General features: G+C 47.7%; 1 protein-coding gene across 2 annotated transcripts; it reads right to left on the minus strand.

The window, feature by feature from the left end:
- Nucleotides 1-5,360: 5,360 nt before the first annotated feature.
- PDGFB (platelet derived growth factor subunit B) lies at nucleotides 5,361-31,527 on the minus strand. Of its 2 annotated transcripts, XM_019544948.1 has the most exons (8): nucleotides 31,437-31,527; nucleotides 25,077-25,949; nucleotides 15,579-15,675; nucleotides 12,641-12,733; nucleotides 11,514-11,719; nucleotides 9,432-9,573; nucleotides 8,883-9,050; nucleotides 5,361-6,848 (listed from the first exon to the last, which is right to left on the minus strand). In XM_019544948.1, exons 2-7 carry the CDS (start codon nucleotides 25,230-25,232, stop codon nucleotides 8,914-8,916), a joined length of 831 nt encoding a protein of 276 aa, XP_019400493.1. In that variant the 5' UTR covers nucleotides 25,233-25,949; nucleotides 31,437-31,527; the 3' UTR covers nucleotides 5,361-6,848; nucleotides 8,883-8,913. The 2 variants fall into 2 exon arrangements, with proteins under 2 accessions (XP_019400493.1, XP_019400492.1); XM_019544947.1 differs by lacking the exon at nucleotides 31,437-31,527 and having other exon boundaries at nucleotides 25,077-26,059.
- Nucleotides 31,528-71,541: the final 40,014 nt, after the last annotated feature.

Genomic DNA, 71,541 nt, shown 5'->3' on the forward strand with positions numbered 1-71,541 from the left:
CCCTGGGAATTTGTCTGTCCCCAGAGTGGAGTCAAGTAGCAAGTCCTAGAGGTAATACATATATTTGACCAGCAGGACTTGGTCTATTTCCTTCGGTACCGAGGCACTACCAGTGCTCCCATACTGACCTGTACTCACCACGCTCAGTGGCTCTCCCATTCATCCTGTGGTCTGCAGCTGTCTGGGATGCAGGCCCAGGCAAAGCTCCAACACACCACTCTATTGTGCCCACACTGGGGGCGTTTCACTTCCCACCCCTTTTTGTTGGGGCAGATCTGCTTTCTACACCCAGAGATGAAATCCACAAACTTCTGGAGTCTGTAACAATTTACACACAAAGCCTTCCAAGACAGCAAGTGCTCAATGCCTTGCCACGCTCACTTGGTCATGGAGAGATTTTAGTATTCAGGGAGCAACAGAATTTGGTCACGGGTGGTGAGAAGATAAGTGATAAACAGCTGCACAGTTGGATTTGCGGCCTTTGCGTTTCTAATTCCTCATATTTTCCTCCTCCTTTGTGTTCTGTTTTTTCCCCTTGCTGCGCCCCACACACAGTTCGCCCCCACACATACTCTTATAGAAAGACATGGACATATTCTGAGGCATGTACAAACATACACACAACACAGAGGCCCTGGTTACAGCAACGGTTTTGTTGTGACCCACCTCCTTAGCTGACATTAATGTGTAGTTACTCACACCAGTGGGCTCATTGAAGTCACTAGCGCCAGTCCCATGTTCAGCAGTGTGATGGTCACAGGCTGGCTGTTGAAAGGTCTGATTCAGAAAAGCTTCCCCACTCAGGGCAGCACTCAAGCAAGAGCATAACTTTAAGCATGTGTTTCAGTCCCAATAATGAGTCCTCAGAATTCAGCCCTTATTGGACAAAATTTAAGATTTAAGCACATCATTTTCTTGAGTTACTCCCTAAGTGAGGATACAGTGGCTGTGTCTGCACAAGATGCTTTACTGCACAGTAGACTAATCTACTGCACAGTAAAGCGTCATCATCTACATGTGCAAGTACCTACTGTACAGTAAATTAGCAGGTACTTACTGTGCAATACTTAAACTATTTACTGTGCAGTAGAAAGCCAAATAACATTAATTGCATGTGTAGATGTGCCCAGTATATCTAATTGGTTGTTATGAAACGTTTTCAGTATTGCTAATCCTAACCCTAACTATTGAAAACTCATGAGAGAAAAAAAATAAATAAACACCGTTATTTTTATTTGCCTGCTCGGGTTTTTTAGTCATTAATGTCATGTGCTCTTATATCAAATTCTCAGGCTTTTTACACCAGGCCCAAGGGTTAGACACATTTTTTTAATGGAAGATGAACTTTCCACATAGTCCCTTGTCCTCAAAACCTGGGGCTTTAAGTAAAAGCATCAGTTCTCTTAAGATACAGAACAAAATCATAAGAGTTGGCCTCACTGTCCTGAATATTCAGAAACCCTTTGGCACTTCTATGGGCAGCACACTGCACAACTTGAAGAATTTACTCAGTAGGGTCCAGCACAATTTCTGGGAACAGACGTAATTTCTAAATGCAAGGCACTGGTTTATGAGATAGACTTTGGAGGTGTGACTGTACCTGTGCAGTTGCATTGCTGTAGTTTCTTGGCTTCACTGTAGAGAAAACATTATTGATTACCCCAAGTGTACTCCAAGATACTGCAGTTAGGTATTACAATTAGCTAAGGCAGCTGTTACATAGGGGAGCAAGATGCTTCTTGTAATGTCAGGGTTTTCTAAGCAATGGTTTCTTGCAACACACTTACTCACCTTAGCATAGTTTGAACCTAGATACAAACCTGCTTGTTACCAGTCTTGCAGATGGCTTTGCACTTGGCTCTTTGAATGGCTGCAGCAGGGGCCATATATGTATAAAGGGCAGACAGGGAACATGTCCTATCCCAGGTTTATGGAGTGGGAATGCAGCTCTTCCTTTTTCTTCACAAGTGGAAGTAAAATTTCTTGCAGGGACCCGTTTCTCCATTGCCTTACATCCAATGTCCCTTGTATCAACCTCCCTGAAGCCCCTCAAATCACAAGACCATCCTGGAAGAGTTTGAGGAGAAAACACCTGTTCTCACAGACATCCCAGTCCCAATTTCTAGATCAAAGACAGCAGCATTATCATCTGTCCTAGATTTCCTTAGTACCATTGCCCTGCTAATCCCACTGTGCTGTGCAGGCTGCAGGCAAAACTCCCTTTTGGCCTCTGTAATTTAAATGAAGATTGGTGGAGTATGACAGGATCCTTGGAACCCCAGACCCCAGGCCCTGCATTTGGAGGGAGCCTCTTAACTGAGGATTAAGCAAGACATGGGGGCTCCATGGATTTGCTACCTATGGAGCAGAATGAGCAGTTCCTGTTTAGGCCTACCCTCTCTGCTCAGTATTTTGGTGGCTGTTGTACAGCTCCTTCTATCACAGAGCACAGAGGATTGGGTACTTCAGGAAGGAAAGGGAAGACTAATGTCTCTGAGCGAAACTGCAGGGGAAATTCTGGGGTAGCCTGATACAACTGAACTCAAATTGCTGCCTGCAGAGTTTTATGTGCTACTTCTCCAAACTTCAGAGTTACTTTCCTAGTTAGAAAAACAATGTATAACAGGGACAATGAGCAAGGCAGTGGAATTAGGGAATGAAGGCATAGGGGGAATGGCTCTAGGGATGGGAACACGCATTGCATTTGACCTTGGACAAGTTGTGCCTGTGTTTGACCCATAACAGAAAATGCTGAGACTGGTATATACACACATTACCCTTCTAATCAGGGTTTAGTACATGGCTGAATGCACTTCTGCTTTTCCGCCATTGATTTAATGATGTAATCCCAGGATGACCATTCAGACACACTTTACTATGTCCTGGGATAAACTGTTAGTACTTCTTATACTGTGAGCCTTTTTAGGTTTTATCCCGAGGCAACAAACATTAGTATCTGAACAACTGCACTTTGTTCCTGGATAAAATGGTTTATCCTGGGACAAATGCAGTCTTTTTGTAGCCTAGGAGTTTGCTCATTTTAAGGGAGATTCAGTAGCTGCTTGTGGACTGGCCCAGAGGGAGGAGGCTGCTTATACCCACCTATATGCTAACTGCATAGAGGCATAGGACAGCTGTCTTACACATGGGTGCCAGAATGCGCAACACCTCCCTTACTCAGAGGAAGGGGAAACACATTGGCCTTCTGAACCCTTATGAGGAAAGAGAAAAAGAGCTGAAACTGTCTAGACATTGACTAACAGGAGGGATATGCTGTTTGCAAGTCTTTGAAGACAGTAAATTCCATGGAGGGAAATGAATTGTTGTGAATTGTTCAAAGGAATAAAACGTGAATTAACAAGGTGGAAGTGAACAAAGGAGTGTTCTGGCTGGATGCTGGAATGTCTGCCAACGGTGGAGCTTTAAAGACTGGGAAAACCCCAACACCTGAGTCACTTAAAACCAGATAGCCCAGTCTAGTGGGAAAGGCCCAGTCCAGTGGGGAATAATGCTGTAGGGAACAACCTTGCCCTGGCTACTGACAAGGGTGTGCATGTGTGTATGTGTGTGCATGTGAAAAGCAAGGACTTTTCCTATGCTGGCTGCTCTAATTCTGTAATCTCAGTTACAATGTTCTAGAAATTAAAGAGATTCCCTGGCTGGCCTTCGATTTCCCACCCCCTTTTTAATATTGCCCACTGTAGAACATACACACAAATATCAGACTTTGTTGAGAGTTTTTGTTTTGTTTTGTTGGGGGTTTTTTTGGTTTTGGTTTTTTTTTTTTTTACAACTTTAAATACAGTACTGAGTATAAATTAATCTTACATTAAAAAAGCCAAAAAAAATAAAATAAAACCTCACCAACTTTACAAACTGAAGGAACCTGATTTTGGAGCAGGAGAACAAAGTGTCTTAAGACTTGTAAGGTTCCAGGTTGAAGGGAGAAGGAAGAGAAGGCAAAAAAAGGTGGTGGTAGTTGGCATTAGGAAGAGAGCTCTGAGTCTGAGATGATGGGAAATCTACATCTCTCTGCTAATGCCCATCTTGCTGCTTCATCACCTTCCTCCAGCTCATCTCCCCAGGCAATTACAGTTTAAAGTAAGGAGCAGGGATGGTGAATGGGGCCATCAGTTTGCAACAGTCTCGAGAGCAGTTAGTAGAGTTATCACTATGCTCCTTCTTGGTTCCTCTGCACCAATGTATAAGCTATGTTGAGTGACCCAGAGGCTGTTCCTTGGAAGGGAAGTGCTCCCTACTCCCATTCTTCTGCCTCACTTCCCCTCTCCTCTCCTGTGTAGACAGGTAGTTAGCCATATTAGCCTGAAGTCAGACAGAAGACAGAGCCGGGTGGCACCAGTGCCACAGCAAGGAAGTTTGGTGCCTGAGGCAAAACCTATAGTGGCAGCCTGCCTTCACCCTGTGCATAGGTCTGGGGGCTACACGCCCCCATGCTTGCCTGGGAGTGCACACAGCAGCAGGAGCCACACTCCCCGTCCCCAATATCCCCCCAAACAAGCTGCTCACAGCTCTGTCCCATGCCGTCCCCTGGCTGGGCAACACCTGTTGGTGCCCTTTGCTTCAGCGCCCAGGGTGGTTGCCCCACTCACCCACACCCCCCTTGCTATTGCACTGGGTGGCACCATGGGTCAGTGATTGAGCCTGTAAGGGTTATTGCAATATACATAAATAATGATATCAATAATACTATTAACATTCTGAACAATTCATAGAATCATAGAAAATGAAGGTTGGAAGGGCCTCAAGAGGTCGTCTAGTTCAACCCCCTGCTCAAAGCAGGACCAGCCCCAACTAGATCATCCCAGCCAAGGCTTTGTCTAGGCAGGTCTTAAAAACCTCCAAGGATGGAGATTTTACCATCTCCCTGGGTAACCTGCTCCAGTGCTTTACTTCCCTCCTCATGATAGAGTTCTTCCTACTAACCTAAACTTCCTTTGCTGCAGCTTGAGACCATTGCTCCTTGTTCTATCATCTGGCACCGCTGAGAACAGTCCAGCTCCATCCTCTTTGGATCCCCCCTTCAGGTAGTTGAAGGCTGCCATTAAATCCTTCCCCCCGCCCCACTCTTCTCTTCTCCAGACTAAATGAACCCAATTCCCTCAGCTTCTCTTCATAAGTCATGTGCCCCAGCCCTATAATCATTTCCATTGCCCTCCGCTGGACAGTTTGTCCACATCCTTTCTGTAGTGGGGAGCCTAGAGCTGGACACACTTCTTGTGACTGCATGTGCATTCTCATAGGAGAATCATTCTGCCCTCTACACCCTCAAATCCTAAGTGTTTCTATGATGGCCAGGAACTAGGGACACCAAACAGCCATTCTCTTTCAGTCTTCCAATAAAGGGATTATTTCTGTTTTTAATCACTTTTGCAAATTTAGAGGTTTACTCTCTCCCATTTGCCCTCCTTCCCCCATGACTTTTAGTTTTCCAATAGGTTCCTTGGTTCTACAGTTATTTAAAAACTGGGCAGGGCTTGAATACATGTGGAAAAAAAAACCCTGTTGCATGTGTTTGCAAACAGATGTGTGGGCAGGGAATGGGTGAAATGAGAGAAAGAAACGGAAGGACAGTGCATCCACAAAAGGGTTAAACTGCTCTCAGAACCATCTTGAGTATTATAATGCTGCCCTCAGGATCCTGGATCAGCCAACCATAGTTTATCCAGATGAAGTAATGCTTACAAGCTCACATGTGCATTGGTCAATGATGTTGTCACTCTGCATCCTGGAGGGCAGTTGTGAACCAGAGGGAAAAGCAAAGGGGAAAAAAGACTGAGCTAGGGATAGCAGAGGAATTAGATCACTGCTCACACACACACACAGAGACATACACACACAGACATACCGACACAGAAAAACACATACAAGCTTGCCTGCAGGCTCCTCCCACTGTGGAACAAACCCATTTAAAAACCCGCACGTATAGATGTGTATGTATGTATATATGAATATATAGGTATCTATACGCACATATATACACACACATACGAAGTTAATTAAAAAACAATAACCCAAGTCCAAGACTGGAAAGTCAACCCTCAATAGCTAACAGCTGTGTGCCAAAATGATAGCCTTTGTCAGGGGCTGGTGGGGAGCGCTGGAGAATGGTTCTGGCCTGCTGTCCTCATCTTTTCACTGTTCCAAATGCCCTCCAGTCTGCAGCGGCTGGGGTGAGTGTGGTAACTGCGCTCTGCATTCATTTGTTCTGTTCCCCGAGATGTTGTATGTTTTAGTGGTTTTTTAAAATAAAATATATACACACACATATGTAAAAAAACAAACAAACAAAAAAAGGAAAGAAATCTGTCCAGATGTGCCAGTAAAAATCCTTAGTGCATTTTCCATCATTGGTGATTGCTCTTCATCTGAGATCCGTCTGCTTTGAAACACGTCCATTGCAATGATTGACCTCAGTCCGAGCCCTTTGCCCGTAACAGAATTGAGAAGGAAAAGGAAGACAATTCTCCTCACTTCTTCACCCCCCCAACTGATCCCTTCCCCCCCCAAAAAAGGAAATTGGACCCATTTTTCTCTTTCCTATTTCCCATCCTGTCTTCTGCAGCAGGGAAGGCCTTGTCTTATCCCAGTTGCTTGTGGCTTCTTGTGGGTTTTTTTTAATGTTTTGTTTTCTTTCTTGGAAAATTTTAAAACATTGTTAATATACGAAAAGAGGGAAGCTGAGGGGAGACTTTGGTGGGAGAAGGTCCAAGAAGAAAAGGCAAGCACCATTTGTTGTCCAAGTCAGGCACCGAGGCAGACGGACGAAGAGGAAAAGTTATCGCTCTGAGGACCCCATGGGGGCAATACAGCAAATATATTAAATAAACCTGGAAATGAAACAAAACCAGACGTTGTATAAGACTAAAGCATCCATCTCCATCTGCTAGTCCCCTAAAAGCCCTAGAGACTAATCCACTGACATCCTCTGCTTTTCTCCAGCACAGCCACAGCCACAGCCACAGCCACAGCAAGGTTGGCACTAGAGCAAAAATAGCTTTACACCACTTTTGCTTTTGGATCTGTGTCTGCCTAGTGTCCAGAGGAGTTTCTGACTTAGACCAGGGCAGTCTTAGTGCTGAAAGCAGAAATAATAATCACACTACGCAGGTATTTGCCATCATTTTTCACCAGAAGATCTCAAAGCAATTTACAGAAGAAGGCAGGACCATTATCCATCCCATTTTATATGTAAGGACACTGAGGCGTTGCGAGAAGTGACTTAATCAAAGTTGCTCAGCAGGCCCATATCAAAGCTGGAAATAGAAAACAAGTCTCCTGAGTCCCAGACTCGGGGCTCTATCCACTAGGAAACACAACTTCCTTTTAGATTAGAAGGCTCCCTGCTCCCAGTCCTGTGCACAGTCCTACACCCCATTTCTGTGAGAGACCTGTGAGAGAGCCCAGGTTCTCTGGGGCCAGCAGAAGAAGAATGAGGCCCCTAGGACTGAGAGGATGTCAATCAAATTTACAGAGATACCAGTTCTCCTTTCCATATTTTTTGACCTTTGTTACGCTCTCAGACTTCCCACTAACATGGTGATGCAGGCCAGAACACTGCTGTGCGCATGTCCTTCTGCCATTTTAACCAAAAAATAAAAAATAAATCTAGGGAAAAAAAAGGAAGCCCTCAGCACAGAGCACAAAATGGATGCTAGCTCTTTACTGTCAGTGCAGGCTCAGTATGCAAAGGGAATCAGAGCTAGCTCCACAAGAGAAACAACTAATGTGATCTCCAAGGAGAGGAATCATACAGGGGACACAGTCTGGATGTCAGGCTGGTAGCAAGGTGATGGTGTGAAGCAGGGACTCCAGGGCAAAGTGCGGCGTCTCACCTCTGCCTGCTAGAGTTCAAGCATACTAAACAGGCCATAGGATAAATTTACTTTGTTTTAGCCCAGCCCTGTTACTTTGTCAGACTACACAAGTGATTCTCAACCAGGGTGCCAGGACACCCTGGGGTGCCTTGAGATCCTTTGAAGAGGGGCCTCAAAAAGTGTGAGGGGATAAATAAGGCGTGAGTAGATAAGTAGATAAGGGTAGGCTCAGGCTCTCCCTGCCTAACTGCTACTCCTGCCCCACTACCTGGTCCCTCTGCAAGGAGGAAACCACTGTAATAAAGCAATTAGCTTTTGAAATGGGTTGCCACTCAATTCATAAGAGTAACTGTGGGGTGCTTTCAGTCTAGTGAGGGGTGCCTGATGTCTAAAAAGGTTGAGAACCGCTGAACTGCACGGTTTAGTACTCCTGAGCATCTCTGTCCTGCCATCTACTAATAGGAGACGCAGAGTGAGGTGCATGCGCAGAGCTGAGTGTGAGCCCCGGCATGGACACAGCAGCAAGCACTCTGGGAAGGAACTGAGGTTACATGAACAGAGGTGAGTGTGTGTGTGTGTGTGTGTGTGTGTGTGTGTGCGCGTGTACATGCACACGGGAGAGTTTTCCACAACAAGAAAAAGCCACTGTGATCATGGGCGATGTGGGGTCCCCCCATGGGCAATCCTGCCAACCGGGTAGAGAGGGGGGCCGGAGGTCCCCCGTGGGCAATCCCACAATGGCCGATCACTGTGATCACTGCAGCCACTTCTGGGAGTGGCTGCGTCCACTTCTGGGAGCAAGCGCCAGCCAATCACTGCAGCTGGTCCCAGGAGTGGCTTCAACAATTGGCTTGCATGTGGGGTGGGGAGGGGCCACCGGCGCTCCCACCTCCTCCCACTTGCCCATCACCTAAGCAGTGAGCGCAGCTGATCAGGGGGTGCACTGGCGCTTTTAAGGGTGCATGTGCACCCCCGTGCACCCCCTACCTATCGCCACTGTCTGGGAGCACCTTGCAAGCTTTCACTGGCAATAGCTGTTGCTCTCACCTGCTTTGCACTCTCTCCCCTGCCAGCACCTCTATGCTGTGAGGATTTCTTTCAGCACTTTCTTATCAGGGACATGCTTGAACTTCCGATGTTTCCTCTTTTGTGCTTGCAGCCGGCGTGCTCGTTGCCTTGCTGACACAGGAGCTGTAGTGATTGTCAATAACCCATCTGCCAAATCAGAGGTCAGAGTGGACAGGCCATGAGTGGCAGCTGTGTCTGTTGGAAATACTTTTTCCCCCAGCCATCATCAATAGCTAGCTTTACCATCGGAGAATTGAAGACCCTCTTTTTCCTCTCTGTTCTTCCTTCTCTTCACCAGATTTTCTCACTCCTCCACAGCCCCATCCCTCTGTTCTTTCCCTCTTCCCCAGTGTTTTCTTTTCACTACCCTCTCTGTATGTTTCTCTCCTCTGGCCACTCTTTCACTTCCCTCCATTTTTGCCCATAACACGCAGGCACATGCTCTGACCAAGGCCTTCAGTTGATCTGAGTCAGTTCATTGGAGCTGAGGGCCCCCCTCTTCCTAGCCTCTCTTCATTCCCTGCTTACGTTTGTATTCACGTAGCTTGGGCCAACTGTGACTGGAGGGCCGGGATGACAGTGCCTCACAGCGACAGTCCACATGGTCCTCCAATGGCACAATGACTTTTTTAAAGTTTGGCTTCTTCTGGACAAATTCAATCTTGTTTACCTATTGGGAAAGAATATAAAGAAACTCAAGCACTCTGTACATATGAATAATATCTTGCATTTCTATTGACATTCTTAGCATCAGAGGAAAACAGGGCTGGAAGGGACCACAGGAGATGATCTAGTCCAGTGGTGCTCAACCTAGGGCTTATGAGCCAGATCCATCCTTAAAGTGACTGAATCTGGTCTGTAGCATGGGGATCAATGGCAAGTCCAATGTGTCTCCTTCCCTGAACTTCACCATGCTGTTGACCCCCTCCGCAACCCTCCCTGCTCCATTCTTTTCCTTTCTTCCTCTCCAGCCCCCATTCCCCCCCACCCTGACATTAGCAGCCACCTCCTACCTCACTCTCTTTCCAGAAGAGTGGTAGCCAGCAGTGTAGCTGGGTTGCAAGCCACCTGGCCTCCTGCTCTAAAGGTCTGAGCTCCACAGATCAAGTTCAACCCCCTGCTCAAGGGCTCATCTAAATCATCCCAAACCAATGTTTGTCTAACCTGTCTTTAGACCTCTTCCTACAGGGTTCACAAACACTTTACTGGCAATGTACTGAATTCAGACTCGGTACAGTTTGATGAAGCTTCCATTGATACCAGCAGTGTGCTGTGAACTTAAATCAGGGAGGTCTGAATTTGGCCTCGTGCACAGAAAATCACTGCATCAGTTTTACCTAACATACAGCTGCTTCTAGTGTTGGACATGACCACTTAGTAGTGCACAGAACTACCGTGCAACTTGGATAAGAAATTCAGACTAAGCCTGTGTCTGTTGGCTTTGACAGAGTAAGCTGTAGGGGTATCAGAATGCCATGAACTAAAAAGTGATTCTGGGAGGATACTTCCCTCACACAAAGAAAGGAGGACTTAAGACCTGGTACAACCAGATGCAACTCTAGTGACTTTGATAGCACCATGGCTGAATTTGACTCAGGATCTTTGATGATTAACCATGGTAGGAACCTCAGAATTAACTCTCATGCAAAAGCATTTTGGCAGCACAACACTCCTGAGAGGCATCTTTCAGCCCTGACTCAGAGGGAAGAGCCTCTTCTTGCATCACTACCATCATGTCCTGGTACAGTCCCTATGTTTTCCTTGGTGGTCTCTTATTCAAGTACTGACCAGCCCTGTTGCTGCTTATCTTATCTTACAAGACCACATTGCCTGTGGAGGGCTGTCCACTGGCTATAAATGCTATCGCTGCTTCAAGTCTGAGACTGAATTCCTTTAAAGGCACTGCCCTCAGCAACATCACTCAACCACTGATCAAATCTCGACTGTTTATCTTTCTTTGAAAGCCCACTCCACACGCTTCAGACCACACGCTGCTCACTAGACAAACATTTCCAGCCAAACAATACAAAGACCTCTGTCCTCAGAGGAACCATTTCCAGGTCACTTTTTCTGGCTGACAACTGACCTCCTATTTGCTTTTTCCACAAAAAACAAGTCCCACTTTTGCCTCCACTCTCTTATGTCTCTTATTCAGTGAGGCTTTCCTGAGAAAGGCATTTCCTGCTGCAGCTGACTGTATGAGTGCCCCCCCCTTCCGTCCCCCCACCTGCTGCCTGCCTGGGCCCTGGGGGAGGTCCTCACACACCAGGCAGAGGATTTGCATGGGAGTGATTATATTTTTAAACTAGCTGTCTGGGGAGGAAGCATGGAGGAGCTTGCTATGAACTGAAAAGCTAGCAGGATTAGAGCAAGAGGTCAGCCAGTACGTGACTGTAGCAGGACTGGAGAGGAGGATCACAGAGGGGCTACGAGAGGAGGGGCTGTTTCAGTGCATATGTCAGGACTGAGACACAAGCTGAGTGAGGGATGGTGAGGCCAGCACCATGGACAATGCATTTTCATGGTAACAGGCAGTCCCCTTAGATGGGCCGTGTATTTAGTAGAAGAGCAAGCCAAGATAAGGGAGCGGGCAGAGGGCTTGGGACGTACCTGGATGTGTCGCACACGGACCCGCGTGGGGCGACACTGCACGTTGCGGTTGTTGCAGCACCCCGAGCACCGCTGCACCTCCACACAGGGTGGCCACACCACAAAGTTGGCATTGGTGGAATCCACCATGCTCCGGGAGATCTCAAACACCGCTGTCCGCGTCTTGCACTCAGCAAGGACAGCTGGCTCAGCAGCGGCTAGGGCATCTAGAGCAACCCAAGTGAAAAACAATTAAATAGGCTTTGTAGCAACCAGAGACCCAGTGCAGCCCCTCTAGGTGGTAAGAGAAAGGCTTACGCTGTCCCGCAGCTACAGAGATGTTTATTTTTTTCCCACCATCCACCCATTCAGTGCCCTGCACTGTTTCCCTCTGTGGGTAATATAGAGTCAAGCATGCTGAGAGTGCACAACAAGTAATGCTTTCTTCAGCTAACATCTTGGCTTAGAAAGGATGGGACCAGGCACTTCTCTGGAGATAGCTGATGTCACTGCTTTATGAGCCAGGCCTACAGAGCGATGTGTGATGTTTCTATCTCCTCCTCCACTCCTGAGGCTGAAGACCCTGCCTCCACAGCACTCCCAGGCCCTGCTGGACCCAGATGGAGCCAGAGGACAGGTCTGGGAATGCCAAAGTGCAAAAGGCCAATTGTGAGGACACCAGCCCAGGTCCATTTTCCTTCTATTCTGTTGAAGGATTTCAGCCAGTCTGAAGATTTGACAAGGCAGAACCGCCTCTCATTGTGTTTAGGACAATGTCACACCCATCAGAGACACAGCGTTAGACATAAGGCTACATCTACCCTGGCAAATCCAGTGCCTGCTTCCTTGCAGTCATGAAAAAAGGGCTTGGGCATTTCCAGCACTGGGTCACGAGGTTGGAAACAAAGGAGGGCATTAGGAAGCAGGCTGCAAATGCCTGCTCCCTGCTGTCTGCCCTCTCACTTGCACCTGTCTAGCTGTACCAAAGGACCCTACATTTGCTAAACTCAGTGTATATGCATCTAGCCTCACAGGCATTCTGTCATGGTCAAGCAAAAATAAGCCCACAAACATCTGCCCCTACGATGTGTATTGTGCAGATTATCTCTGACTCATGCGGAAAACTCCTGCACAGAAGTTACACTCACCCACACTTCGTCTCTCTCGGGACAGGGGGACAGGGTCATGACCAAGTTGGGTTTGGGTTGAGTTCAGGTCCAAGCTAGGACCATCCTCCTGTTCTGCAAGAGAAAGACAAAGCAAAGTAATGCAAGGTAGAGATAAAAGGGGAAGCAGTGGCTCAGGGACCCACCAGCACAGGGGTGGAGGAGTCAGACAATTCACTGGTCCATTCAGTCTACTAGCACATCACACCTGGAAGTTAAGGGTCAACCCCCAGCTCTAGTCACAAGTGCAACAAGGGCAGGAGGCTCTAACTTTATTTGTAACTTCATTCCAAGCCATTCAAAACAACAGGCCCATCTTGTTAAGAGAGATGGGGCCTGGAGAATCAGAAGCTAACCTGGGTTAAGAGATGGGCTTTAGCAGAGAGCTGTTTGGAATAGGGCTGCAGGAGTGGAGGGATGTTGTGAGGAAGGCTCTGGTGAATCAGCTGATGTCATGGACCCGCAGGAAGGATTGCAGGTCTGGACTGAGGCCCATGGACAAAGGTAGATGTTTGTCCAGGGCCACAGGGCCCTGGTGCTTGGAGCAAGCTGCAGGGGGTGGTTTGCTTTCTCATTCCCACCCTACTAGCCTCAATCTGAGCCACAGTCAACTTTTTGGCAGGAGAACAGAAAAAGAAACTGAGTTAAAAATAACTCTTCCCTTCTGCTACTGTAAGTTAAACCACAGGGCACTGGGGACAGTTTGGCAGATGATGGGAGTGGAGGGCTGATAGCATTTAGCCCAACTCCTTGCACCCCCACCCTGCTGCTTTTCCCACAGGAAGTGCCTGAACAGAGACATTCCCATAATCCCGTGGAGGACACGGGTCCGCAGCCTCTCCTAAGCCCTGGACAATGGCTGTGCTCAGAGACAGTTCCCGCCCAGCTGCAGCCCTTTCCTTCTGTGACCTGGTTTAGCTGCAGTAGGAAGCAGAATGGATGTCAGCATCAAGGGAGCTATTTTATTAAAGGGAGTTCAGGGCCAGTGAAAGTGCAAGATTGACTGAAGTGACAGATGCAACAGCAAAGCAAGAGAGGCCCATCACACCCCCTCCAGGATCCTTTCTGTGGCCCCTGAAAAAGTCATTGTAGAAGGGCAAGAGGGGAGATTTGGTCCCTATTCAGCTCATAGCCGCTCTGTGGGGACAGTCAAGGAGGGCACCAGTGGTGACCGTCGGGCCACTGCTCTAGTGGCACCTCAATCAGGCTAATGTCACCAGGCCCACGAATACTGAAAACAGTGGCTCACTACTTACTGGGGATCAGCTTGTAGCCTTACAGGATTCCCTGTATCATCCAGTTTTTCCTAACTGGGATCAAACCAGTGACCTGGCTTTGGCAGGCTCCATAACCTGCCCCCAAGCCAGCCTGGTCCCTGGAGAGAATCCCATTTCGCTTTGCCAGAAGAGCCTGTAGCCACTGGGATAGAGCTGTGCCTCTTCCTTACGCTTCGTGGCATGACAGGCTGCACGTGTCTTTTCTGTCCCTCTGCCCCCACCCCGCCATGCCACACGCTCTGGAATGTTATCGGGCCAGGGTGGGGGCTGCCTTTTGCGTAAAGGTTAAGTTGATGAGAAAAAAAGAAATAGCAACACTGTTGACTTGAAACAAATCTTCTATTGAAAAGTGAGTTTTCCCCTCCTTGTCCCCCTCCTCCCCCCGCTTCTCCCTCCAGGGTGTCCTTCTCCTTGATAGGCCAATTCAACTTTTGCTGACGGGGGTAGGGGACCCAGCCTTGGAAAAGCCAGCACGGCTAATTTTGGAAGCCTCACCATTGTGTGGCTCGTGGACTCAGAGGAGAACTGGGGGGGACCTCGTCGCCTCTTTCTAAGGGAAACAATAGCAGAACACAGCTGGTGCCCTCCCTCTCGCGTCCCCCCCCCACCTCCCAGCCCATTTTGAAAGGGAGCGGGAATGCTTTTGAGAACACGCCAGTGGTGCGACTGGCATAGGAAACAAAAGCAGGAAATTCTGTTCCCCCGTAGATAGTGTCTCGGCAAGGATTACAAAGCTACAAACAGACAAAACACCAGAAAGAAGGCGAGGGGGGGCGGGGGGAGGACGGGCGGGAGCAGAGGTTAGAATAGAATGGAATTCACTCTGAAGAGACCGTTTATAAATAAATTCCTGACCTAGCCCGGCGGCGGTGGCACGTGCTCCCATTCCCACACGTGCCAGTCTCTCTACTCTCTTCTGCTAGTGCAGGGTGACTCCAGCCCTGGCTGAGTGTCCCCCAGGCACCACCACATCCAGACCTTGGCCCAGGGCATGTGATAAAGAAGGGCCACCAACCACTGGCACGTTGGTGCCCCTGACAACGTAACATTCTTCCTCCCCTCTCTGTGGACCCTGAAAAGAGGCTGTCTCTGAACTGGTGCAAGCACCTGCCTGTTCCCACTTTATATACTGTACCTATGGACCAGGTCACTCATGCCCAAGCCTATAACCCCATTACCTCATAGACAAATCCTAGCTACTCACCTGGTCACCTCCCATCCACTCCCTTGAGCATCTTTTTACCTGTGGACTAGCCTGTCCATCTGCTTGCACATCTCACCATGAGCCACTTCCTTCATTCACCTGCTCCTCTTTGCATCCATTCATGTACTACTCATTTTCTCAACTGCTTCTCCATTTCCTAATCTAAGCCTGTTGCAGCTGAACCACCTCTCTGTGTGTCTCTTAGCTTGGGAGCTTATCTGGGTTGTTCTCCAGCACCATGTTCCTTGCCCAGGTCTATTTAAACTTCCCCAGACCTATTATGAATGAATTTTGCAGCGCACTTCAATAGATCAAGCACCTGGAGATTAAAAGTTTCCCACACTTGGAGCCTTTCTATTGTTCATGCCAGAAAAAGAAGGGATACCCCCCCCACATTGTGGGTGTTGTGAAAGGAGTGTTTGGTGTAGAGGAGATTTACCTACGGAGTCTATCTGCAGGGCATGTTGGAGGTCGCTGATGGTACGCACCGACCTGTCACTCAGCATCTTGTAAAGTTCTTCAGGAATGGGGTCCCCCTATCAGACAACACATAAAACAGGAAACAAGGGTTATACAGGTCCAACCTGCTAGTGCTGTACAAACAGTTCTAGTTATAAGGGTGAAGGGGAAGGTGGGAGGGAGCCTGTGTGAGAGAGAGAAATGCTACTGTGAAAGTGTGGGACTTAAAATCCAAGAGGTGGGATAGTCTGAGGCAAACTCTCCCTGTTTCTCCCTCACACAAGCAATCATACACGCATGCAGACTGGCCTACAGAATGAAAAAGTATGAGAACTGCTGAGCTGTAGGATTACACCCCAGGGAACCCTACATACTTTGCAAACAAGTCAGAAAAGTTTCACTATAAAGACAGAGATTATATGGCTTCCCCAGGTGGCCGGCAGCCCTGGTACATGCAGTACTGGCATTTTAAAAGATCTTCTTCTGCTGTCAGAGGAAACTTTCCCAATATTCCTCTCTGTTATGAAACTCACTCACAGGAGCTATCAGATGGTCTGTGGGTATGTTATTTTGTAATCATATCGGCCAATTACATATGCAATTTGTGTATAGTTAAAAAAAAAACACTGAGGAAAGAAAAATTGATTCTTCCTTTTCAGCCCAACTTCCTATTTCTACTTGAACCTTCAATGAAGTCGCGAATTCCACATCATGTCATAGGCATGGAGTTGTGATGTCATAAACAAATTATTCTGATGAATACACAAGACTGTATCATAAGTATCAGATACCAATACCAGAGACTTTGAATACTGACGTTATGAACCCTAAATTACAGATCAAATTCAGACTGGCTGTGGATGAATACAGCTCCATTGATCTCAATGAAATCTCATCCACTCACACCAGGTCTGGTGTTATCCCGTGACTGCACAAAGGAGAGGTGCAGGAGAGGAAGCCCTTAGTAAAAGACAATCTTGCAATAATAGGAAAAGAAACAGAGAAAAGTACTAGCCACCTGTTTGCTTAGCTCCAAGCTGTCTTTATTCAAGTTTACTCATGTGTGGAAAAGTTGCTCTTTCAGCTGGGTTAATCAGGCTGCTATGCAGTGGGTGGCATCTCAGCCCCAGCCCTGGGACACATCCCAGAGGCTGAATTGCTGTAACTGAGAGGAGCATTAGGCTCATGCATTTCTGAAACATAGGGTTTTTTAATGCAGTGTTTTATGGGTCATCAGTAAGATGCATGTGGCTGGTCTGTGGTGAACACTCGCTTAGTAAGGTTATGCTTTTCACAGCTGCTTTCGGGGTGTAATGTTTCACTTCAATTTAGTGCTGGGAATGATAGCCTTAGACACTGAGTCCTCTGTTTATCCAGCAAGCAGAAACAGCCTAGGCAATGGCAATGCAATATCCCCCTCCTCTGGCATCCACTTTTTATTATTCATGGGCCTCAGATCTGACTCTCTAACTCACTTGAAGCATAATTGAATAGCCCTAAATTCATGTGACTCAAGGATCACTGAAGGAGGATGACTTCTGACAACTACCAAGCTGGGGCTGGATCAGAAGCAGTGACCCGGAGATGGCGGGCTCTGTCACCCTCCTCCAGCACCCCTGCATCCCTTTTATCACATGCAGAGGAGTTTATACTGGAAAATGTTTGCAAGTCCACGTAGCTCTGCGCTGAGATCAGACCTGATAAATGGAACAAGACCTTTGTTAATGTTTGCACCTGTCAAGAAATGCACTTCTGTATGAATGCTGCACAGTACAGAAGACGCTGGTCCTTCCTGACACTTAATACGTGTAGGAAATGGAGCTTTATTTTAAACTCTGGTGGTTGCTGGGGTGAGCAGGCAGGTGTTACCAGACTAGGCGACTTTGGTGGAACTAATGACGAGAGGAGAGATATGACCTAGATAGCTGGGAAGGAGGAAGAGAGAAAGCTGTAGGATCATTTATGGATCAGTGCTCTGCAGCAAGGTTGCAAAAGCAGGCCTCAGATAATAGGAATTAGCTCCACTCCCTGCTCGCAGAAGAAATTTTAGGTGCCAAGTTTTTCTTGTCGCAGATGCTATCAGTTTGACTGAAACATGTCTGTGTGCTGAGGCTGCAAAGCTCATTATTCTCTCCCTGTGTCTCTGAGGCCATTCAATCTGTGAGGACAACATGCCTGGACTGTGACATTCACAGACTCTGGGCTCTGAAAGACTGTACACCTAGACTGGGGAGCTTGTTAGCTTTGCCAGAGAGCTAAACTGGTCTTGTGAGATGAAGAATCTCACCTCAGCAGCTGCGCAAGGGTCCCTTGGTCCCCAGGGCCAGGTCTGGGGAAGTTCATGGTCATCAGTGTGCATGGGCAATGCCTATGTGAGCCCATCTGTACATATCTAGGGCAAGTGGCTATGCAAGCAATACAAAACATAGCAAATCACACACACGAGTTACAGAGGGACATCCCTGGAGGCTCACCTGGAAAGGTGCACAGTGCAAGAGCTAGCGGTAAACACATCCACCTGATCCCATGATATAGCTGGGAGAAGGGTGGAGTACCACTACAGGGGTGGGACCTCCCTGCCAGCCAACCAGAGCAGCAGGGGCCTTTCCTGATATACCATTCCTGTTGGGGTCAGGTTATTCGTCTAGAGCAGGTTAACTGTGCGGTAGATCAAAGGAAACTCTTGCCTTGATGGAGTCCTGGTTGCCTGACAAGTGCCTGAGGCCTGGCCTCATGCCATCGTGAGGCACAATTCCTAGCAGAGCAAGTTTGTCCCTCCCTCTGCCCTCACGCCAAGGTCCTGCCTTCCCCACATTCCACATTGCTTGCATAGCCACCTACCCTAGATACATGCAGGTGGGCGCACACAGGTATTGCGCACACTCACCTATGCACACACATTCTTTTGGTGGCTTAACACCGTCCCATGATCTCAGTCCTCAGGAAGCACGTGCTCAAGGCAGTCCGCCACAGAGGCTTTGCTGGCCCTATTTTGAGTCAGCTACAGCATGATCATTATGTGCTGGTAGATTCTCAGCACGTCTGTGTGTGTGTGTATGCGTGTGTATCAGTTTTGCCTCCCTGCTTTCAAATATCAGCAGCCTTGGCTGTGCAAACTAATCCACAAGCAGCTCTCTCAATGTCATATACAGATCAGATCAGTGTTGCCCTACTTTCCTACCATTATTGCAGCATCAGATCCCCACACAGACCCTTCCATCGTGACCTGCAGCCCCCTCTCTATTTTTGTCCTTAAGACTAAAACATCAAAATACCTCTGTAAAAGCTGAATGCATGAAGTTGCTGTGGCTCTCTCTTTCCACTGTATGTGTAAACCTGTCCATAGAAATTGGGTAATCTAGCATACAGCCAGCTCATATAGGGGTGTGGAGGGAAGAGGGAATGCTAAGGAAACCAGTTCACTGCCCTAGGGTTAGATATATGCATTACCATGTAGAAGTCTCAGGCTCCTTTCCCAGGGTTTTTCCCTGGGCCATCAGGAGCTGGGAGTGCCAAAAAACACTGCGATCTCTCCCTGCAAGGGCAGAGAAGGGAGCATGCTGCACCACTCTGCAGTGATTCCCTGTAACCATGTGCATTGTGCAGACAAAGTTGCTCAGTCTCAGCACAGTCTGGCTCATTCCTTCCAAGCTGGTAGCAAAACACATGGCACAAGGGAGTGGAGATTGTGAAACTGGGTGGGAAAGAGAAGGGCCCTGGGGGCTCAGAGAAGGGAGCCAAGGACACTCCCAGGATAAGGGCTGCTCCACTCCTTTTTAGCTTGTGGTTCTTTGTATCCAACTAGTACCATGCCAGTGCCAGGAACAGGGGGAAAAAGGCAGTTTGGGGCAGGAATGTACAGGAAGGCACCGAGTTCACGTGCTTCTTCCTGGGAAGGTGGACAGGTTGTGACACTCCTGGGCATCTCACTGTTGAAAAGGATCACTCCTGGGCATCTCATTGCTGAGAGGATCAGGGGCAGGGTATTAGCCACTGGGATGCCGTGAGCCTGTGAAGGGTGGAGCAAGCAAGGTACAACATGAGTTTCCTCCTTCCCTCTCAAGTTCCCAGTGGGACATGGAAGGGAGACACTGTGAGTAAGGCTTGAGCCCCAGCAGTGCCTGCCAGGAGCCTTGTGTGCTGAATTAACCCCAGAGCCCATTGCTCCCTGTCTGAGTAAATCATTCAACTCCTTCACTGCCAGATCCAGTTATGGCAGACATATTAGGAATCCTGCAGCTCAGCTCCCAGCAACCATTCCTGCCTCCTCGGGTGTCAGGGGAAACCTTTCCCTTCTTCCTCAGAGTCCGTACCACGTGGGGGCAGAAATATAGGTCCTGTTCCCTACAACCTCCCATCAGATCTTTGCGCAGTTCTAACCACCAGTGCCAGCCACACCCACCCATCCCCCAAAATGAAGAGGAACCAGACAGTCCCCACCCCTCCCAATGATTACCAGCCTCTGGACAAAGTAAAAAAATGACTTTCCCATCAGCCCAATGAGAATCAATAGTGTTGGAAACAGTGTAAGAGCCACAGTCATTCTCTCCTGGCCCCATGCATCAGCTGATGGCAAGAAATAGACATACACGTGCATTGCCTTGCCCTTTCCACGAGTTTGCCCCAAACAGTCATGCAGCCTGTGAAACACTGGCATGGGTCAGTCAGAGAGGCTTGGGCCTTTCAGTCCTGGAGATAGGAACTAGAGAAGGGCCAGCAGGAGAACTACCAATTTGCCCCTCCCCATTCCTAAGCTCTTTGAATCCAAAATGTCCGGGCAGCAGATTCTTTTAAAAGCAAAGCCATGCCTGCTTTAGCCCACCCCTCTTTACGTTGCAAGGCAACTATTATGGCCCACAGCACAAATGAGGATTGTTTAGCATCCTTCTGTCCCAACTGGCAGCTACCTTCCTGCTTAAATGGTGTGCTCACTGCTGCTGAAAGGGCTCCAGGTTTTGTCAATAAGTGTGATTATTAGAAAGGCAGAGGGCCCCAAAAGATCCTGCTTTACAGCTCAGATCTCTTAGAGTTTAGGTGCAGCCCTGTGTTTGTGGGGTCCTTCCCCAAACAGTGTAGAGAAGGAGGTGTGTGGACAAAACAGTTCCTGTGTCTAAAGGCAATGAGGAGTCCCGCATCCTGCTCTGACAGTGCCTAGTGTCAACCAGTCAGTTGGGGTGGTACCAGGGATCTCTGTAGGCAAGGAAAAGAGCAAGGAGACTGCCCTGAATATGAGTTTGGGGAGGCCAGTTCTGTCGGGAGGGCTGACTGGAGCGGGGTGGGGGTGTCCTGAGGCAGTCCTAGAGGGGCTGGAATACATGAGTTGTAACTGCACAGTTGGCCAAGCAGCACCCAAGTGTGTGTGTTTGTGTGTGCATGTGCACACAGGCAAATGTGTACGTACATGCATGTGTATGTGTGAACACAGCTCTTGCAGTGTGTGGCACTGACTGTTGGAAGTGGGCACTTGACTCCTGTCCTCTCCCTCCCCTAGCACAGACAATGTTTCATGTTCAGGGGGCGAGGAAGGCACTTGCCACCCACAAAGGAAATACTCTCCCCTGCCCAAACAAACACAGCTGAGCAGCCCACAGCATTGACTGCTTCCTTTTGTGGTCTGTGCAATAAAAAACAGAGCCACAAGATAGAAGAGCTGTGCTGCTTTGCCTCCACCCCCTTCCTTGCACCCAGGCAGAGAGAGGCTGAAATGAAGAATGGAGAAAGATGATGCAGAAGGGAAGGAATATTTAGGGGAGGCACATTTCCCTGCTCTCTATGAAGGATTCACCCTGCTAATCCTCCCACTGGGTACACATAGGTGCAAGGAGGGCTAGGGTGCAGCTCCTGTGGAAGATGTGAAGGGCCTTTTGCTTCCTCATCACACCCCTTAGGCCCAAACAGGGACCATATCTTATATGGGTAAGGGAAGGTGGCAGGAAAAATAGCTCCAGGGTTGAAACGGGAAGAAGGGTTTGGTCTCCACTCACCATATGCACACACCAGCCAAACTGGTCACCTAACTCCATTTCTGAGAGCGGTTCCCTCCAAAGCTGTCTGTGTGGGTAGTTTCAGGGTTATTAGGGGTTTGGATTGTGTGTGTCTGTGTGGGGGTGTATATGGTCCAGGAGCCAGGTGATGTGTTTGCCTGAATGTGTCTAAATGGAGCATGGGGAGTCTAGCCTGACTCAGTAGATCCATCCAGATGTGCATGGGCCTTGCTGCATAACTGCACAATTGCAGTGCTGTTACACTGCTTCTTCCTTTCCATTCCCCTGCCCCTTCTGTTTCTATTTTCTATTGTACTGAAGGCCCTTCCTGGTTGTGTTGCACCTGAATTTGGTTTATATGTTTTTAGGGCAAGACTGGCTGCCTTGATTCATTTCTGCAAAGTGGCTCACCTGGCATTCTCTCTGAAATCAAATATAGCAGTAATTATGTGTGGTGCATGCATGTGCTATTTATATATTGATTTATACAGGTGAGTATCTGCCTGGTGCCTGCATAGTTGCATAGAGAGTGCTTGTAATTCCTGCATGAATGTGGGTACCTGCATGGGGGCTGTCAGCAGGACAGGGGCATGGTCTAAAGATCTTGTTCCTTCTCAGGATGCTCTGGTACAGTGACAGAGGCAAACTCCCCCCTTTCCATGTGTTAACCAAGACAGCTTTAGCTAGGTCTCTACTTTCTTTGAAACCCCCCATTGATTCTCCGTCATGGATTTTTCTTTTTGGTGAGGTTAGATGAGGAGGAGCTGCAATGTTTGCTTCTCATAGCCCAAAGATGCGGATTCTCAACGTTTCTTGAAGGAATAAGGGATTTCTCCTGAGTGCTGCTAGAGAAAGTTGGTGCTGAGAGGTCTATGCAGGAAACACCTGTTCCTAATTTGGACTCCCTGTAGCTTTTGGGTAAATCACGTGCCAAAATTTTCAAACTGAATTGCACCTAAAGCTTTACACAGTCACTTCAACAAGCGGACTTGTTTTCAACAGCAGACTGTGCCACGGCTCCCATGAAGGTCTCTGGTGGCAGGTGTCCCTGACTTTAAACATCTGACCACTTTGACTGAGGTGCCCAGGTAGGAATTGTAACACCCAGGGTTTTGTCCTTTATCTTTGGGCACTTTGGTTCCCTTGCTACACTGAGGTCAGCACTCGCCATACCTCATCCAGGAGCAATGAGGATTATCTGGTTGAGCCTTGTGCAATTCTCCTAAAAAATGTGAAGTGCTATGTAAATGCCCAGGCTGATAGTTGTCACCTCTCCCCCATTCCAGCTGTATCAGTTCTGTGCAGGAGGTACCAGGCATACAAGGCTGAATTCCTATCATTAAAGGGAAAGAAACAGTGCTCTGGTGGGAAATCCTGCAGCAGTTCAGGGAGGGAGAGAAGGTAGACAGTTAGCTTCTGGCAGAGATCTTGGATGGATTGCTGATATCTTTTTCCCAAGATGATCCTCCCCTGGGGAAGCCCTTCCTCTCCCTTGGTTTTATTTTGGTTTGGCTCCAAGGAGAGACATTGCAGCTGTTGAAAGGGTGGGGCCCGAAGTGTGCCAGCCCTTCCTCCTAGGTAGGTGAGGCACTGGAGTGGAGGGAACAGGGGGTGTCCCCACACTGGCAGGGCAGTGAAATCTGCAGGACAACTCATAAGAGCAGGGAGAACAAAAGAAGAATTCTTTCCACAGGTTCCTGGTCAAAACAACCTGTGTTGGCTGCAGCCCAGCTCCCAGCTTTCCCTCTCTGCCAAGCTCACCTCTAGATTAACTCTCTCCTAGTTCTCGCCCTTTGCCACTCTGCCTCTACCCTCTTTGATATACTAGCAGGGTTGTACTTTAGCATGCTGCGTATGTCTGTACTCTGATGGATCTTGTTCTGAGTTGTCTGTGAAATAAACGCTGGGAACAGAATGTCAGTCCTCCTCCAGCCCTGCTCCTCCTCCTTTCCCTGCCTCTCCCAGACTGAAATGCTTTGCTGCTGCCAGCTCACCCGAATGAAGGGCACCACAGATCCGGCTTGATTCCTACAGACCCTTTCTAATGATCCTTCCCTGCAGCTATACATTTCCAGCCACCCTGCTGCCTTTCTCCCACCCTTCATCCTGCCCCTTCAGAGGTGCTGTCTTGCTCACACAGCAGACACACACAAGCCACCCACACAGTGACATGAGCATGGTCTGATTTCCCTCTTACATTGATCATCCCTCTTACACTGGACAGAACTAACTCCACCAAAGCAAATAAGCCAGACCCTCAGCTCATGTAAGTCAACCTAGTGCTGTTAAAATGAATGGAGATGGCCCCCTTCCCCTGCTCCTATGAGATAGAGTTAAGGGTCTGTCCCAACTGAGTTAGACTGGGGTAAAACTGGTACAAGCGAGATCAGAGTCCGGCTCCCACAGGTACACAGGGCAGGCTTATATACACAAACCTCTTGGAAAAAAATAGAACTAGGAAAGCAAAAGAAAGGACTTTGGCCCTTTAAGAACCCCACCTTCCAAAAGAAAAAAAAAAAAATCTCTCTCCAGTCTCTGCAAATCCCTGCAATCTTCCCTTCTGGTTCCCTCTTGGGCATTTGTTCAGAACTGATATGAGGAGGTTGCTGCAGCTTGTGGCCCAGACCAGCTGGAGAGCACATTGCTGCAGCCAGGGCTGGCATTGCACTGCAAGGACTCCTGGAGCTCCCAGCTTCCATTCAGCCTGACCTCCCATCATGGGGGAAACCATCAATCTCAAGCTACCAGAGCTCTTTCATTCACTCCATCTCCAGCAGCTCCCAAGACATACTGCAGGCTTCTTTCATTCAGCCTTTAGTACCCCTCCCTCCACGCAACAGGTCGTTGAGGTGCCCTCTTAAACTACCAGATAGGTTCAGCCTTGCTTTAATTCTGGCAAAACCCAGAATCTGCAATCCTTCTCCCCGCTACTCGCATGCACAGATGCACCCTGAGATTCCCTTGGATTGCATTTTTTTGGTTGGGGTGTGGTGGGAGGAGATACTGCGGGAAGGTACAAGCAGGTAGCCCTAAGCGTCAAGGTAGCAATTCATTAGCTACAAGGGCAAGGGGCAGTGGTGAAGCACTGCAGAGAAAAACAATCTGACTCAGGTTCATTTGGTTTAAAGAGCAAAACTCATAAATGCCAGAGAGACTGAAAAGCTGCAACTGCCCCACTTGTCCACAATGGGTGGGGATGGGGAGTCAGCACTGAGTTCTTCCACCTCCTCCCATTACCTTTTACCTGCCAGAGTGTTGCTTATTCAAAATATAAATTCCCCCTTATATATTTGCTTGCCTCCTAAAAGCCAAGAGAAGTAAATTAAAATAATCATAAACACACAAGTGTCCACAGACACACTGAAACCTGTCAGAGAAACAAGCAAAAGGAGTTCTCCTTCTCTCTCTCTCCTCTCTGTAGTCTTAATACTGGGTCTAAAGTTTACTAGACATGGGTTCATCTCCCTTGTAGAATAAAATGGGTCTTTACTTACCTCGGTGCTGATGAGAGGCAGGTACCAGAGACACACGAATAGCACCCCGAAATTCATACCGACTCCTATCCCCAAGAGTTCCAGACACATTGAAGGGGAGACTTGACAAGAAATCAGTTTCCGCTGACAATCTAGTTCCAGCCTTGCCTCATGCATAGAAGGCTCTGCACACTCTCATTTCCACACCCCGAGTTATTTTCCACAATCTTGAAGTGGGGAGGAAAGGGTTAAAAAGAACCCCCTTTTTCCTCTAAAAAAAATAATTCTGTATGAGTTGTCTGTCCTTTTTTCTGTCTTGTAAACCAGAAGGAGTATAGGAGGAGAGCATAAATAAAAAATGAATGCAGACCCCCAAAAATGTATGCATCCAGTCTGTATCCCCTCTTAGTGAAAGAAATCTTTCTGCATTTCTTTTTTCTCAGGTTGTCCACCAGCTTGTTTTTTCCTTCTCAGTTTCCTTTTTCTTTGAAAAAAAGTCTTAAACAAGAAGGTAAAAATGATTTGCCATATTTTCCAAATATCAGAAACAAATTCACTAATTCCTCTCCCAACAGAAAACTTTCCCAAAGTTTTATACAAAATCAGGTAACAAAGTCTTCTTCCTTAATTTTTACTTTCTTTCCTATAATCTTTTTCTTCTTCTGGTATATTTATTTTTAAAGAAATGCTGTTGTTGATAATTTTTTCTGTCTAAGTTTAAACTTCTGGTCTTTGGTGCCTTTTCTTTCAAAATATGGTTGGCAGTTTGGTTGAATGTGAGCTCTGGTTTGGTTTTGCAGACAGGTGAGCAAATGTTTTTGCTGGACTCTGGGTGTGTGTTGAGTCTCGATAAGTCTCAAGCTCTGAGCGATTGCTGCTGCTGTCTCTTGCTCCCTGTTGCAACAAGGAAAAAAAAGGTAAAATCAAATGGGAGGAGAGTGAGCAGCGAGCTGGTGGGTCTTTATTTCAGTCTGCAAGAGAGAGAGAGAGAATAAGGTGCCACCCTTTCAGCTGTTCCTTCTTTTAAAGGAGAAGAAAGAGAAGGGGTGGAGACTGTTAGTAACTCCTCTCTTGGCTGTGTATCAAAGAGCAAGGAAAAAAATTCTAGTGAGTCAATTCAGAACTCACCGAAATGAAAAAGACCCTCAGTAAGAAGCATAGGGAATGTGAATGTAGAGACAGAATTAATATCAAATAAGAAACGGAGAGAGAAAAATCCTTCAGGATTGGTGAGGCGAGAAATAAGGAGAGAGGTATTCCAGCAAAGTCATGTTTGGCCCATGACTAAGACTTTCACTGCTGCCTGAGCACTTTTTTAAGCTTAACTTGTGATTTTCCCCACCCTGCTTTCTCTGGAGGGAGATATGGTTGTAATACCTTTGATCTCTTTACATGCACAAAAAGAAACATTCAGGAGTTGTTAGAACAGAATTTGTGTTGCTCTCAGCACTAAAACGTATTTTGCCACACAATTATCTCCCCAGTCATAAACATCCAAGGGGAAATGAAGCAAGCAGATATTTGCTGAGAAAAAGCGGGTCAAGTAGGAGGACTAGCTGACAGGTGAGCTCAAGACAGAGTCATCTCTTGTCAGAGAATGTACCTGTACATGCCTTCTCATGTCCACAGAGGTGTTCTCTTCATGCACATAACAACATGCTGTTGGCAATATACACATCGTGCACAGTCACAGGGTGTTTTTTCCACTGACACACACCCCCCCCTATACACTCTCCTGTGCATATAACCAGACACTGACATGCCTTCATGTGCACAACAGCTTGCTCTTTCCTTCAGTTAACCTAATCTGGTGCAAAGATCACACACCTCCACAATGATAAGCAAACTCATTGCACTCATATAACCACAGACACCCATGTTTTGTCACTGACATACAAGGTCACCTCCTCTCATACAACCATCATATGTTTCCATATGCTATACACAGTCCATCACCCACAGACCTGCCCACACTGCCCCATGCTCTTTTCTCTCTGATGCAAAATCAGAGATGCACCTGTTTTGAGCCAAGTGCCTGTTTCTGCTGGGATTTCTTCAGCAGAAAGATTATTTCAGTTTTAATACCCAAGGGATGTGCAGGCACTTCACATAGCAGAAAGCAGGACCCTGGTGGTGCAGTGAAAGCTCACACAGGCACTGCCTCTGCTTTCTTCAGTGATGGTATGCACATAACTGTGATTATTAAAACTCAATTCACTGAATTAGAATGCAATTCCTGATGTGTCCTGGGATCTTCTCCCCAAGCAGCAGCCAGCCCAGGATGAACCTTATGCAGTATGACTCGGTGGTCATCACAACACCTCCCAGCTTAGCTTTTTTGTACCCAGTGGGCCTGATTTGGATCCCCTTCATGCTACACTGGGGTACATAAAAACAGAGCCAGGCTCATTTCTACAGTGCTCACCTCTCTAATAACCACCCAATCACCTCCTCTGCTCCCTGCAACAGATAAAAATGCAACTACTCACAGAAAATCTGACAGTCACATAGGCAGGCTAGACAAAGGGAGGTGCTTTTGCTGCTTTAATTCTGAATCAAGAAGCCAGTCTCTCTGCTGGTTTAAAGTCAGCAGAGCTATGCAGTTACAACCACTGGGGAACCATCCCCAGGCATGGAGGAGGAGGGAAAAGGCTTGACATTGGTTTAAGAACCACCTCCTCCACCCCCAACACTGAGATGGCAGATTCTGTTCTAACTGCCGAACAGAAGTGTTAGGAAGCAGTTATTTGATGTTAGTCTCCCAAGCATTTCCACCTCACCAAACTATCGCAGATCTTGAAGAAGCTTCTGCTTAATCACTCCAATTGCTTTAGTTACATCCTCGCGCACACAGTCACATCTTCACATACACAGAAACACTTGGCATTTCTGCTCCCTTCATTCTTTGGGCAGGATCCATCTTAGCCTGGGCCACACCACATCAACCATCATCACAACATGTCCATATAGAGTCAGATCTGCAACTACGCTAAACTAGCTCCACTGACTTCAACCAAGTTAGGTTGAATTACCCCAGCTGGGGACCTAGCCCATAAACCCTGCTGGCAGTCTTTATTTGCTTAGGACTGGAGCAGTACATGTACGGGAGGGTTATTTTAGCTGGTCAGCAATGAGATGCATCAGTCAAGGTGAGTGGGGCTCAGAACTATTGTACAGAGGGTCCTGCAGTTTTGCTGGGTGACAGTGGGAAATGCCGGATGAGGTTAGAGTCTGCTTTTCTATTTCCGGCTCAATTACGTATGTGCTTGGATGGAAATACAGTTATTTATTTTGATGTGAATGATGCTGGGCAATTTTTAGAAGCTCAGCATCAGAAAAAAAATAGATAGTCCCCATTGAAGCCTGTGGACAAGGAAGAGGATGTTTGTAACTTGACTACTCATCTACCTATGACCCCAGCTGGAAATAGAGCAAAGCAGGATTTAGAGTGAGTAGGCTTTCAGACACTTTTCCTTTACTCTTTCTGTTTTTGAAACAGAAAAAGATTTTTCTCTTATGAAAAAAATCTTTTAAAAGGATTAGAGCAAATTCAGATTCAATGCTAATGGGTACCACTCCACTGAAGTCAATATCATTCAGCCCCACAGAGTTGCTTATGCTCAAGCTAAAGCTAGCTATGTTTATGGCTGGTTCTGTGTCCTTTCTTTCAGTGCCTCTCTGAAATGGGGTCTTCAGGTCTGTGGTAATGTCATTTTGCTGTATCATCACCTCACAGTGTTTTGCTACTGCATTGTCATTGCTTCTTGTATGGCAGCAGGGATGAGGTTTGGTTGTGCTATAATGACAGTGAGCCAAAACATCATCATACAGCATCATGGCTTGATGAGGCAATGTCATAGCCTCAGAATGGCTCAAGGGATCCCATTACACAGACCACAAACCTGAAGGCCCCCTGGGGTTTCCTAGCCTGAAATCTTAATATGAAGGATTAATTAGAAAAGTTTTTCCCTGCCTTTAACCAGTAAATAATTATATTATCCTCATGGCATTCATTGTCTTATTATTGGGAGCTAGGTTAACAGGTCTGCAGACAATCGAGATTCCCTATCACTTGGCTCTTCACCCTTCAACTTAAACACTGGCCAAAAAAACCCCCTCTGCTAGCCAGAGACTGAGGCCAGGTGCAGACATTACACTTTTACCGGTATAAGTGATCAGAAACTGGTAACAGAAGTTCAGTACACATAGACTCATTGGCGGTACATAGGGGGTGCATGTGGGTGCATGTGCATCCCATGAGATGGGCTGTGCACCCCCTGGAAGTGCCAACCACAAAACCAGAAGTGCACTTCTGGTTTTGCCGCTGGCTCAGCGATCGGCTGCTGGAGGGGACGCCACCCCCATGTCAGTGATCTGCTGCCCCCCCAGACTTGGGGGGCACCAATTGCCCATGCATAGACTGGTTTAAAAATAGCAGAGCCGGGTCTAAGATTTCCACCCCCACCACAAAGGGCAAATGCATGTTCTGGTCACTGCTGATCTAAACTACACTGCTTACAGAAAATTGCATGCCTTAGATTGATTCTGCCTTGGGCTTTCTGAATGTCTGTACCTAGCCCACATGTGCAAAGTAGGAGTCCTAATAACTTTTTCAAGCAGTTTTTAGGAATGAAAGCAAAATTCAGCTGAGAAAGAAGAGTAGTACTGAATCTGAATGGTAGAATCAGTCGCTGAATAACAACAGTATTAGCAGAGCCTGAAAGTCAGGATGGTGGGTGCCTCAGTAGAGCTGAGTGGGACTGCAAAGACTGCAGGACCAGGCCTTTGGTACATTGGTAGAGTTGTCTGAGGAGCGCAGCCTGGGAAAGCAGAGGGTGTTGCAGGGGAGTACTACTCATTAGCGTGGTACAGGTGAGGACACTGGCAAAACTCGAACATGGTGGGTGGGGAGCAAAGGGCACAAACAGCCTAATTTAGGTTCAAGATAACAAACCAAGCTTTGCTAAGGTAAGAGTTACTAGGGTGGAAACAGCAGGCAGTCATATACTACTATTGCACATGGACAGATTCGCCTCTGGTGTAACTCCCGTAACTTCAGTCAAACCACAGCTAAGAATGAATTTGGCCTCCCTTAAATAATGATTTATGATTAGTTTAGGCCAGAGGCCAAGTCCAAGTTCACATCAGTGTTATACCCATTAAACTCTGTTGGCTTTGGGTTTACCCCAATACAAGTGAGCCCAGAATCAGGTCCTAAATATGTGATTTACACTGCTATTTATGTCGTTTGGCCCAGAGACTTCCATGGGAGTTGTACCCACTTCCTGAAGGCTGAATTTAATCTAAAGGAGGAAGAAACAAGGAAAGGGGAAGAGAAAATGAAGGAAGGAGACAGAGACAGGGTGAGGAGCATTGTCATTTATAAATACAATTACTGAAGGACAGAGCAAAAGGTGTTCAGGAATTGCATCATCTTTCTCTGTGCTGAACTCCAGGAACTAGGAGAACGAAGGGGTGTCTGGGGTCTCAGGTATTAAATAAAACCCTCACAGAACAACAGCATGCAGAGAGAGAGAGGGATGCCGCTTAGGGAGTCTGTGCCTGTGATAAACTGCCAGGCTTCCTCAGGGAATCCCCACTTTGCCTATCACCGACTTAAGCCAGGGTTTCCTCTGCCCCTTGTGAGCTGATTAACCTCCTTCTCCCTTGCCATAAGGTATCTCTGATCGAGACTAAATGAAGGAGAGAGGGTGAAGAAAGGGAAAGCATACAACAGAACCAGGGGCAATGTACACATCTTGATACAGAGGGGATAACAAAGGCGCTTTCACATCTACCCTTCACCCCCATCTCTACACGTTCTGGAGCAAGAAGATGGAGGCCTGCCCCTGAGTGCATGAATGAGAGAGAAACTCAGAGTAAGGGGAAGTGTGAGGGCCAATGTATACCTGCTCCCTCTGTGCGCATGTGTATTTGCACAGGAGACAGGGAGAGTGCAGCCCTCCCTGCACATGCCAACACCCCTCAGCCCCAGGATTAGGGTAGAAGGGGGCCCTCTCCTCACCCTGGCAACAGCTTGCTGTGTCTGTGTCCCCTCCCCAGTCCATTCCCCATCTCTTTCCTGTTTTGATGGAAGGAAAAAAATGTTCTGCTTTCTTTCTTTATTTTTCCAGACTGATGAATAGCACTGGAAAGGAATTTCTCCCCCCCCAATACAATAAATACTAATAATTACCTATATACATGACATACATCCCAGCTCATCCTGTTGTTGTTGGAGAGAAACATATTATTTTTATTTCCAGATCGGGTGATGTGGAGGAGGGGGGTGGGAGAGGGATAGAACATTTACCTTTGCTTCTTCCAATGATCCCACCCCCAGCCCTGGTTCCCCTTCCCCTTCCCCTTCCCCCAACTCACCAGACTCCTGTCCTTCTCCCATCTAGCAGCAGCAAAGACAAGGAAGCCTGCTGAGTAAGAGTAAAAATAGCCCTGGCAGTTACTCAGCTCCTGAGAACATGATAACATGACTCATGATGAGAAATAAAGATGAGGGTTGAAAATTATATTAAAAACAAGCACCCTTCTCCCCTCTAACCCATCCTGGTTTCACAGGGCTAAATAGAGCACTATGGATACAATGGATATACATATAGGGCCAAAGGAAATGGCTAATAACCCTGTAGGTTGAATGCCAGGCTCCTCTATGGCATAATGCCAGTGAAGCCACTGGGGCTACGGCAGAGATAGGAATTCTGTCCCAAGGGTCTGATTAGTCACTCTGTTGATTTTGATTCTCATTTACACCTGTGTGAGTTAGGGAGAAATCAGTCCTCCTCCAGGCCTAATCTCATTTACATTAATTTAAATCTGCAGGCACTCCCCTAACTGCAAAAGAGCTATGGTAAAACCTTGACACTTCAAATTCCTTGGGATCTGCCTTTGGATTTACAGGGGTTGCTGAGATCAAATCAAGGGCTCAAAAGTTCTCTTTTCTCCTCTACCAGCAGGAGAAGCAGAGCATAGGCACTGGCAACACGAGCTCCCCCCAAATCCTGTGCCCTGCCCGTGTGCCTCAAAACTGCTCTAGAGGAAAGCTCTCCAGCACGGACAGGGGAGTGGATTACCTTCTACAGCCCGTTTAGTCCTCAGCTACTCAGTTTAGGCTGCCAACAAGAGACCCAGTAAGTACCTGTTGTGCTGTTAGTTGCAAGGCAAATACTTGCCCTCTCTTTCCACAGCCCATTTCACCCTGATTGCTGGACAAACCACAACTGGATGGACACCCCCAAGGGCTAGTATGGAAATAGCAAGGTCTATGGGAGGGCAGGATGCAAGAAAGAGATGGGGGTGCTCACTTGTGGCGTATGGAATAAGGAGTAAAACTAGGCTTTGAGCTGAAGTGCAGGAAAAAGAGCACTGTACTGAGGGACCAAGATATTTGTCCTACGAACCCATGTTTGGATCCACCACTGGTGTCATTTATTTGCACCTATGCAAAGTGCATGTAGAGTGCTATTGGATCAGATTTCTCCACTCACTCACATAAAGCAAAGTGGAAGGCAGTGGAATACCTGGTCTGCAGTAGGCAGGGAGCTCAGCAGCAAGATACAATCAGACCTTTTACCTCCAGAACATAAGAGGGAAGAATGCCAATAAAGTAGGAAGCTTTACACTGCAGTATATCAGGACTGTATTTAGAGTCCACACCAGGGGCACAGGGTTCCAGTTCAGGTTCTTCCCCTTCTCTTGGGGCTATCCCTGAAATCCTTTTCTGACTTGATATTTTCCTTAACATTTCTGCCAAAATAAATAAGTACCCACAGGTTTCCTCCATTCCCTGCCACCTCCACTCTGGTAGCTCCCATGAATCCCTGAATTTAATCGCTACTCCCCTTACCCATTTCTCACAGCAGGTAACAATTCACAGTCACCCACCTGGAACACACCATGCCCAGAGAGATGAAACAGAGAAGTGTGCCAGGTCCAGAACTTTTTTTCTTTTATTTTAAGAAATGTTTCTTGTTCCAAGCCAAATCAAGTCCAAATCCGTGAATCAGTCTAGATCCATAAGTGGCCCTACAACTGGCAAACATCCTCCCCCCTCACCAGGGGCTTCAGATATTTTCAAAGTCTTTTGGCAGGCATCCTACATGCAGGCCCAAACCCAGAGGCTTGGGGTTCGGATGCCCCCAAGTTTTGACTGCCGTCAGCCATATGGCCACAGGAGCAAGCTAGGGAGAAGTCCCCCCCATTCCATAAAGTGGGCTCCCCCTGTCATGGTTGCTCAGGGACAGGGTTACCTACAAAGACTCCCACCTAACTGACCCAGGACTCTGACTAACAAGACACCCACCACCCATACGCACACACTTGACTGGTCTAATACACTCCTCCTCCACCCCTAGTGTGCCCAGACAAAGTGGCATCTCTCAGGACAAAGCGTTTCAATAGATCTCCTGCCCTCTGCCCTCTCCTGAACAATAAGAAATCAAGGAATATTGTCCTGAGCTGAATGAAAAGATCTAAATATAGAGTGTCTGATGTGTTCTTGGTTTCCTGCCCATGACTCCCCTCCCGTCCCCTCCTCCCTCTGCCTCCCTAGTCACTACTTCTCACTCACTCATGCTAATCTCACGCAGCCACATGGAAGTTTCAGATTGGGTGAGATCACTCTAAGACCCTGTCTCCCCAATGATGAGACAGAGGGGATTTCCAAGTTGACTCTATCCTCTCCCAATGACAGGGCAGGGAAAGAGGTAAATGTCAGAAAATAACATTTTTGTGCACCAGCTTGAGAGCTCTTTTAGAGAGAGAGAGAGCTCATCTTTCTCTTCAATATCACAATTTCTTCCTGTACCCACTACCATGCTGGCCCTGGGCCACCCACACAGCACCACCAGCACACCTCAGCCTGGCTCTAGCACTCCCTACTATTCCAGTCCCAGGCTCCTACACCACTCTGCCTTCCTGGCTGCCTTCTTACCTGCAGCACCTCCTGCTACTGCAGTTCAGGGTCCCTATATATAGCACTGCTCATGCACATGAGTTTTTATTCTCCCACTCCTTCTTGTCTCTTGAAAGCAAAGTGGGTCAGAAAAGAACATATCTCAGAACAAACAGTGGTAGAAAAAGCTGGTGGGGGTGGGAAGGTGGGCACCAAATGATTTGCTGACAGTGTTTTAACAAGGGACTCCCACTGAGCTTTTCCCCTTTAGCTGGTGATAAGCATAGGCGTAGCAAGGGTGTATGCAAGTATCTGGGGAATCTATTCATTTGTTTTCCTCTTTAAACACAAATGCTTTCCCAGAACCACAACCAAGGAGGGAGCCAACACCTCCTAACAAACAAACTTGTCTTAAATGCACACAGAGGAAGAGTTTATATCTTGTTCCTGAAAAAAGAACACACACAAAAAAAAGCCTAGCCCAAGTGCATTGACAGGATTGCTTGGTGCCATTTGAAATGGGATCAGGGGGAATCAGCAATATCCTCTCCAGGAAATGTTTTCAAAAACCTCTGGTGCTTGAAGCCACCTGATGCATACCAGCACTTTAGCTCTGCCACAGCATTTGTGTGAGCTCCTGGGGGTAAAGCCAACTGCTGCAGCAGTACCCAGGTAGGGGGCAAGCTTGATTACAGGCAGAGAAATCACTTCAGCCCTTCCTTTACTTTGGAAAACCATAGCAGGAGTTCCCTCCAGCCTATCCTTGGTTTTGTCTCCATCCTTGATTTTATTTCTAAGGCGAGCAGGTGGAGCATGACTTCAAATGCAGGCAGACCTTCCCACGCCTTGCACTCTTTGGCTGCATAATTTGGCAGGGGGTGGTCTTATTTTTTCCTTTTGCCAAGAATCTGGGGGCCGGCTCTTTGGAATGTCGCTTTCATGTGCCAAGGACAGCGTGCCAAACATGGTAGAAGTGTGGGGGGAAAGCACTGTAGCCCCACAAGGAGCAGGGGAGGGAAGAAAAGGACAAAAACACAAGGGGCAAAATCACAGAGAGGAACAAACCAGCTGTTGGGAGTCGGAGAGGCAGAAGGGAATGGCACTGCAGCTCCTGTTCGACTTATAAATTAGACATGGGTGATGAAAAGCTCAGGAGATGGGGGAAGGAATATGGAGCCTTTTACTTCTAGGTTATGAATTCAGCTCCTGTTCCTGGCTGGGGGGACTGGAGGCTCAGGGAATAAGAGACTGGGAACAGAAATGTTCATCTCAAAGTCTCCAGGTTTGGGTGTAGCTGCCAGAAAGCATCATGCTAACGAGCGTAGGATGGAAAGAGAAAAACAGGTTTCAGGGCCACTGGAAATCAAACCTCCTCAGATGATCTGGACTGCCACCATTAGCAATCTCTGTGGCAGGATATCCCCACCTCTCTAAGGTGTGGGGCCCATCTATACCTCACCACCATCTGGACCAGATCTTGGCTCCTGGAACAGCCAGAGGGGAAAGAGGTGTGAAAGCCAAGACACACCTGAGCAATACGTTGCTTCAGCCAACCTTTCTCAACCTCCTCTGCATTTCTCTCCCTAAAACAGTGGTCACCAATCAGTGGATCTAGATCCACCAGTAGATCTCGGAGCCTCTTGGAGTCAATCCGAGGCTGGGGTGGCGGGGCTGAGTACCCGCGTGCATGCACACATGCAGCCCAACTCAGCAGGTTAGTCTGTGGGGAGGGGAAGGGGAGAGGGCTAGATCAAAGCCCCCATGGTGAGGGACAGTGCTGCAGAGGCAGGAGCAGGGGTAAATTGAGTGGGGCCCTGGCTGGGTGGGACTTACCTGCTGGGGAGGTGCACCCCCAAATCATTTTTTCTCCCTGTGACTCAATCTGCCCCCCGCCTTCCCTCCCCAAGATTTACTTGCTGGTGAGGGGGCGGGGTGGTGGCAGCACACAGTAGATCTTGGGTTGCTTTTAAATGCCAAAGGTGATCTCCTACTTAAAAAGGTTGGAAACCACAGACCTAGAATAAATGTGAGGCAGAGAGACAAGGAGGCTGCCATGGTCTCTGCAATCAATGCCAAGGAATCTTTATTTTTAAATTCACAAACAATGACCCAGCAGCTGCTCCAAGACTGTTGGGGTTTTGTAAACCAGTGGAAATAATATACATTTAATTAGCTCATTTGAGCTATATTTCCTTTCCCATCATTCAACATTAAGGGCAGGTGCCAAAATGACCCCTGACAAACCCTACCAAAGGGTCATTTATGCTTATTCCTAATTTCAGAAATGTAATTTTCCCTTTTTCCACCTTGCTTTCTCTTCTTCTCATTAGTGGTTCAATTCTGTGGTTTTCTCTACTTCTCATTACTGGTAACAATTTAAGATGTTATATTTACTAGGCATAGGGTCCCAGAATATCTGGGGATTTACAGGCAAAATGAAAAGACAAAAGGCCGACTGCCAGTACCATTAAAATCAATGGCAAAGTTCATGTGCTTTCATTGGAGTTGGTCAAAAGAGAAAAACACATAAACAATCACCATGTAAAACAGCATTTTTTTAAACAACCACTCAATATGCTCTTAAACTATAACAAAAAATATTCACAAAAGAACAGCCCAGAATGTCCAACAGTTTGCCATTGTAAAGTCAACAATTTTCAAGTACCTCAAGTTTTCATCAGGACTAGGGCCTGACCCAGTTCCCTTCTTTGAACGCTTTTTACTGTTTTCCAGGGATTAGTACTAGATCCAATACACTCTAGTTCATAGATCAGCGATTCTCAGCCAGGGTGATGCAGCACCCTGGGATTCCTTGAGATTCTTTCAAAGATGCTCTGGGGTACCATGCAATGTTAACATTGTTCAGTGTGCAAACATCTATACATGATTCACAAGATAAATCCAGAGATTTCCAATAGGAGTCCACAGTATCAAAAACGTTCTGAGCTGTTTCATAGTTTCATAGTTGTTAGGGGCTGGAAGGGACCCTACAGATCATTGGGTCCAGCCCCCCTGCACTTGAGCAGCAAAGAGTGTTGGGATCAGATGACCCCAGCAAGATGGATGTCAAGACCATCTTGCTGGGTTATGGTCCTTCAGAATTATTTACAACAGAAGATTGGATGTATTATTTTTCTGTAGTTAAGAAATGAATAAAAGTTTGGAGCCCGTGTTTTCTGAGGAGTGCCCTGACTTTAAAAAGGTTGAGAACCACTCCCCTGTTGACATCACTGAGGGTGAATGAGGCTGGGGATCATGCTGCTATATCTGAGCTAGCCTGCTAGATTCTCCACTGCACCACGAAAATCAGTAAATAGAAGGTTTACGAGCTATAAATGCAGCACCTTTTGTTCTTCTCCTCTGTTTACCTCGTAATAATTCCCCAGAAGCATTTATTTCTTTTTCTAAACCAATATTGTTAGTAAATTAGATGCTGGTGAAAGGTGATGGACTGATGAGTCCTGGGCACTCCAGATGGGAGTTTCAAATGTGATGCAGTAGCATGAGCCCTCTCATCTTCCAAGGGCATGTGTTTCTTTAATTACTTAGTCAAAGCAGTGAAAGCAAAGTAGCACTATTTGAAGGCTTGAGGAAAGGGTTTACAGATTCACGGAAGTTAAAGGCTGGAAGGGACCTTGTGAGATCATTGGGTCCAACCCCTCTGCTCTGGGCTGGAAAGACTGATGGTTTCTCCTCCAAGACATGACCATCCAGTGGCCTTCTGCTGAGAGAGCCAACACAGGCTAATGTTGGGGGTGGATTTTAGTGCTGTCCCACTAGGAAATGCACTGAAGCTCCATGTCTACACTATCTCTGTGCCATGCCCAAGAGTGCTACCATGGCACATGCTCTGCCCACTCACTCCCATTCCACGTACAGCAGCTTCCCACAATGAGGCACCTTGGAGCATCCCTGAGCACATGTCCAGCACTAACTTCAGGCTCTCTGTCTCCAGCCTGCCTACTTATTTGCAACTGGCACTGATCCATGGGGCTACTCTGCCTCACTGCTGGGACATGGGACACAGATGGCTGAAACATTTGAGAGCAGTCCTCACAGACAGCACAAAAGTGGGGCAGGCACAGCCCAAATGTCAGGTGGGAGAGAGTGGCCACATTATGTACCACAAGCTGGACTGGAGCTGGTAATACACAAGTGCCATGCTCGATCCCCTTCTTCCTATCTTCCTCTCTCCACATTTGCAGAGGGAGCTCCCTGCAGACTGGCTGAGCCTGTGAGACAGGGTAGAAAGAGGAAAGAGGGCATCTGAAACCTTCAGAAAGGCAAAAACTTTCTTCCCTTCCCCTCCCTCCCAGATTCTGAATGCCCCTAGACTGCACGTGGTTTCTGTCAAAACAAAATGGCTCACTGGACATTTTTTGAAGATGCATTTACCTTTGGACCTTGAAACTGACTCCAAGGTCAAGGCTTCCCTGAGTGGCCCCAATCCCACTCCAGCATCTTGAAAGCTCAGGACAAGCGTAGTGGCTTCTTAACCTGGCAGGGGAAATACCATGTATCTGTGTCCAAGAAGGGAGTTTTCCTGAACCGTATCATAGGAGAGTTGCTCTTCTGGCATGGTTTGGTACCCACCGAGGTGCAGCAGCTTTAAGTCCAGTTTACGGAAATGGGAGTCTCCTCCCTTGCTTGCTCCAAGGATCTTATGGCTAAGGGCAAGCAGGACTCAGAGGCATCCAAACCCCAAGCCTCCGGGCTTGGGCCTGCAAGTAGGATGCCCACCAAACATTTTGGAAACATCTGAAGCCACAGGTGCAGGTGGAGGATGTTTGCCAGTAGTAGGGCCACTTATGGCTCTGGACTCGTATTTGGAATCAGTTTTGACTAATTTGGCCTCGGATACAAATTAAATAATAATTAAAAAGATGTATGTACATGTGTGAGGGTGTGGGCACCAGGGGTTCAGAAACTGTTCGATTACCAGTTCCAGTAGGTTGTGGGAAGTGTATCTCCCACAGTGTTTGTGAGTCACAATAGAAGGTCAAGTTAGACGTAAAGACATGGCTACCACCTCAGCTCTGGGGTGAGTGTGAATAGGTCACACTTATCTCAAGAAAACACAGCTCACAGCTCCACTTATAGCCTGGTCCCTGGACCCTGTTGTCAACCTGCCCAACTTTCCTTTCTCACTCTCCCCTACTCAGTTCTCTCTGAGGTCACTCTGCCCTGTGGGAACACCATGCTGTCACAGCCACTGGAATGTGAGCAATGCCAGCAGGACAAATAACTAGCTGGTGACAATGCTCCCCTTGAGCCTGAGACCTGCCACTGGGACAGCAACGGTGAGGTTTAGTTCCAAAATGCCCTGAGCAAAATTCCTCCTTTACCCCCCAGGTGGCTGTTTGGCATGAGGTCTGTTGCGTACCTGATTATAGGACTTGTGAATGGGTGGATGGATGTGTGCTGGTTGTTTGTCTGTGCTGGTGAACCAAGAGAGTGCTTATGTCCATCTGTCTGTAACTCAACTAAAATATTCTGACTCTTTGTACATACACATTATGAAGCAAGGGTGTATCCTTACAGATATGCGGACAGGTATACAGGAACATGTCTTTATATGGGTCTCTGTGGGAAGACAAGAAAGTCTCTGTGCATATGAGTATGATCATGTAAGCAAATGTCTCCATGCAAATGAGATTCCAGAACACCTTGTATGTATGAATGTGTGCATGCATAAATGCCTCTCGGTGTTTGTATGTGTGTTTGGGAAGTCATCCGTGTTTCCCTATGTATGCACATACATGGATGCCTGTGTAGCCCAAGACACCTTTGCTACTAATCTTGGTCATCAGGGAGTGGATGCATCACAAATCACTGAGTCTACATTCTCCTCTTCTTTCCAGTCCAAAACTAGAAAACTAACGCGCGCAAGTTATTCCTTTCCTATTCTGTACATTGATTGAACTGCGGGGCTTTAGAAGCTGCAGCAACTTTATACATAACTCACTGCCTTTTCCTTATCTTTGGTCCAGATCTCAAAGTGATTACCATGTTGGAGATGCACATGTTTTCAGTTGCAATCAGCTGTCAGACCCTGAATTAAACTCTCTCTGGATGGCCTTCCCAGCAGGAAGACCAAATTCTGTGTGTCTGTGCCTTTCTGTGATGGAGGGGCATGTCTGTTGTTAAACAACCTTTGGACCTAATGGCGGGGGGTTTATGACCACCCACCTACTTATGCATACACCCATTCCTGGAATATTGGGAAGGAGTTTAGGATTGTGTAACCCATATTTTTTTGCCAAGGATAAAGCAATGGACCCCTCAGGGAGCAAAGAGATAACAGACGGGGCAATAACTGGTAAATCGGTGATGGGTTTCTCACAGTACTGTACATCAAAAAGACATTTCCAGAATCCCTGGCTTTGTAACCTCAGACTGTCCATACTCTTTGGTTCACTAATGTTCTCCAGGGTGGTCTCTCTGTCTGCTTTGGAATTACTCTCTCTTTCTGAATTCTGGAAAGAAACTTCTCCGTCTTCTATGGACTCACCTATGCTAGGGGAAAATTATACCAGCAACATTATGGCCCCCAGGGTTGACTATGACCTGAGAATATGTTTGTTAAACACAAATGTCCTTGCCTGTACTAAAGGCAGAAATAGTTTAACTATTATAGTTTCACTTACTAATAGTCTTAGTTAACATGTGCTAATTAACACATTTTCTAACACAATGCTTTCTCTCAGTATAGACAGCCTTAAGATTCCTGACCCTACAAGTTTCCAAAGACTTTTCAGTTCTATGACCTCCCTTTTGCCTTCTGGGCTGATGGGAATGCCTGAGCTAAAGAATGTACTAGTTAATACCATTTATTTGTTTTGCTGATTGAGTTTTTGAGCTCACTGTTTTCAGTTGAGCTCCCAGAGGCCTGGGAACCTTCTCCTTTCTGACTGTTGTTTTCTAAGTAGTATGGTAGAGGAGCAGGTTTCATCTTCATTGATAAGCGACACATTTACACCTCCTTTCACTGCCATAGCACCTGAAATCTGAATCTGTGAGGGCAACATTTTCCATGGGCACTGAATTTCATGGGACTGGGAATAGAGGTGGGAACTGTTCACCTCAGAGCATTCTCTTGTGCTTTTTAAAATCCTGTCCCAGTTTAGTTACAATCAAATGGGTGTTTAGAAGATGGGATACAGAGATGGGTCTCCCTTGCAAGGATCTTTTTCTTGTGTGGGGCAATTCAAATCTGCAATTTCTGGCTCAGAGAGATAAGGCTGGATGCACATTTCAGAACTGGATGCAAATTTAAAATTCAGAAGGATCAAGATCTGGGGAAGTTTGCTTAGACCAGTGGTTCTCAACCTTGTTGGACTAAAAGGACCCTATCAGAAAAAGTCACTCTTTGTTTTTTTCATTACAAAAACTAACAGAGCCATTCTTCTGTGGCAAAGAACTCAGAAGCCCAGCAGCACTCAGAATGTTTTTGACACTGTGGATTCCTGTTTGAAATCTCTGGGTTTATCTTGTGAATCATGTAGATGTTTGCACACCTAGCTGTGCTGATATTGTACATCACCCTTTAAAAGGATCTCACAGCACCCCAGGGTGCCATGGCACCTGGCTGAAAGTCACTAAGGTAGACAGTACTCTGGTGAAATAAACTTGTAGGCATATTTAGAATCTATAACAATGTAATTATAATGTATGTAGCTCTTTCTATCCTCAACGTGTTGTACATACATAGGCTATTTCCACTTCACAGACCTGTAAGGTAAGGAAGTATTATTATCCCCATTTTATACATAGGGAAACAGGAGCAGACATTCAAAGTTACCAAAAGTTCATTGTCAGAGTTCAGATTATCTCTTAGTCCAGTGTTCAGGAGGCTACTCTGTATTCCCTCCCCTGTTCCCAGTCACACAGGTATTTATCTATAGAAAGCTAGAACATACTAGTCACAGTTGCCAGGCATTAATTTGCCTCTTGTTGACAGCCTCCGTAAAAGGACCAAGGACTCAGTGAGCCATGCAAACTGACCTCTCCTCTGAACCCTAGAGGTGGTCTCTGTCTAGCAGGGCTGACGTACACTGGTAATGCGTGGTGGATGTGGGAAGCTTTTAACTGTGCAGTAAGCAGGTCATGCTATGGGAAAACAGAGGGCTTCAATCTTCAGAGCCGTTCATCTGGCACCTTGCACTGGTATTAAATTTGCTAAAAAGCATAGCTAAGCAGGGAGGCATCTGTGTGACCCCCAAAGGGTTGGCACCATAGGGCAAAGCATGAGAAATTGGGTGCGAATGAAAGACAAGCTCATGGTTTAAATCTTTTCCCAGGGCAACCTCCCCCGCTCCCAGCTGTGTTGGTGCTAAGCGGAACCCTCTCTGTATGGAAGAGACCAACGCCTTTGCTGTTGCAAGTCATAATTGACATTCCTCATTGATTTCAATAGCAGCCATTGTCCTGGGGAAAGGTCACCAAAGCCAGACATGCTACTGGGCTCAGATATGCAGAAGCTGTGAATATGGATTATACTGCTGAGACAATTCAGCAATGGGAAGGAAGTGGGAGAGAAGAGCAAAGGGCAAAGACAGCTGAGGTGATGGAATAGATGAAGGCATGGTAGATGGTTCAGGGTGCCCCCAGCTTGCTCTTACTTATAGATGATAAGAGGCAGATTCTGCTATCAGGGTGGGCCTCAGTGATGACTTAACAGACTTTGGTGAAGTTATTCTGGTTTTACACGGGTGTAACTCAGAGCAGAATCTTGCTAGGAAAGTTCTCATCTCAAAAAATTACAGGCTGGGAGCCAAAGAGGTCTTGTTGAGAGTCTCTTTTCCCCATGATTTTTTTTTTTCACGTTGGTCCTGTGTGAAGGTCCTGTGCGAAGGGTTCAAGGCCTGGAGATATTTTTGCACTACACCTAATATTCTTACATTCCTCAGTTCCTGTCCTTTGCACAGTACCTATCATGTGCAGTCATTTAGACATTATGCTCTCATTGTTTTATGCTTGAAAATACCTGGGCTTTTTATGTTGACTGTCCATCTCTAATTGCTGTCTCCAGTCAGTTAAAGTTGCGTCATATTTGCATTTCTTATCTGAGCTTTTCAAATGTTGCTCCAGAAAGGGGTAGTGTCTGAGTTATATTTGTATCAAAACTCCTCTTTTTGCACCTCTCTCCTCTTATTTTGATAGGCACTTTTAAAAACAAGCCTGAATTTCATATTTAAGAATTTTTTTTCCAGTTTTATGATCATTTTCTGAAGTCTAGGCCCTGCTTTATACAATAGTTTTTGTAACAAGGCTTCCAGTGCCTTCTCTTTAACTACCACCAATTGCTGACCATAAATATATCAGTGAAGCCGCTCACAAATAAAAAACAAAAGCCAGCATCTTTTCCATTGTTCTCTTGTGGTTTAGTCAGTGCCTTGGAAGCATATGCCATTGGGTGATCATCTTGTATTTAAGCAGCTATTTGTGCAAATTTGCATTGAATAAGAGTTTGAGGTTTTTATTAATTTCAGTATTTCACTGCTGGGGTTTCTATAACAAGGATATGCCAGTGTGATCCTGGGAGAGAGATACCACAGTGGAGAATTCAGTTATGAAAATCAGGAAGACATTTTTACCTAGATTCAAAAATTCATATCCATGTATCCCCATTGGGTTCTGTTGTCTTGGGAGCCTTCTGTTTGTGCAGTTGCAGTCGCCTTTCTTGAGACCAGCCAAACTGTTTTGTACTTGTACCATCAGAGTTCAAGCAGGGGATAGAAAGGAAAGCAGCAGCACTACTCTTCTGAAATCCACCCAGAAAGTAAGCTCTGCCCATGTGAACTGACAAAATAAGACCCTTCTGACCGTCAGCCATGCAGTTGTTCACAGCAGAGGATCCAGGAACAGGGCAAGGGGGCTGCTGCCCCCCATTTGGGCTGTGCCATGCGTGCTCAGTGAGCTCTGAGTTCTCAGCACTGGGTTCTACTGGAGCTTGGCCTGAGCAGTAAGCTCTGAGCTCACCCTGTTGATCCGGGGCAGGGGCTGGCCATGCAAAGGCAGGAGCTCCAGGCAGACCCCGCTCTGAGTGCTCACGTGTGGCACAGCCAAATGGGGGTGCAACAGTGCCACTGCAACTCCTCTAGATCCATCCCCCAATGTTCAAAATAAGACTGCTGCTTTCTCCATGTTGGCTGATTCCTGACATTTAGTGCCCTCTTAGTAGGTCTCAAATAGGTCAGAGGATTTTACCAGGCTCCTTGAGCTTGGCTCCTTCTTGACTGGGATAAAAAAAATAAAGAGGGTTTCTCAGCTGTAACCCATTTGTGGCACCTAGATGAGATGCTGCTGACCATAGACTGTGCAGAGCTGAGATAACCCCTCTTTATTTTTCTTCTTACGCAGGGAAGTTTGGTATTTCTTATTCAATTTGAGGTTCTTTCCTTCCTCACATTGTGGAACTGCATACAGAATCCCACTGTGCTTGATGTCTATCTTCATTTCAAATCAGGTCGTCAACATTTTTTTTAGCCTAGTTCAGAGATATGAGGCACTTCCATTTGGTGTCTTGGCATGATTTCTTCAGCGGTCTTCATGAGGTGGGACTCACCAAAAATATAAGCACCACATACAAATTCTCTAACATGAACCTGAACTTGACCAAATGACAAACGTACGTTTTTTCTGAGCAGATTCAACCACCAACTGTCTGGGTTAACAGTACAGTACAGTCTCCACATCAGAATAAGACAGGCTCAGGATTGATAGAGACCCAAGCTCTGAATAAGCCCAGTTCTAATCAGCCTTCCAAATGCCCACTCTTCTTTGCCAAGTCAAGGCATTGCTTTGTAAGAACATTGATCTGACTTGCTTGTCAGCGATACCATAAAATAATTTTGTCTGTAGTCAGGGCAGCCATCTGTGAGCTGCTCAGACTCAGACTACTTTATTCCATAGCTCTGTAACTTAATGATCAATAGCCTTTCCTGGAAGCTGCTATTTTATGAAGTCTTTCCCAAGTGCTATATTCACATGGATCAAAGTATTCCTGAGATGCTATAGCAGTGTGCAATTCTCTTCTGTACTGCACATCGCCAGTGCCTCTGGATCTGCCACCTGGAGTGGTGTGGACAGTTTTATCCACACTGATTGCTCTTCTCTGCCCACTTCTTCCAGGAATAGTTGCAAATCTGCAGTTGCCTCTTCCAGCTTTTTTGCAGACCATTCATTTGCTCCTTTTTGGCCAAAGAGTGAGTTTACCTCTGTCCCTCCATAATCAAGTTGGGGCCCACAGATGGACCGGTAAGCAACTGATCTTTATTTCTTTGCCTCAGTCACTTGGCACTAGTTGGAACTACAAAAGATCACATGGCAGAGATCAACATGCAGTGATTCCACTGGTTACTGTCACAGGGTTCTGCTCTAACTGCTGCATGGATGGACACAAACAAGAAGTCAAGAGTAGATACTAGGTCTATCTATTTGTTCAGGAGAGGGCAGCATACTCACCCTTTGATATCAAGTAATATATTTCTTCCTTTATTCTCCCCTGTCTCTGATTGCTATAATTTCCCACCTATTTTAAAGGGGCAGATTTGGTCTTCTTCACGTTAAGAACAGCATTGCCTCTTAACATATCATGATCCAGTGGCAGATTTGCATAACCTAACACAGTCCCCTCCTCCCTCCATGTCTTAACATGTCTCTGGGAAATAGCTTACGCATCCCCTCTCCTTCAAATGAAACTGCAGGTGTCTTGGATAGAAGGGATGAGGTGAGGCTGTGAGGAAGATGTCAGAGATGGGGCATCTCTCCCAGCTCACAGCACACTTCTGTCTACCAGAAAGGCATACGGCAAAGCCTCAGCTCAAAGATGGGAGAAAACTGTTGACCTCTTTGTGGTTTAATTACAAGTATGAGCTGAGAGGTCCTAAGATGTGGTAATTACTTACTGTCTACTGAGTAACACAGATTTGCTTGTATATGACTCACTAGTTAAGATTTCTTTCTGAAATGGGCTTAAAATGGGGAACAAGTTCCTGTTCTTCTCTCCGTCTAGGTGGCTTGTTTTTACAGTGTTCATTTTTATACCCTTTGAATTGTCTCTGTTTGGCATGCTAAACTCAAGGATTGTGTTACAAGACCATGATGCCACATCCTGGCATGTACTACTTCATGTAATGATAACATTATACCACAGCATCTGAAATTAATACACCTGTATTTCATTTCTCTGCAAGCTGTAGCCTTTCAGGACACATTTAGGAAATTCAGTTCTGTTCTGTGAATTTTGGGATGAGCAGCAAATTCTAAGACATCTGGAAGAGCAGGGGACCAGGGCTTGCAGGTCAGGAGTGAAATGTGTTGACAGAGCCTCTGTGATGTGCAAGCATGTGTGTGTGTGATGGGGAGATCTCACAAACAGGAGTAGTGAATAGTGTGGATTAGAAGCTGCTCACACAGAGTCATAGTCACTCACAGGTGCCAGGGCAGAGAGAAGGGAGGAGGCAGGGTCCTGAGAGAAACAACAGTGCATTGAGCCCACCATATCTCTCTGGGGCAAGGGAAACGGAAGGGAGATAAGAGCCCTCTTGGATCAGGAATTCCTTCTCACTTTCCCCTTTCTGTTTGTCTTTCACCAGAGATAACACCAGGCCTTGCACTTTTTACCTGTACCCAGAGCTGCCAACAAGAAAAGGAATAGCTGTGATTATCTGCCGCCATCCCCCAGCTCTCTCTCTTGCCAACCGGGTAAGAGCATTGATGAGATCTTTTGGGATACCTGGCTAGACATCCCCACCTGATTCTCCTCCCTGTCCTTTTGCTCCCTGAATGATGCCTGGCTGATTATCATGAGGAGGTGTAACTCAAGGAGTGATTCGGAAAGGAGAGACAAGATTGCAAATAGCAAAAATGTGAAGAATGCTAAAGCCAAAGCCGATAAAGATGGGAGCATATTTGTATAGTATTTCATCATCACAGAGTCGGAGGACATCCAAACTATTCTCTGGAATTCCTGGGCCTGTGCTATGCAGGAGGTCAGACTATATGGTCACAACAGTCCCTTCTGAATGTAATGGCTGGTCCTGAAGAGGACAGGGGAATCATGGACTACCCATGCCTTATCTACCCATGCCTTATCCACCCATGCCTGCCAATTCATTTCACATGTGGCTGCTGCAGATTTGTTCCTATTGCCTCTTCTCAGATGTGCCAAAGGTGGAGGGTTTGAGGACAGGCCCAGAAGGGCAAGCCTGGAGCAGCCTCACTGCTAGCACACCTCCAGGTTTAGATTATGCCATGGGCATGGGTGATTGGGACATGCTTTGGCCCCTCAGTGCCAGGATCCTCCACTGCCATGATATACAAGCCTAAAATCTGCCTCCTTAGGATGGTCTCACACATCCACTCTGGTGAGACTGCTTCTACCTACATGCTTCTCTCCTCCTGACTTTGTCACTGCCGCTCTCAAAATGAGCCAAAAGGCTCATATGGAGCTGAAGCCAGAGACCTTGCAAATTCATGAGGGGACTACTGCCGTAATCTGTTCTGCATGACACAGGCCAGAGAATTTCCCCCACTGAGTCCTGCCTCAATCTCATGTTTTGTGCTTGAACAAGAGCATACTTACAGACTGACTGACTCCTCAGCAGGACTGACTGACAGATGGCAGCCATGAATTTGAGGAGAGGCCTAAGCTGGCATCCATCAGACAAAAGCTTCAGTCCACATTGGAGCTACTCACAAACATTTTGGCTCTCTACAAGAGTGGCCATTTCCTCTGCCCCTGACAAGAATGATGCTTGCACAGAAACCCAGCCCAGGATTTGTTTGTGGTTGCTTCAAGTAACTGATAGCAAGTAAAATAACAAGACAAGAAGGGGAGCTAGCATTCTGTCCAAACCTGAAGCAGACTGTGGGGGCAGCCCTTTGAGGCAGGAAAGAGCCTGACCTGCATTCATGGTCTGCTCAAGAAAACCTGAACTGGAGCCCTCTTCTTTTTAGGCAAGAGAACAGTAACTCAAAGGGGTTTTCCATGCCCCCTGGAGTGCACACTGGATGCAGACTTTGCACCCTTTGTGAACTCAAGTGTGTACAGTGTTCAGTACAAGAATCCAGGCTCAAGCAGCTGGGTGTGGTGATGCTGCTGCAATATACAGACCAAAATATACCCTTATATGGGTTGGCACTGTCCCATCTGTCAGATGAGGACTTCCGTTAGCATAGGTGTCTGATTCATTTGTTGTTTATGACAACTCTAGCTAACATGAATCTCAGAGGTGGGGACCACAGGAAAGGGGAATGATTCAGCCCCAGAACCCAGGTGGCTGTTCTTGCTGAGGGACACCTGAGCAGTCCCGGACTGGAAGAAAGCGATAGGAAGGGTAAATGCTCCCGGGGGGGGGGGAGTGCTGGAACTTCAGAATAACAAGGGTTTCCCTGCCTTATTGTGTGCCTGCACATCTGGGAATCTAATCAGGCAAATGCCTTTGCATGAGCTCATGGGCAGGGCTGGAGGACAGACTCAGAGGCCGTGCCTACACTGAAGATTTGCTGGAATTCTCCAACCATTGTTTCAGCAACAATGCAGCTCCAGTGATAGCCATAGTGCTCATACAGGCTAGTAACTGGTGTTTTCTGCTGCCATGCTGTTGAGACACGCTCTAAGTTGGCTGGACAGCACAATGGTTTAAAAGCTGCTTATGCTAATATTCCTGCCGTTGTCACCACTGGTGGGGCCATATCCATACTAGAGCAACAGAACTGTTGGGGTTAGCACAGGCAGAGAGCAGCAAGACAGCAGGAGAGAGAGGAGAAGGGAGGGCAGATGGAGAGAGAAACTGAGGAAAATAGAAAAAGGAAGAAGAAAACAAAGAATTACGGGGGGTAAGGAGAAGAGGGAGAAAAAACAGAGATAGAGAAGAAAACAGGAGGCAAAAAGGAAAGGCTATGGGGAGTTGAGTGGAAGTTAGAATGATGCAGAGGGAGGGTTGGGATGGATTGAATGAAGGGGATTTGTGGGACATGGATGTGCCAAGTATAGAGCTGCTATGTAATAATTTTGTAAATACTGTATGTGCCATCATTGTTGAGATAAAGAGTACATCAAGATCAAGGGAAGTGGAAAATATGCAATATAACTAGGCTGCTTGAATTCAGTGAGGGCTGTTAGAAGAACAAGTATGTGAGAGGCAAGGATTTCTTATGATGATATCTTTTATTGCACCAGCTATGCAGTCGGGATAATTAATTGAATAAAATATATTGCACTAGGAAATCCTTGCTTCTCCCACAATTTCTGGACCATCCCAGCTACAACATCACTCTTACACTGCAAGAAGAACAAGTAGGAAGACAACACAAAGCCCCCGGATAAGAACACGTGGACACATACTTGAAAGACAGTGGGGACAATGATTAGTTTGGAAGCTCCTAAATCCTTTCTCTAATAAAGATGCAGGCCTTGTTTTGCCAGACTGGGAACCTGATCAAAAGGCCACTAAGTTAAAAAGCCGTTTTTCCCAGGAGGCTCTTTAGGACAGAAAGGGACAGGAGGTCAGTTGTCCAGGGAGGAGGGTGGGGACAAAGTGACACGGAAAGAAGCTCTACAAAGAGAATCTGAAGAAGCTGGCCTCCCCCAGATCTAGGCAATGGTAAATTGTAGGGAGAGACAGGCTACTATTCTTTTGAGACCTATTTTGTCTGTGGTTGTAAACAGCGTTCTGTTTCAAGAAGACTGCCTGGTTACCGCTTGTTGCTGGAGGGAACCGAAATGCAGGCACTGCAGATAAGTTGGGCCTACGGAAATTATCATAGGTGATCACAGGGGCTGCAGCCCAAGGGCTCATCTGAGATTAGGAGATTTATGTGATTCTTCCCCAAGAGAGAGATGATGGCTTTAGAGCCAGGGGCTGGGACACTTAGAAAAACCAGGTGAGATAAACAGTGCAGTCGGTCCATAAACTTTGGCAGTGGGGTTTGGGGCATGGCACATGGGATAAGAAATGCATGCTGGACTGGATGAAGGGGGAATTGGGAGTGGAAGGGGCTGAGAGGATGTACCTATCTCCCTGCTATGCTATTACTCCCCATCTGACCTCAGCACTTCTCCAGTGGGAACAATCCTTTGGCAAGAAGCTAGGGCATGAACTATCCCACCCAACTCCCTTCAATAATGCAAGAACATCCCAGCCCTCCACCAGCTGAGTTTTGGAGATGCCCACAATTACAAACCACTCTGATTTCTGGAAGTGCTGAGCCCTTGCAGCTCCAGCTGGAGCCAACAGGAGCTGCAGATAATTGGCATCTCTGAAATGGGGCCACGTCTGTCTGCACTCCCTGGTGCTGTGGGTAGAGCTGGGAAACAGGCGAGTGGTGATCATGGGGAGACAAGGGGAGGGGTGTGGGGACTTGAAGCATCTGTTAGAGCTGTATAATTTTATCTTTGTCCCAGGCAGGTCCTGGCAGGTAGAGCTATGAGGAGGGAGGGGCAGGGGCAAGGTGAGAATGGCTGGGGAGAGCCATTCGGCAGGGCCTTCTCATGGAGTCACAGATTTCCTCAGGGATGGGATTTAAGACATACTATGTGCCCCGCTGAAACAGGAGACACGCTGCCATCCCTTTTCTGCTGCTGGTGTACCATTGCATCATCCCCAGAGGCAAAGAGCCAGGCAGCAAGCACACTCCTCCTTTCTCCCTCCTGCACTGGGTTGTCCTGACTTAAGGATTCAACTTCTTATTTCCACAGGCTGGGCTCAGTTGCAGACACCTGTCCTGGCACCTTTTGAGTGTACCAGTCGCTTTACCGGGAATTTTAGCATTTGAAAAATCACAGTTATAACAGGAAGGTGTGAGGAGCCACACAGAAACCATACCAGCTTGAGTGACAGCAGTTAGTTATGACTTGTATAGGAGACAAGGGCGGAGGCCCACTGGTCAAAGCATAGTCATGGTCCAAGAGCAGTAGAGTCTAATCCTGACTCTAACAGTGACTTTCCCTGTGGTTACAAGCAACTTGCTTAACCCACTGAAGAAGTAGATATTAATGGGCCAGTATTTGTAAAGCTCCTTGAAGGTGAACAGTTGTAAGTACTACAGTGACACTGGCCAACTGCACTCCCTGCTATGTCAACTCTGACTCTTCACGCATCTCTGCCAATACACCTGATGTTTGATCTGTTGAAGAGCCCTGCTCTTCTAGTCCTGTTCCCTGACACAGCTCTGCTAAGGTTTCTCAAGCCCATTCTGCAAAACCTTAGTCTGCTCAACTGATCTTTGCCAATGCACCTTAGTCTGCCCTGAACCCTATCTTTGCAGAAGTTGTCTTACCCCTCTGCCACTACCCTGCCAGCACCTCAGGTCCAGGTCTGTTCTGAGTTGTTCACTTTTTCTTTTCTATAGTTCCCACTTCTACTTGAGAATCCCCTTTCTGGGGGAGAAAGAAGACTGGAAGTGGTGCTGGGACCTAATGGTGTGTGCACAGGAGGTGGTGAAGGATGCATGGCAACACCTCACTGGAACACCTGCTGCAGCTTCCTCCACAGGAGCAGGGAGTCAGGGAGGTAGTGTCACATCTTGGCTCAGGAGGAGGAGGAGAGGGGATATCCTTAACATCACTTCTTTAAGTATTTTGGCATGGTGTCCAGTCCTCCCCCCGCCAGGTTCCTGTCCTCTGGAATGTGAGTGGTGATCTAACCTCCTTCAATAGCTCAATGAGCTCAGCAAGATCAGACCTCCCTGTGTTCCCCTCTGGGCCATCAGGCCACTTCATTCATTTCTGAGTCTAGAAAAAGCCTGTTATTTCAGAAAATCCTTCCTGTTCCCGAGGTTATTCCCCTCTAAGGCTCTATGCGCTCAGCTTTCAATTTACCCCTTTGGGACTTGGTTTTCCCATGGGTTTATCCAGCATCCTGAATAGAACAATTGAGACAAACTGAGGATGTGAGACACCCACTGCATGACCATCCCACTGCACACAAATGTCTGATGTCACGCAGGAGCTTCCTCACCAGCACCCAACCTCTCAATGCCAGACCCAAGGAGACACAACGACAGATGTGGAACAAGAGACTGAAGAAAATAATTGACAGCAAAAAAATGGACATTCCAGCACCCAGTCTGTACCACCAGGGGCTGATGAACCATAGTAAAGGTGGTGATTTCTCAACTGCCTACGCACCGGAGTTGGGCACTCCAAGGAACTAATGAAGAAGTGGAGCTATATCATTGGTTCAACCACCTGTACTGTGGCACAGAGCCTCAGACTGTAACGCCCGCTGCTCAAATGCACATGTACAATGAAAGGTCTTGCAAAATACAATAAATGACCACGAGCATGCGCAAAAAAATGGTCAAATGTGGTGTAGAGACAGGATAAGAACAAGAATCCAGCATCCAGTATCACAAACTCAATCCTGGACTGGATTTGTGTGTGCTACCATAATGCAAATAGTACTGTATTGTTCAGATTATAAATTAAACCTACATATAAACTGACGTCACATTTTTAGGGTCAGTTTTAGGAAAAACAGCTTTTTCCCTGAACATAAATTGATGGCTACAGATAAAGACTTGGAATTGCTATTGCCCTTGCAAAACCCACCTCATCATCACTGGTAATCCGTGGCCTCGAGCAAACTTTTAGTATCAGGCCACCCTTCACCAGAGATAATTTTTTTTTTGTTGCAAAAGTCTTTATCACGTCTGTGGTATTGATATCTTTAAATAGTTCATTCACAATTGATAACACTACCAGTCCCATTTGTACACAATATTAAGACTTTTTTTTGCACTTCTCAATTTTTTTTCAGGCCCCCTTTATGGCCAGGCCCCAGGTGGCCACCCGGTTTGCCCATGCCTGTGTCTGGGTCTGCCTTACAGTTGAGGATGATGGTCTTCCATGATTGTCTTATCTGTGGGTCTGAAGACAACTGATGAGGCCTACGCAGGATTGACAGACTGTGGCAGCTCAGGCATATGTTTTTGCGTGAGGTGAGTGGCTCAAGGTTCTTGGTTCAGTCCACGAGATGCACTTTCTGACATTCCCGTTTTTTGGTCTCCTGTTGTCGTCGGAATGCTCCAGGAGAACAAAATAACAAAGCAAAGACCAAAAAGGTTGAATGCACTAAAAATATGAAACTAAAAATTGTACTGGACAAACATTTCTGACTTGGTATTTTAATTGCACAGAATTGCACAGAAATACTGCAAGTACAAAATTCAGGGGCCTGGTTATAGATCAACCCCAGGTCTGACTTTTATGGTTCTTTGGGGGAAAATAGGTAGATTTATAATAAGAACAACGGAGTAACAATGGCCTCTAGCAGAACAGGCTAGTGACTTTGAGAAGCAGTCCTGCTGGGTTTTACCATGTCCCATTCCCCCCTCTCAGAGTCCCAACCCCCACTTCTCATTCATATTTCCACTCTAATCTACCTCATGTTTCCATTCTTTGGGGTTTGGGTACACCCCTGCATTCCACTCCAATTTTGCAGTAGTGTCTCCTGACTTTGCTTCTAGGTCTCATTTCTAGTGTATCCTATTTCCTGTTCCAGTTCCCAGTTTCCAGCATCCTTCTTGAATAGCCTCACGCTTGTTCCCCCATCCCCAAGTATGTCCTGTCTCCAGTTTCCATATAGTGCACCAAGTTCTTGCCTTCCATTCCTGGTGCATCCCATTTCATGGCCCAATTTCCAGTGTACCTCAGCTTAATTCTTGTGTCCAATCCCAAATGAATCCCAGCCTCCAGTCTCATTGCTCAGCTAAATTTCATTCCTTTTTTGCTCCAACCCCCATCTCCAACTCTTATTCTTTAGGTACCACCCAGCCTCTCTCCCAGCCCCTCTTCCTCATGGCTCCCAACTCTCATTTCTCATCTTCAGCTCTGCCCTGCTCCTCTCCCTACCTCCTGGTGAATGCTATAGCATATGAACACCTGCAGTGCTGGATCCAATTTCCAGATCTTGTTCCTGGCTTTCATTCCCCCATGTATCCCAACAGCCATTCCTCATTCATCCTGGATTCTTCTCACATTCTGCATATAAGCCTTGGTGCAGCTCTTCTGGGGGCAATGAAGAAGTTTATAGCATATAAAACTATATGAAAACATTTGTGTTTGGTCCTAATAATACTTCTTCATGCAGACTCAGTGACTTAAACCCCACTGTTCCCAGTGAGATAGGCACTGTATTATCCCCACATCTGTGCAAACTGAAGTACATAGAGCTTAAGGGTATATGCCTGTAGCAGGGCACTGAGGTGCCTGCTACTTGTGGAGCCATCAGTAAGGAATCCAGCTGCGGGTTGCCAGGGTAACCAGTGGGAGTCAGCTGACTGGAAGGAGCAGGGCCTGACTCCCATATAACCCCAGGCCCAGGCCAGGCAGGGAATTCCCCACCAGCAGTTAAGGGAGAAGGAGCTCTGCCAGAGCAAACAGCGAGGAGAAGCCTGACTGTATGAGCAGCTCCCAATTGCTGTTATGGGGTGGAGAATTCCCTGTTAGGGATTTAATGTTGTTTAGCCGGATGGCATAGATTTTATGTTATAGCCCAGGGGCTTGTGTTTTTCGTGTTCACTGTTTAGACCGGAGGACCAAGTGAGGCTATTAGGGGTGGGAGGAGGCCTCATAGGGGCTCCACGGTAGCATGGGGACCCCGGCACCAGAGCGGGTGCAGCATTTGGGGTACACTGACCCTGGTGCCAAGAAGGGGGCCAGGCATGGCTACAGCCACCTGAGCCCGAGGCTGAGAGAAGCCCCAGAGCAGAGGGGGTGACGATTGATGAGCCCAGAGGGGACGCAGTGGTGAGACAAGGCTACAGAAAGCCTGAGCACCAGAGGTCGCAGAGAGAGCGAGACTGACTGAACAATGTCCGGCACATCAGCGAGGCTTGGGCTGCAGTATAAGGGGAGGAAAGGAGCCGCAGATAATGCCCCCTGGCATCAGGGCAGAAAATGGGCAGCCTCCTGGTTAATTAACATCCTCTAATTAAGCAAGCAACAACAAGGCATGGCAGGTAAGAAGGCGGGCGGTTGGCCCATAACAGGTGGGCGGGGCCACTAGTGGACAGACCCCAAAGAGACGCACCTGTCACAATACCCTTAAGCTCTATGTACTTCAGTTTGCACAGATGTGGAGATAATACAGTACCTATCTCACTGGGAACAGTGCTATGTCTCTAGCACTCTGAGATACAACTGAGCAAACCTCACCCACCTTTATGTGCCAAACCAGGTGGTATAGCAGTGAAGCCAGCCTGGGATGTACAATTTAGCTGTTCTTGAGACCTTTTTCTTCAGAACAGCCATGGGAGTGCATCCTAAACAGTCTCACACTGTGTTTTCAGGTTTGGCACATAGGAGTGGGCACAGGGGGTGTGAATGGTGCAGGGGAAGTAAGTAGGGATTTACTATTTTCTCTTGCACAATACTAGAGCTAGGGGACATACAATGAGATTAGTAAGCAGCAGGTTTAAAATAAAGAAAACTAAGTGGGGGGTTTTTTCCACACTGATGTAAGTGACTTGTGGAACTTATGACTCCAGGATGTTGTGAAGCCTGATAATTTCACCGGGCTTAAAATGGGTTGGACAAATTCAGGGAGGATTGATCCATCAGTGGGGAATAAGTGGGACAGTTAGGGATGCAACCTCAGAATCAGGACTTCCTAGAGGCCTATGAGTGCCAGAAACCTTGGGAGAGAGGGGCAAGGGATGGATCGATTTGGATATGGCCTGGTTTAGTGCTCTTCCTCTTTGCCACTGAGAAGGACAAAATACTGAGCTAATGGACCCATGGTCTGACCCTTTACGGCAGTTCTTATGTTTTTATGGCCAAAGGGTGCTCAGAAAGTCACTGCCCAAGAGTGCCAGACACAGTGTAGACTAAGACACACTCTGTGGTGTGTCCAGAGTTACAGAGACTGCAAGTGTCAGAGATGGGAGCAGAGATTTCCAGTCAAAGAGAAATTTTCAACCAGGGTGATTGGGCACTCTGGGGTGCTGCCAGATCCTTTGAAGGGTGCCAAGAAGTGTGAGGAGATAAGTGAGGTGTGAGGAGGTAAGCAGATAAGCTTAGTAGATAAAAACAGGCTCAGACTTGTCCCTGTCTGAACAATCCCACTGTCCAGCCCCTCTGCAAGGAGGCAAGCACTGTAATATATACATTCCCTTTTGAAATTGGATGCCACTCAATTCACAGAAGTTATAGAGGGTGCCTTGAGTCCAGTGAGGCATGCTTCGAGTCCTAAAAAGTTAAGAACCACTGACGTAGAATCACAGGGTCGGAAGGGGCCTCAAGGTCTCTGCTCCTTGAGCCCAGGTGCAGACCACTTGACCCTGCTGCCTTATTGGAGAACAGCTAGTCTAACCCTCCTAAGGTATGGGACAGTGGCAGCTCCAGGAAGAATGGCAGGTGCCGATCCCATGGGGTATAAGAAGCCGAAAGTGGACTAGCAGGCTAAAGGAAACCTGCTGCTGATGCTGCTAGGCAGAGAGGGAGAAGGAGTTTTCATGAAGGAAGTGAAGTGTCCGACCAGCTAGAAGCTTGGAGTGGGGGAGGTGAGGTCAGTGGAGAGCATCCGGTGTTGTTCCTGAGGCCAGGTGATTCCTCATATAGCAGTTCCTGCTCTTGCCTGGGAACGGACAAACAAGGTCCTTCCCTCACTCTTCCTCCTCTTCAGCTCATTCCTTTTTGGGAGAGAACAGCTATGGAGTGTGCAAACAGTTCCTCCCACATTGCCCATTATGTCTGGACAGTGACTCCTGACTGTGTTTTGCACCCTTTTTTTCACACTGCCCCACTGAGTGGAGGAACAGGAAGGTGGGAGTGTAGATCAGGATGGGCAGAGGGGCCTGGCTGAGATGGGCTGTAGGTCTGGGGTTGCAAGACCTGCTGGAAGGGTGGAGGGAATCACTTTGGCAAAACTGGGTGCAGGGTACAAGGACTGGAATAGCAAAAGTTTCTGAAACAAGGTGTCTTGGCAGAGCAGGGCACTTGAGTCTAGGAATGTTTCGCACTATGGCAGTCTCATGAGCAGTAATGTTATCACTGTTATTTTAGAATGCAAAAAGCAAAGAATAACAGATCTGCAATCTCATTGCAAAACCATGATGGGCACCTTTCCAGGTGTCGACTTTAGTGTTGACCCAACTTCACTGCTATTTTGGTGCTATAGTCTTGCTTTGCCCGTGTCTATTTTTAGAGGTTGAGTGGGTATTAACAGGACCCGGATATGCTGCAGATAAAGGGCTGATGACATTTTCTCACTAACCTCTCAGCTATGAACATAGTGGCAGCCACAGATACCATCAGGAGCAGCAATGCTTCAGAGGGGAACCTCTTTTCAGCAGTACCCGGCTGATGCTAGTGAGCACAGCAGTATCCTCTTGGTGCTAGCTGGCAATCAGGTGCTGTGAGCTTTCTCATAGTGGTGCCCAGTCAGTGCCAGCTGGCATTCAGGTGCTGTGAGCTTTGTGCTCTCTTAGACCTTCCACAGTCGCTCTGATCTGTCTCAGGGCATTGCCAGGAGCAGCTTATTTCCCATGAATTTCTTGCCAGGGCCCATCTGGAATTCTTCCTCCCATATCAGGGGTCAGTTTCTCTATACACCAGCACTGGGGACAGGGCTCTGATGGAAGGGTGGGGCTTGTACCGTCCCAGTTCCTCCATCACAGCTTAAAACAGCCCTGGGGCTAGAGAACAATAGGTCCCTAAGACATCAGCAGTGCCCCACCTAACCTGGAAAACGATGACAGAGCAGAACAGTCCCCACTGTCTACTTTGACTGCCTGATTCTTGGCATGTTGGGCACAAAGGCTGGCTTCTCAGAATTACCATAGTACGTGGCTCATGTGGGTTAAGGTAGCGGGCACTGTTGTCCAGACTGGCATCCAAATATTAAAGCCGGTCCTAGCTGGCTTCCCATCTTCATACCCCAGCCAGGACTCACTGGGGATGCATGCATCCTATCCATGATTGATGCAGATAATATGGGAAGATGTCAGATAATAAGGGATGTGTAGGCATTTGTGCCTGCTATATGCATAGAAAGAGGCTTTCCTGCACTGCACCAACTTGAAGACCATGCTGAGGTTGTCGCGGCTGGAAATTTGAGAGGGGGGAGGAAAAAGAGCAACTGGCCTGCAGGAAGTGACATTCCTGAATGACACCTTTATGACAGGAAGTGATGTGTCTGATGTGTGAGTAGGAGGTGCCAGGGTGATGACATTCGGAGAGGGTTACATTAACTGCTCCTTCCCCCTCAGACTGGCTCTGAATAGGGGCTGCTGTCTCTGTGAAAGACAGGGGCTGACGTTTTCTTCCCAGCTCCTTGTGAGAAAGTTGACCAGGCCCTGTGGCCTTTTTTGCTCAAAGTTTCCTTTTGTGCATTTAGGACAGAGGCTCTGTTGTGTGCAAGACACAGAGAGAGACAGCTGCCCTGGCATTTTGAAGTGGAAAGCAGAGGGCTTTGAAATGGCAGAGAGACTTGCGCCCACGCCACAGAGAAGTGTTGCTGTATTCCCATTCCCACCCGCCTTTGACATGCCAGCCAAAGCTCTCAGAGCAGCTGGAGCCAGGTTAGAAGGCAGTCCCAGGGTTTTCCCCCTCCCCATCCCCTCTCCAGGACTGAGTCCCGTCCAAAAAGGTTGGCATCGTTCCATTTTTTTCCCAAGCTCCTTGAAATGTCTGGGCTCCTATGAAGTTGCGAAACCCTCTCCACTCAAGCTTTGAAATATAGAGAACTGGCCCCCAGTGGTGCTGCTGCTGCCTTTATTTCTTGAGATTGGGTGAAATCCTGGGCGCGCTGGAATCAGTGGAAGAACTTCTATTCACTTCAGCAAGATTGTTGAGTCCCCAGATCTCTGCACTGGAGCCCAGGACTGGAGTAGCTGGAGATACTGCAGGTCAGGAATGAAGTGCAATAGGAGAGCTATGGATGGTGAGTCCAAGGCAAGATGCATGAGATGTGCATCTGGTCAAGACAGAGATGTACCAGGCATGTGGCATGTTGCTGGAACCAACAGTTGTGTCCTACCTCTGTTTTTCAGAGAGGCAAGAGCAGCTCTTTATTCTGTTTGGGAGACATTCAGCTTCTGTCACTGCAATTTCCTGTGTTTCTCTCCCCCTCATTCTTTAGCACTAAGAGACACTAGCCAAAATACAAGACCTGAGCTTCTTGAGAATTTGCCTGCCTGAGATTGCTAGGAATGATGGCTTCACAGTCATTTCCATGGCAGCTGATCCAGCCTGGTGACCGTGTAGAAGGTGGGAATTTCAGGCAGGAAAATGAGCAGCTGGAGCAGGTGAGCACTCAGGAGACCCAGGTCCCACTTGCACTTAATTATATTCCTTAAGCTGTTGCTACACTGGGGAATGAAGTTGTATCATGAAACCCATTCCAAACACAGCTTCCTCCCCACCTCCACCCTAATCCAAAATCAACAAGCCAGCCTGTACAGACAGGACCTACCTGTGTTCCTTAAGCTGGTTTCAGGGTTCATTTCACATGCAGCTCCACATCCTCCATTTGAGAGGGTCTGGTGGTAGTGTCTACCCAGCCCTCTTGGGGAGGGATGCTCCTGAACATGCCTGTCCACCCACTCCTGCTTACACAACCCAGATACACAGTAGTGAAGCTGATTCATGGGCACCTCCAGCCCTCTGCCTCTTGGCATGAAAGTGGCTATGGACATGGACCCCAAAGCAGCTTTGCTGCCACATTTCCAGGCCTGGCACATGCAAATAAGAGTGGAGGGAGAATATGCATTAGAGCATCCCTGTCCAAGAGGGACAGTATAGGCACACCCTCAGTGATCTGCAGCTAGTGGAAAAAAAGTCCCCTAACTCACTGCCACATGAAACCAATTGCATTTTCCTGGACAAGCATATGGATTTCTATAGTATGGTCTTGTGACATAAAGCAGGATTCACAGAACTCTAGACACAAAATACACCAATAACCCTCTCTTAGCATATGCGCAGGAAGGAGAGTGGCTTAGCGCCCCAGCTGCAGCTTGAATTTCCATCACCCTCTGAGACTCGCATCTCATTGGCTCAATGGTGTATAGTACCATGTGTGTGTCCATTTCTTCCCCCAGTGCAGGGCCACGGGAATTAGAACAGCCCAGCACTTTCTCATCACTACCAGTTTGTTTGAGCGATAGAAGTAGCAGCTTAGATGGTGTCCACAGCATACTCAATTGTACAGTTTTTCCAACATGAATGGCTGTGCAGCCATGCTATTAAGTATGTAATTGCACTGACAGAGAGCTGCCTATCTGGAAATGGTGGACCACTGGGGATGGGAGGAAGGAAGGCTGTGAGATAACATGCATAGGTGGAGGGGAAGTGAAATATGGGGTCTTACAGGAGCTGTAAGAGAAGGGGGCATATATGGGGGCAAATGGGGAGGTTGTAAGGCTGTGCAGGACAGGGGGTCTTGGCTGAGGAATGTAGGAATGGAGCAGCTAGGATGTAGGGTGCTGGGTGTGGGTAGTGGGTGAGGATTGGGGGTATGAGGCAGTTAGAGTACAGGGAGCCAGGTGTGTGTACCTGGCTGTACATAGCTGAACATCCCCTGGCCTGGCTCTGGTAGATCCACTGGATACTGCACTGGGCTGGACCTTGCAGAACACAGGGAGAGCACTGATGTGGTGGCCTGGGTACATAGAGCTAGTACATGCCAGGGCCATCACCTGCACAACCATGGAGCCCTGTAGGGAGGAGGCCCATGGGATCCCTCTGGCCTAGGGATGTATTAGGGTGTCAGAGAGATGGGCACCTCCCTCCATCCACACATCCATTTCTCTGCTAACCCTATGCCACTGTGACCACACACAGCCTTCCCCTCCCATGTCACATTGCCCCATCTATTCCCACAGTCACACCACACATGCACCTCCCCATGGACAGAGTTAGAATTTGGAAAGAGGGGTGCAGATGGCATCATCATGGATAATACAACACAAATGTTTCTCCAGGTAAAAAGAAACTAGAAGCTTTACTAATATGCTAGGAGCCACAGGCTATGTTATTCAGTTTAAAATCAAAGCAAAAACAAATATAACTTTATTGGAATGCACCATCATTTGCTCTTTCATACATTATGTATTAAAAAGACAAACAGCTGTGCAAAAATCATCAAAAGATGTTGTTTCTTTGTCCTGTTCTCATTAAAATTAAATGTACTTTACTTTCATAAAACAAAATCAGCCTTCTTGAGCATCTTGACAGTGCACCCAAAGCTTTACTGAAAGTTATTTCCACACCTGAACTGACGGTCACCTGAGTTAACCTCTCCAGACCTGAGCTAATGTTTTTAGCTAGAGTTAAAAACAAGTCTGCCAGGCTGTGAAATAGGAGCTACATTATCAGGAGCAGCTCACAGACAGCAGAATTGCAGAAGAAAGAATAGCTTGAGTAGTGGAATATTAAGCCCATTAAAAAAGAGAGGGCCATTAACACCTGAGGAATGAAGAGTTTAGGAGGAATCCAGTTGATTATAATGAGCCACAAAGTCAGGTGACTCCTTCACTGCTGCCTGAAGAGAAATGCTGCTGCTGCTGCTGCTGCTGCTCCAGCCACATGCCCCACTGTCTGAGAATAAAGGACCTTCAAGGGCAAAAATCTCCTGGAGATCCTGGGGACACAGAGGCTGCTTATCTGCTCTTGCAACCTCTGTGGGAGCAGTTCACTTTGTGGGCAGGTGTGCAGGGAAGGGCCACAACTCTAGCTCCATCTCCTGTCTGCTGCACAGGGGACACGGTCAGCTCCCAAAGAAGTGGGGCAGCAGTCTCTGCACTGGAATTCTGCCTTGCACCCTTGAGCCACTGCTCACCCACCTCAGGGCCAGGCAGAATCTGGCTGACCGTGGGTACAGGACACTTGTGTGAGCTTGCCATGTTGTGCCACAAGTGCACAATTCCCAGTGAAGTCAATCAAAGTCCTGTATGTGAAGCATCCACCATGTCAAGTACTGGTCATTACCCGCAGGACAGCCTTCCCCTCCTAATGCTCTTGTGGTAGTCAATATTGTGTTGTTAAATGTTTGCATTTTATAGCTTAGAGAATGTGCCAAAGGCTAAATGACATGTGCTGGGGCAGGCGGGGCTGGGGCAGGAACAAGCAGTCTTACAGCTCTGCATACAGATTTGAAATCGCTGGCTACGACTGGGGAAAGACGCCTGAGTTTTGGTGCTAAAGAACCCAGGATTGAGCCTTGTTTTTGTCTGGTTTATGTCTGTGGTCCTACTTGGCATATGCAGGTGGGGGTTGTCGTACAGTAATCCGAAGGAAGCCAGGTTTAAACAGTTCTAATTCACGGACACTGATAAAGATGCATACACATCATGCTGGTATATATCAGACAATTTATATATGATTATTGTTTATGTTTATGATTACATACACTTATACCTGTATATGGGCATATGTGTCTATAATAGGAGCTTTTTTGAGTCCTGATGTCATGATCATTGAACACATGATGATACAGTCTTCCAAAGGCAGACCTTCCCACTCCACCAATCTCTGAAGAAATCCACCAGGCAATAAATACATGTATCACTCTAAACAAAGCTGGTACAGACCAAGCCAGCAAAATTGGTTTCCTGAGCAGGCCAGCAAATCCTGTTGCAGAAGCCTCTCCAGACAGAGCCTTCTCCACTGCACTATATAGTCTAGAGAGGATCCACGCATTCTATTCTCTAATGGAGCTTCTCCAGCCTATCATTAGCTGTGAGTTAGATTGACCCATCAGACCTCTCATTGTATGATAATATAACCTGTGCTAGGGACCTGAACCTGCTAATTGCTTTATGCTGGGCACAGTGCTGTAGCAAGGGAGGAGTGAGTGGGGTGACTGCCCCAGGCACTGAAGCAAAGGGGCGCCAACAGGTGCTGCCCAGCCAGGGTGGGGCACAGGACAGAGCTGCATGCGGCTGATTTGGAGGGGCACAGGTACAGGGATAGGGCAAGTCCCACTGCTGCATGCACTCCCAGGCAAACATGGGGGGGGACATGTCTGTGCATGGGGTGAGGGTGGGCTTGCTGCTGCAGGCTTTGCCCCGGGCGCCAAACTTCCTTGCCACAGCACTGGCTGAGCAACCCTGAGCCCCACTGAAGCCAATGGGTCTTCCAGTGGAGCCTGCAGGACTGAGGGAAAGAGCGGGCACAAGCCTGTCTTGTGAAGGGATGTCAAGTTATTGGGAATTTCTGACCAACAGGCTCAGAATGGATTTGGAAAAGTTGACCATTGGTTTTTATTACAGGCATGAGATAAAGGGCTCCATCTCAAACTTTTATCAAAGTGGACCAGTACAGGGCGGTTATAGCCATGATGCTCTAATAAACATGCTTGGGGCGATGCATAGAGGGTGCACATAGGTGTATGTGCACCCCCTGCACATGGCAGTGCACCCCCTGCAAAAAGGCGCTGCCAACACGGTCAGCAGTGTCTGCAGGCAGTCCATGATCACCCCTGGCTGCTGCCACCACTGCTGCTGTGCTCCCACTGCTGCCAGCACAGCCATCCCCCGCCAGCTGCTGGGGGCATGCGCCATTCATGAGCATGCTATAAGTCAGGGATGTCAAATATACAGCCTGCAAGCTGGATCCAGCCTGTAGCACTGTCTACAACTGACCCATGGGCAGCATGCAGGGTGCATCAGATGGCCTTGCACACTGCACAGGGTATCTGTTCCAGCTCATCACCTGGAGTGGCAGAGCAGCCTCTGTGAGCAGTACAGCTCTAGAGTGGCTACATACCACTCCAGGGCCATGCTGCACAGCTCAGCAGTGGTGGTGGTGATGGTGGTGGCAGTGACAGCAGCTCTGGGGCTGCACTGCATAGCCCAGCAGCAATGGCAACTCCAGATATAGATTGTGGGGCTGGTCTGTGGGTCAGGTGCGGCCCATGGACTGGCCCTCTGCCACTAATCTGGCCCACAGGGCCAGATGATTTTGACATCCCTGCTGTAAGTAAACAGTGGGTGCATCTACACATGCAATGAATGCAACTCAATAAACTCTGGAGTAGTTTGTACCAGTCAACTGCTCCCAGGCACAGTGTCTACATGTATGCCAGGGACAGCAGCAATTTCAGCTGAGGCAGAGCAGACCCCCGACTGGCCAGGCTGATGGGGCATAGTTTACACCCCCAGTCACCATCTATATGTGTGTTTTGGTACAGTAAAGTACATCAACATAAGATAGTACTATCCTCAACAGTACTATCATCCTACAGTGGGAATAATTAGTTTACTGTGCCCTAATACCAGCGCACATGTAGACAGCGATGCTTTCCTGAAGAGCTAATTAGTCTGCTTTGCAGTAAAGTACACATGTAGACGCACTCAGTGTACTCAGTACAACCTAGCCCCACCTCAGATGGTCTTCTGAGGGATTTTCCTTTGTTTTATAAAGCGGCCTCTCCTAGAACCCTCCCCAGACAGGGCTCTGAACTACTACACTGAATGTTGTCAACGAAGCCTCTGCAGTTTTTGATAAAGGAACCCAGCAGGTAGGTTACTGCAGTGCTGAGGAACACCAAAGTAGTATCTAATTTTATGGAAGTCCTGCAAGTTTTGTAAAATCTCTGGAAATCCCAAGTGCTTTGGGGATTCTCTAAGACGCTTTGAAATTCCTCAGGTGGCCTTGGCAGTTCAGTATGAACTTTTAGAAGCCCACTGCACTGTCCTAAGCCAGCAGAGTTTAGGAGCGTATTTTGTTAGTCTTCTGCATGGGGTAGAGGGCACTGGCCCATCAGATCCTATACTGGATTTCTTCTTTCAATGTTGGTCTTGTTTGAGAGATGGCTGCCAAGATAGGCAAAGCATTCAATGGTCTTCAGCTCCTGTCTGTCAATGAGGATCTTTGGTGAGGGAGTTAACTGGCCCAGAGCAGGCTGGCGAAGCATCTTTATTTTTCCGATGTTTAGGGTCAGTCCCAGGCACTGGTATACTTGAGAGAAGCAGTGAAGACCTGTTTGTAGGTCCTTCTCGGTATGCACAATGACAACACATTAACAATCCGCGTACTGAAATTCCACAATCAAGGCCGATGAAACTTTGGTTTTGGCACAGAGACAGGAGAGATTGAAAAGGTTCCTGTCCATCCTGTACTCAGTGCCGATGCCATGTGGCAGACAGTCATAGATGAGCACAAGAAAGATGGTAACAAAGAATTGGTGTGATCACACAGCCCTGCCTGATGCCAGTTCTAATGGCAAAGGGCTCTGTAACAGAGCCACTGCATAGGAGGGAGGCAGTCGTACAGCTGCAGTGGACAAGGCTTTGTGTGCACATGGTTTATGTATGTTTACCAAAACGACACCTATACTTCCAACTCAGGCAAGGACAAAGGGCATGCAGGGGCAGAGAAAACACTTCAAGGACATCCTCAATGTGAACATTAAGAAGTGCGGCATTGATGTCACAAATTAGGAAAAACCAGCCCAGAACAGGACTGCATGATAATGACTTGTGAGAGAAGGTACATCCTACTTTGAGGAAAACTGTCCTGCCCTGGAGGCAGAAAAACAACAGAAACAGAAGGAAAGGAAACAAGCCCAAGAAATCTGCAGTTCGACCCTCCCTTTAACCACAACCTGTGGCATCTGCCAGAGAGTCTGCAGCTGTAGGATCGGCCTTCATTGCCATCAGTGGACTCATCGACAACCTTTTACTTGTCCCACGGGAGTGATTGTCCTCAACCATAAGGGATCACTGCCGCCAGTGATGATGACAGAGGGTGCTACTTTTATGGGAGAACTTTGTAAACTCCATCCTGCCGCCGACAAAAGTTACTAAGTCACTCAGCTCCCTCTTTTCTCCCTCCAGACTTCTCTTCCTTCTTATTTTTCTCTTTCCCTTTTCTTGCCCCTTTCTCCCTCTCTTTTCCTATCTCTCCTTTCTCCCTGACAGCATAGCTTGTGGAATTTCCATCTCCCTGCAGTAGCTGCTTGGCCCAACCCCTGGCAGCTAGCACCCCCTAAGGGTCATGAAGGTTGTGTTTTGGCAGGAGAGGGTGGAGGGGGGGAGGATGAGGGAGGGTGGCTGGAAGAATGCACCATTGTTGGCTGGGTGGAAGATTGAAAAATCTGCTGACATTTAAACAATAGGGCCAAGGCTCCTGCCACGAGACAGTGAGGTGATGGGGAGGTCGCACAAGGGCCCCTCTTGCAGCTGCTGTGATCCAGTTCCTCCCATCCCTCCCTCCCTTTTCTGCTCCTCACAGCTGGCACAGCTGCCTCTGCTGCATCAGTGTTGACAGGTCTCATTTCTCTCTCTCTCGGGTGTGCACATGTGTGTGTACAGGCGTGTGTGCGAGAGCATACCTTAGGCCTAAGCTGCCTCCCTGCCTCACTCTGTCAATGCACCAATCACTTGATATGCACCATCCCCCTGCTCTTCCATCACAAGCCTGAAGCAGCTCCAAGCTTTCATGGGCTTCAGCTGTTGAAGTCTTCTCTCCTGATAAATACAGACCATAACACAGATCATCCCAGGTCTAGATGCCGGGCAACCTTGACCATTCAGGTGAATGAGAGTTCAGAGGTTCAAGCCCTGATGAGTTGAATGGGAAACCCCAGTTCAGGAGGAGCTGGGCCTCCTTTGGGAAAGTTAAGGTGACCTTTAAGACCAGGCAGGAGCTTGGCCTTGTTGTACGTCAAACTTTCCTGTTTCCGGGGTACATCAGGTTTGTGGTCAGGCCTCAGGGAGGAAGGTCAGGCAGGGTCAAACCGAGTTTTGTTAACTGATGCTGTTGTGCGTGCATCTGGCAGGGAAGGAGGCACAAGGTGATGTCATTATATGTAGAGAGATGGAGACAAGAGTTTTTGCAGGCGGTATCTTTTATTGGACCAACAGCATGGCTCAGATAGGTTTTGGTTACAAACTTTTGGATACCACAGTACCCTTCTCTGGGAAAGAAGCAGGCACAGCAGAGCTAAACAGCAGATGGAACAGAGAGTTATGTAAAACTCCATCTGTAAATTAAAAAGAACAATATAAAAGGAATGACCAGATAGCCAAGTGACAAGAGAGGTGTACTGATGAGTGGAGAGGATAGTTAGAGAGTCAGGCTACTTCCCAGCTCACATATCAGTCCCTACAGTGCCTCCTGCTGTGAGGCTGAAGCTGCTATAGCCATGCTTTCCATGGCCGGCATCCCTGGGCCACCTCTATCATGCACTTGGCTGGAGGAGACTGGGACTGGAAATAGGTGTGAGCTTCCTTGGGGGCAGGGCTTTACTATTATTCCTGATAGCAGCAGAGGGAAAAACAGGGACCAAAGATGCTTCTTCAGCCTTGGCCATCATAACTAACCCGTGTCTTTTTTTGAGCAGCTGACCTTTCCTTCCCTCTCAGTAGGGAGAAAGGCTCATCTGTGTGCAGCTCTCAGCACACTTGAGATGAGAAATAATTCTGCTGGTGACACATGCATCAGGTGTTCAGGGGTGATAACGAAACTTGCCTGAAGGCATCAATATTTAATTAGCAATGGCGCTCATTTAAACATTAACCTGGGGAGCTTGAAGAGGTTGTGTTGTGGGGAGCAGGGAGAGGAGGAGAGAAGAGTTGCAAGGGAGCAGTATAATGTTTAACACTTTGTGGGAAAAGGTGAAAGAGAGAAAGAAGAGGCACATTCCCCACTCACAGAGAAACACAGGCTTTCGTGAACTAGAAGGGCCCTCTGAACAGGAGTCCTGAAGGCACCTAGTGCTGTGTGCTGGCCTTTCCCTTCACTGAAGAGAACTGTAGCTGTGGCAAGCTGGGGTGTATGCTTTTCTTCCTGACCCTAGCTGGTGACTCTTTATGTCCTGAAGCCTGAGGAGCAATCACCCGGTGTCGATACAGAAGCTGCCCTTCCGCTTGCAGTAAGCTCAGAGTGGTTCTGCACTTGCATTATTTACCTAGCTGATCTATCCCAGGCGGGCGGACCTCCGGCTGCTCTAACTGAGGAAACATTGTACTTTCTCTCCTAGATGAGTCAGATCTTCCTTTCACCTGGTCTGACTCGCACCTGGCCAGCAGCAAAAAAGCGAGGGAGACAAGCTCACACAGACATGTCTTTGCTTTGAACCATAAACAGTCTCTCCAGCTTCCTTTTGCGGCTTAGCTGAGCCTGTTTAATTCCCAAAGCCATAGACCCAGTATTCTCCACAGGGAGACTAGAGAGACACTGTCAGCCATCATATCTTGGGCTGTGAGCTTATCAGCTCCCACAGGCTAAGCACAGTTGGGTGTGGCTGGGACTGGGAATGGCTTTCTTCTCACTAAGGGAAAGGCAAATGTTTCAGAAAGAAGGGTGCTCTCCCTGCGGAGGCAGCATGGACCGCCTGAGCCAGCATGAGGGGAGAAGCCTTTCGGCTGTGATCTGAAGCCAAAGCCCTAAGCTTTTACAGTCATTCAAGCCACCAAGACACTTTGTGCAAGACCAAAGGTGCCACCCTCCATACCCTAGCCCAATGCCAGACCAAGGAGGGTGGGGCAGTAGCTTCAGCCATGTGTGGGACTGAGCCCAGTTACATCACTAGCTGCTCTGTGTATTTAATTTTAGCAGTGTGGGAGAGGGCCCAAACTGCCCCTTGCAAGGGAGCAAGTGTGTATTTTTAGCAGAGTGAGATTGGGCCCAGGCTTGCCTGCCCCATAAGTGAATGCAGAACAGCTGCAGGCGGAGGAATAGGCTGGACGGTAGCAATGATGTCACCAAGACAAGTTTCACATTGTCAGTGGAGACTGTCAGGCAAGGGAGGGAGAGGAGCAGGGAGTTGTACAGGCCAGCGCAACATCCCCTGAGAGCCTTCACACAGTCTCCAGACAGAGCCCACTGTCCTTCAACCAGCTCCTGCTGCACAGACTCCCTCAGAAGGCGGTGCTGTGCTCCACTACTCAGTCCTGCTGGCTGTGACAGTGGCTGTCAGCCTTTTTAGACTTGAGGCATCCATCAGTAGATTCAAGGCACCCCTCAGAAAATGTCAGCTCCTTGCTTTCACTCTTTTGTTGACTGAGGAAAAAGAATAGAGCGATGTATTTGCTGCAAAGAATTTGGAGTGTCAGTGGCAAGGCAGAATGGTTTTGACAGTGTGGGTTCCTGTTTGAAATCTCTGGGTTTACTCTAGAGACCTGTATCCTGTTAGGAATTGGATACTGCACCCCACTCCCTCACCCGCTGTACCATGTGCCTGGGAGTACCCATTGCCCAGTGCCCTAAGTGCCCGGGTACACCCCACACACACACACGCACCATGTTCCCTCCTGCTGCTGCTTCCTCTTTACCATGCGGAGGGCATCTCTGTATGCCTAGGCTGTGCCACACATCTTGACTCACCCTTAAGTCCCAGGCTGTGAGTTCCCCCACTACATCATGCCAGTCAGGCACCCAGGCCTTGAAAGGGAAAGTTGGAGGGGAAGCCTGCAGTCCCCAGTTGCTACTGCAGCTGGAATAATGTGGGGGGAGGGAACAGCAGCCAGGGGAGATCCCAGGGCTTGTAATTTAACCCCTTGCAGGTCCCATCTGGCCCACTGGCCACCAATTGGACAGCTCTGGTCTAGAAGAAGAACCATTTCCTACCTCTACCAGCAAGTGTGCTGTCAAGAGTGATGAGCTAGGGTGGCCCCGGGTGGTGCTGCCAGCAGGCAGTGGAGGGGGGAATCATTCCCTAGCACTGACTCTTGAAGACTCAGGACTCCACTCCAGGGCTCTACTAGATGCACTGCAAGCTATGGTGTGCACAAGCTGGCTATTGAGTACCCGCTGCTACTCCAGTCTCAGCGGTAGCCGGCCAGAGGTGCAATGACAGAGGACAGACAAAGGACCAGTGATTAGCAAATCCTGAATCAGTGCAGCCTTGGTGGCGCATACAGGGGTGGCGAGTCTGATGTTCCAGGAGTGGGAGCTCACACAGAGACAGGCAAGGTAGGGGTATGCCACAGAATTTGGCACCAGAACATAATGGGAACTGTGTGAGGAGTGTGTGGGGCCAGCAAGCACCTGTGATGGGGAACGAGATTTCCCCTGCAGTTGCTGACTCTGTCCCATGCCACTCATCTGGAGGAACACATGGAGACATCTGGGAATGTGAGTACTCTCCTTCTGGGCATGTCTCTTCTCCCCTTCCAGGACAGTTGCTCCTTAACCTCAGACCACCAGGAGACTTGAGAGGATGATGGTCTCTGCTGAACACATTCTTGGAGCTGTTTCTTCAGTTCTGCACAGCCTCCAGAACTGACAGGGCAGTGGTCCTCCTTCCTTCAAGGAGCAGCCCAGCTCCCAGATCCCCTAGTGGGCACCGGGGCGGGGGATGCAGGGGAGTGGGGGGAGAATCACTGTAGAAGGAAATGCCCTTTCCCAAGGGGGCAGAGAAGGATGGAGGAGAATTTCTCCCTACACTGGTGCATGGACTGATGATGTAGGGGAAAGGCTGCTTGCTCTTCCCCTAAGCCATGGATGCTATGTCTGGCTCATTCTCAGTGTGCTCAGACTTCTGGGAGGACCCTCTCAGAAGCTGGTGACGAGGGATAACGAAACCACCATGAATCTTCCTCGTTGTCTCAGCGGTGTTCTCAGTATCCAGCGGCCATTAGGAGAACAAGAGGGTACACTCTACCTGCACCTGTCTTGCACACACTCACACTGATGCAGTGGGTTATCACAGGACAAGGCCTGCTTTCCCTCCCTTTTCTGTGATGGGCCTCAGCGGTTGGGCCTCATTCCCACCCCGGTATTTGGCGAATTAAAGGCTTGCATTATACATTTACCAGGAGCAGTAGCCAAAACATCTTTTCCAATTAGATCGGTAGTGTTATGGGCTGCATGTGGACCAACCAAATCTGGACCGAGAGCTCTAAGAACTGAGGTTGCAAGCTGTGAGGTCTGCATGTGGAAGAAGGCTGGAGGGAGCAGGAGGGAACACAGGCCTCCTGAAGAATGCCAGACCCAGATGTTGATAAACTCAGGGCCACATTTAGGGAATGGGGGCAGCCTCAGTGTTAGTAGTGGAAGGTCCTTCCCACCCGAGTTCCCCCTGCACAGACACCATGCACCATGCTCACACACCCTTCCTCCTTCCGAGTAAGACTTCATAGCAAAAAAAATGCCCTTGGGACCTTCCTGTCTCACCTCCTACTCTGTTCTCCCCTGCCTGCTCCTTTCTCCCTTGGGCTTCTCCTATCTCCTGGGCTCCCTTGCACACAGAGCTATTCCTTCAGGCTCTCTCTTTTGACCTCTTTCCCTATTGACCTGCTTCGCAAAGCTCTCCCTGACACTCTCCTCTTTCTCCCTGTTTTAAATCCCTCTCTTGGCTGCACCAAATCTGACATCCTTTATTATCCAGTGATATCACAGAAGCCCGGTGACAGAGGGAGTGTAATAGAGAGGGAGACATGAAAAGAAGCCGATGCCTCTTGTGTGGGGCCCATTCTGTGGGCTCCTCACCTGCTCCAGCAAGCTCCTATGGCAACAGGAACACCTGGGAAGGCATCCATCAGCACCCAGCACATATTGCAATAAGGAAAGAGAACGAGACAGAGCAAGAGGGCATGGGGAAGGGGTGGGACCTGCACCTGTGCATCCCAGCAAGTCCAGGACAGCCATGAAGTCCCCGGCTCTCACTGCAGTCCCTG

Source organism: Crocodylus porosus, unplaced genomic scaffold, assembly GCF_001723895.1.
Source record: "Crocodylus porosus isolate Cpor-Errol unplaced genomic scaffold, CroPor_comp1, whole genome shotgun sequence".
Classification (NCBI taxonomy): domain Eukaryota; kingdom Metazoa; phylum Chordata; order Crocodylia; family Crocodylidae; genus Crocodylus; species Crocodylus porosus.

What these genes read in the sequence shown, in the direction of transcription:
- PDGFB (XM_019544948.1), bottom strand. Translation starts at nt 25,232, where the DNA reads ATGCATGAGGCAAGGCTGGAACTAGATTGTCAGCGGAAACTGATTTCT. An exon ending in TGCCTCTCATCAGCACCGAG is followed by an intron (nt 15,676 to 25,076) that starts GTAAGTAAAGAC and finishes GTTGTCTGATAG; the next exon opens with GGGGACCCCATTCCTGAAGA. An exon ending in CCGAGAGAGACGAAGTGTGG is followed by an intron (nt 11,720 to 12,640) that starts GTGAGTGTAACT and finishes GGGTTGCTCTAG; the next exon opens with ATGCCCTAGCCGCTGCTGAG.